Below are 72,089 nucleotides of genomic sequence, written 5' to 3'. Positions count from 1 at the left end.
GCTTGCAATAGAGGTTAATCATAAGTGGGATGCTTGTTCAAGTAAGAACAGCACCCAAGCACCGGTCCACCCACATATCAAATTATCAAAGTATCGAACGCGAATCATATGAACGTGATGAAAACTAGCTTGACGATATTCCCATGTGTCCTCGGGAGCGCTTTTCCTATTATAAGAGTTTGTTTCGGCTTGTCCTTTGCTACAAAAAGGATTGGGCCACCTTGCTGCACCTTATTTACTTTTGTTACTTGTTGCTCGTTACAATTTATCCCGTCACAAAACTATCTGTTACCACTTATTTCAGTACTTGCAGAGAATACCTTGCTGAAAACCGCTTATCATTTCCTTCTGCTCCTCGTTGGGTTCGACACTCTTACTTATCGAAAGGACTACGATAGATCCCCTATACTTGTGGGTCATCAACAGATGACACACCTATCATGTCGCTCTCCCTGCTCCTACTTTCTTTGACTTTCAAGAAAAGGGGAGATATGTTATAACCAGGGAGGAGGCGACCGAGTACGAGAGGAGGGCGGAGACAACTCGCCTCCAAGCTGCAGCTCATCAGGCAATTGCCGCTGCATCTCAGTACGACCCCAGCTACAACTTTGGATATCCACCAGGCCAGCCGTGGCCATAGACCAACTTAGGCCAAAAGCCTAAGCTTGGGGGAGTACGTATCTCTCACCGACGTTACATTCATGTTCACACACTCATGCCAGTTGTCGGTGCTCATACTTTTTCATTGTAATATCCATGCTACTTTACTTCCCTTTTTATGCTTTCTTCTTGTGTTTTTGATAAACCTTAGAAAACCCCCCCAAAAATTAGTTGTAGCTTTTAGCTAGTTTACTTTCCATGCCCGTAGTAGTAGTAACTAAAAGAAAACCCAAAAATATTTCTCGATCTTCTTTTGCTTGTTGGGAGCTTTCCCATGTAAATAGTTTTATTTCTTTTCTTGTTCTTTGGGGGTCGACAGGAGAAGATCATAATGAAAATGTTGAGTGGCTCTTATATGCATTATTGTTGATCTAACAACGAGCCCATATTACCTTGTCTTCTCTCTTGAATTGAATGCTTGCAGATTCCAGCTTAGTCCAATGCACGTGCACTATTATTATTATCCACACTATTCGGTCGTGCAAGTGAAAGGCAATAATGATGATTATACGATGAACTTATTGAGATGAGAAAAGCTGGTATGAACTCGACCTCTCTTATTTTTGTAAATATGATTAGTTCATCATTCCCGATTCAGCCTATTATGAATAAACATGTTTGCAATGACAATTAGATATTGTAGTTGCTTATGCCATGCTTAATTAGCTAGGAGCTTATAATGGTTTACCTTGCGTTCCAACATGCTATTAAAATGGTTGTGATGTGGTATGATAGGGTGGTATACTATTTTGAACGATTCGAGTGGCTTGACTTGGCACATGTTCACGCATGTAGTTGAAACAAAATCAACATAGCCTCTATGATATTTATGTTCATGGTGCATTATATCCTACTCATGCTTGCATTCGGTGTTGATTAATTTTAGTGCATGCTCATGACTGTTGTCGCTCTCTAGCTGGTCGCTTCCCGGTCTTTTTCTAGCCTTCACTTGTACTAAGCGGGAATATTGCTTGTGCATCCAACTCCATAAACCCCAAAGTTGTTCCATATGAGTCCACCATACCTACCCATATACGGTATCTACCTGCCGTTCCAAGTAAATTTGTATGTGCCAAACTCTAAACCTTCAAATAAACATTCTGTTTTGTATGATCGAATAGCTCATGTATCAATTAGGGCTGTCTGTATCTTCCATGCTAGGCCGGTTATTCTCAAGAGGAGTGGACTCCGCTCCTCACTCACGAGAAAAGGGCTGGTCACCGGGATGCCCAGTCCCATGCTTTATGCAAATCAAATCAAAATAACTGCAAACAAAACTCCCCCGGGACTCTTGTTAGTTGGAGGCACTCGTTGTTTCGAGCAAGCCATGGATTGATGCTTGTTGGTGGATGGGGAGTATAAACTTTACCATTCTGTTTGGGAACCACCTATAATGTGTGTAGCATGGAAGATATCGAGATCTCTCGGTTGTTATGTTGACAATGAAAGTATACCGCTCAAAATATTATTCATATCTATTTCAAAACCGAGCTCTGGCACCTCTACAAATCCCTGCTTCCCTCTGCGAAGGGCCTATCCATTTACTTTTGTGTTGAGTCATTGTCCTCTTATTAAAAAGCACCAGTTGAAGAGCACCGCTATCATTTGCATCCATTACCGTTGAAAGGATCGATATAGTTGACTAGAGGGGGGGTGAATAGGCAACTAACAATTTTTTGCTTTTCTTTAACAATTTAAACTTTGCATCAAAATTAGGTTGTCTAGATGTGCAACTAAGTGAGCAACCTATATGATGCAACAATGATAAGTACACAAGCAAGCAAAAGATATATCACAAATAAGCTTGCACAAGTAAAGGCACGAGATAATCAAGAGTGGAGCCGGTGGAGACGAGGATGTGTTACTGAAGTTCCTTCCCTTTGACGGGAAGTATGTATCCGTTGGAGCGTTGTGGAGGCACAATGCTCCCCAAGAAGCCACTAGGGCCACCGTATTCTCCTCATGCCCTCACACAATGCGAGATGTCGTGATTCCATTATTGGTGCCCTTGGAGGCGGCGACCGAACCTTTACAAACAAGGTTGGGGCAATCTCCACAACTTAATTGGAGGCTCCCAACGACACCATGAAGCTTCACCACAATGGACTATGGCTCCGCAGTGACCTCAACCGTCTAGGGTGCTCAAACACCCAAGAGTAACAAGATTCGCTAGGGATTAGTGGGGGGAATCAAATTTCTCTTGGTGGAAGTGTAGATCGGGGCCTTCTCAACCCCTCCCGAGCAAATCAACAAGTTTGATTGGCTAGGGAGTGAGATCGGGCGAAAATGGAGCTTGGAGCAACAATGGAGCTTAGGGTTGGAAGAGGTAGTCAACTAGAGGAAGAAGCCACCCCTTATATAGATGTGGACAAAATCCAACCATTATCCACCTAACCAGCCCGCGACATGCGGTACTACCGCCCCTAACCAGCGGTACTACCGTAAGGCCATGCGGTACTTCCGCCCCTGACCAGCGGTACTATCGCAAGGCCATGCGGCACTACCGTGAGGGACCGCGGTACGACCGCAGCAGCAGCAGGAGCTAGGGAAGACCTGTAGCACAAGGGCTGAGGGCGGTACTGCCGCAGGCGCGGTACTACCGCTCCCAGTTGCGGTACTACCGCAAGGCAGGAAACTCCTAGCCTGGGAAGAGCGTGGATGAATAAAAATACATCCATGCCTACTTCTGCTGGAAAACAGACGATGCAAAAATCCGACACAGTACTACCGCTGAGGAGCGGTACTACCGCCTGGCAGCTGAGCCAGGCCGCGCGCGGTACTACCGCGCACGGGGTGCGGTACTACCGCAGAGGGGCGGATGTAAAAAATTACATCCGCCCCTACTACCGCGATGAAGCGGCACTTGGCCTGGGGGCCACGGTACTACGGCTTCGGAGGAGCGGTACTACCGTGGGCTCCTGCAGTACTACCGCGCCGAAGTACGGTACTACCGCATGTGCCTGCGGTACTACCGCTCCAGGGAGCAGTACTACCGCAAGCCCATCATCAGCAACCAGGACAAAACAAAGAGGATAAACGAAGGATGTTCCAATGCGAATGGGAAAGGAGGAGACAAGGAAGAAAACGTGTACGTGATGATTCCACCCGAACCTTTCCGACGCGGACCCCCTCTTAATAGTACGACTTTCCTACGACTCAAATCCACCAAAAAGAAACGTAGAAAAACGCCGTCTTCAATAGTCTTCGAGGGGCACCAAACCATCTTGTGCCTAGCGATGAAATGTCTGGGAAACTCAAGGCACACGATTAGTCCGCAAAAGCATTGTCATCAATCACCAAAACACCTTAGGGATAAATATGCCCTTACAATCTCCCCCCTTTTGGTGGATTGATGACAATACGGGATTTGCACAAAGAGAAATAATATTGAGCAAATGCAAACCTCTCCTCTCTAGAATATAGACGGGCTCCCCTAGATGTGTGCAAACTAGATGGGTGCTTTGGACTGCACGACACACATACTAGGATCAAAACTCCCCCTATATTTTAGAGACAAGGCATATCTTGCAATAGTAAGGATAACACTAGACAAGATAGCAAATACGAGCATAACATAAGTAGCACAATCATAAGCTCACTAAGATAGGATAGAGTGCATATGTCTTACACCATATGAAGGATAAGTCTCAAAGGCGCAGACCAAACCAAAGCAAACGAGGTCCAAACGACAAAACAAACACACCAAACACGACACGCGACTCGCAAGCATGCAAATCCCTACACTCTCTCCCCCTTTGGCATCGAGATGCCAAAAAGGCAGAGAGGACACGTACACTCAAGGGGTGGCTCAGGCAGAGAAATCATCCCAAACTCTCCTCGTGCTCCTCGTTAGACTCGGCGGGGACGGTCTCCTTGATGTCCTCCTCGGAATCAGTCCACTTGTAGCGTTGCTTCGCCATCCATGCAGCCTCTGACGCGATGACCTCCTCAGAACCGCCAGAGACGTCCTCTCCAAAGACCCTCATAATCTTCTTGTCGCGGCAGCGACTCTCCTTGGATGCCACGTGAGTCCTGTACTGCCCCTTTGCTTGCATGCAGAAAAGATTCTTCATCTTGTCCTTCAACTTCTTGGCCCACGAGGGCTCCGAGGATGGATGGGAAGACCTAGCAGCACGGTCCTCAGCAACATCCTCTGCTCCAGCCTCCTCATCATCAACAGCCCTCCTAGCAGCAGACGCCTCAGCACGAGTAGTAGTGTTGGCCCAGTTGGGCTTGATACGAAGACTGATGGGCTCATGCCGAATCCAGTTTGGAGCAAGGAACTCATCACTAGGGTACAGCTTCTCCCAAGTCACGGAGATCAATAGAAACATGTATGGTCCATAGATAGGTACCTTGCAGGTGAACACTGCAAACCGAAGCTCACACCACATGACGTGTGAGACATCAAGTGGCTGAGTCTGAGACACACGTGCCTCCTCGCACAGGAGCATAATATCCACCAGATAGGCATGAACCTTGTCCTTGTCGCCAATGTGAGGGAACAGAGAGTTGCGGAAGATGCGATGCATGGTATCCAGAAAGGAGTTCAGCACCCATGTCGACTTGCCACTGGGAAGCACCTTCTCAACATAGAACGGCTGTATCTTGTTCTGGCTAGCAGACTCAGGATTGGCATGGGGGCGAACACCAACAGGTGTGGTGAGCCCGTCATCAGGAACTTGGAGCAGATCCATGAACTCCTTCCAGGTAGCAGTCAACTGACGGCCATTGGTCATCCAGGTCATCCTCCGCTCCTCCCCGGGGTGAAAGTAAACTGAGGCAAAGAACTGACAGATAAGCTCAGGGTCATAGTCAAGGTGGAAAGAGATCACATGTTCAATACCGAACTGCTCCACCAAATCCAGAGCTTCTCCAAAGTACTCACTAAACTTGTCCTTCCTCAAGTGATTCATGTCTATCCACTTGACATCCACGTAGGTATTTTGCTTGTTCTTGATTACATCCAGATAAACGAGAGTCTGCTGCTTGGTCCAAAACAATTCACTGCCTCTGAGGATAGCACGAGCATTCACATAAGGGTTGATCTTTCGGCGTTCGATGTACTCAGCGAGGGGAATCTCATCCATGCCTTTAGCGGGTTCCTTGTTCTTGCTAGCGGTGGTCTTGACATTGCGCTTGGGGGCACTGGAGCCCTCTGGTGCTTCATCTTGATGATTGTGCAGTCGCTTGGAGCCAGTGTCACGACTGGGATTGGAACGACGAGAGCCACCACCTAAGAAACAAGAGAAAGCACACACAAAGAGCGAGAAGAATCAATGCAAAGACCTTAGCAAAACAAGAGAAACAAGTAGAAAGCACATGTGGTAATTACCACGAGAGAGATTGGACACCAACGGTAGTACTGCCAGGTCGTGCGGTACTAAAATTTTAGTACCACTCCTAGTCACGGTAGTACCGTGTGAGGTCATGGTAGTACTGTGGCTTGGAGCGGTAGTAAGAGCTTAGTGCCACATCACGTGCGGTAGTACCGCACCGGACGGGCGATAGTACCGAACTAGCGGTAGTACCGCACAAGAGGCACGGTAGTACCGCACCGCATCAGATCCGAACCACTTTTGAATCTAAGAAGAACCGCGAAACCACGGCGGTACTACGGTTGATCAAATCTACCACGGGACAATATATCAAGTATAATTTCTATGCAACATGACTCTCCTACATCCTACTCTTGCAAAGATTTGGCCTAAAATCTCAAGAACAACATGCATCTCCCCAAAAACCTAGAAGTGAAAGAACAGCCAAGGAAGAGAGGGATTTGGGGAGAAACCTTGTTCCATGGCAAGAGGAAGTGGTGGGGAACGATCCCACCGGTCGGAATCCGAGGAGAGTCGCCGGAGATGGAGATCCGGCGAGGACCTCCGGCGCCGTTCTTGAGAGAGAGAGAGATGGTGGGGAGAGAGACAAGTGAAGGCAGGAAACTCCTAGCCTGGGAAGAGCGCGGATGAATAAAAATACATCCGTGCCTACTTCCGCTGGAAAACAGACGATGCAAAAATCTGACACAGTACTATCGCTGAGGAGCGGTACTACCACCTGACAGCTGAGCCAGGCCACGCGCGGTACTACCATGCACGGGGTGCGGTACTACCGCGGAGGCGCGGATGTAAAAAATTACATCCGCCCCTACTACCGCGATGAAGTGGCACTTGGCCTGGGGGCCACGGTACTACGGCTTCGGAGGAGCGGTACTACCGTGGGCTCCTGCGGTACTACCGCGCCGAAGTACGGTACTACCGCAGGTGCCTGCGGTACTACCGCTCCAGGGAGCAGTACTACCGCAAGCCCATCCTCAGCAACCAAGACAAAGCAAAGAGGATAAACGGAGGATGCTCCAATGCGAATGGGAAAGGAGGAGACAAGGAAGAAAACGTGTACGTGATGATTCCACCCGAACCTTTCCGACACAGACTCCCTCTTAATAGTATGGCTTTCCTACAACTCAAATCCACCAAAAAGAAACGTAGAAAAACGCCGTCTTAAATAGTCTTCGAGGGGCACCAAACCGTCTTGTGCCTAGCGATGAAACGTCTGGGAAACTCAAGGCACACGATTAGTCCGCAAAAGCATTATCATCAATCACCAAAACACCTTAGAGATAAAAATGCCCTTACAACCGTTAGTTTACATTGAGTATGACTTGACTGGATCTCTTTTACCATGAATTACAATGTCTAGTGAGTCCTTGATCTTTAAAGGTGCTCTGCATTTATGTTTTGCGGTCTCAGAAAGGGCTAGCGAGATACCATCTTGTCATCTCATATTATGATTGTTTTGAGAAAGTGTTGTCATCCGAGATTTATTATTATTGCTCGCTAGTTGATTATGTCATTGATATGAGTAAACATGAGACCTAAGTGTTATTGTGAATATGGTTATTTCATAATCTTTGCCGAAAACCTGAATGCTGGCTTTACATATTTACAACAACAACAGCAAACAGAGTTTGTAAAAGTTTTTCTTTATCACTTTCAGTTTATCAACTGAATTGCTTGAGGACAAGCAAAGGTTTAAGCTTGGGGGAGTTGATACGTCTCCATCGTATCTACTTTTCCAAACACTTTTGCCCTTGTTTTGGACTCTAACTTGCATGATTTGAATGGAACTAACCCAGACTGACGCTGTTTTCAGCAGAATTGCCATGGTGTTATTTTTGTGCAGAAATAAAAGTTCTCGGAATGACCTGAAAATCAACGGAGAATAATTTTGTAATATATAAAAATACTAGAAGAAAGATCCACATCAGGGGGCCCACACCCTGTCCACGAGGGTGGGGGGCGCGCCCCTGCCTTGTGGGCCCCCTGACGCTCCACCGACCTCAACCTTGACTCCATATATTCACTTTCAAGGAGAAAAAATCAGAGAGAAGGATTCATCGCGTTTTACGATACGGAGCTGCGCCAAGCCCTAAACTCTCTCGGGAGGGCTGATCCGGAGTCCGTTCGGGGCTTCGAAGAGGGGAATCCGTCACCATCATCATCATCATCATCAACCTTCCTCCATCACCAATTTCATGATGCTCACCGCCGTGCGTGAGTAATTCCATCGTAGGCTTGCTGGACGGTGATGGGTTGGATGAGATTTATCATGTAATCGAGTTAGTTTTGTTAGGGTTTGATCCCTAGTATCCACTATGTTCTGAGATTGATGTTGCTATGACTTTGCTATGCTTAATGCTTGTCACTAGGGCCCGAGTGCCATGATTTCAGATCTGAACCTATTATGTTTTCATGAATATATGTGAGTTCTTCATCCTATCTTGCAAGTCTATAGTCACCTACTATGTGTTATGATCCGGCAACTCCGAAGTGAAAATAATCGGGACCACTCCTGGTGATGACCGTAGTTTGAGGAGTTCATGTATTCACTATGTGTTAATGCTTTGGTCCGGTACTCTATTAAAAGGAGGCCTTAATATCCCTTAGTTTCCAATAGGACCCCGCTGCGACGGGAGGGTAGGACAAAAGATGTCATGCAAGTTCTTTTCCATAGGCACGTATGACTATATTCGGAATACATGCCTACATCACATTGATGAACTGGAGCTAGTTCTGTGTCACCCTAGGTTATGACTGTTACATGATCGATCACATCCGGCATAATTCTCCATCACCGATCCAATGCCTACGAGCTTTTCATATATTATTCTTCGCTTATTTACTTTTTCGCTGCTGTCGTGGTTCTAAGTCTGACAGTAATGTAGGGGGGTAATTATGGAGAGGCGAGGTCTTAGCTATGGAGAGGTTGTAAGGACGCAAGGTTTACGAGTTCAGGCCCTTCTCGGAAGAAGTAAAAGCCCTACATCTCGGAGCCCGGAGGCGGTCGACTGGATTATGTGTGTATGAGTTACAGAAGTGCGAACCCTTGTCTCGGAGGAGGGGGGTGGCTTATATAGAGTGCGCCAGGACCCCGGCCAGCCCACGTTACGAAGGGTTCAATGTACATTAAGGTAGGGCGTTACTGATAACGCTAGCAATAAAGTGCTATGATGACCATAAAAGCTACTTAATGACCGACCGGTAGTGTGCGGAGTGACTTTAGGTCTCTTGGCCGTCGAGTGGTTGGATCTTGGTCGAGTAATTGCTTCTTGGTCGAATGTCTTCGAGTCTATCGAGTGGAACACCTCCAAGTCGATTGAAAGGTGATTTATTCTAGAGGTGTCCTTGGGTAGGGCAGTTAGGACAGGTCCGTGACCCTACCCTAGGTACATAGCTTCATCATTAGCCCCCGAATGGATCGAGGTTTGAGTGGGGAAGGAGTTGAGGACTTCTCCGACTCGTTTTCTATGCCGTGAGCATATCTTGTTTCGGATCAACGGACCTGAGTGATGACAGCAACTCCCTTTTCAGTCGCCTTGATCCATTCTTAATTCTTCGCCGAGTGAGTTTCTTTACTTGTAAGGCTCCGAGTGACGGTGCGGAGGAGATCTTTGGTCTAACAAGTTATTTGCTGCCCGCGGATTTAGTGGGATCCGAATTTTGGGAAGCGCGCGGGGCGGGGGAGGCCGCAGTAATCGAACGAGATAGAGCGAAGCCGCCTCGATCCCCGCGCCACCTTTTTCGCCACGTATCGCTCGTGCGGTCGTTACGGGATTTGACAGAGCCATCTGGGCCTACCTGTCAGCCACTCGGAAGCGGCCTCATATAAGGCGTTGGACCGGAGTCTCTCGAACAGCGCGCCCCATTATCTCTTCTCCTCCTCACGCCTCTCCTCTGCGCTCGCTCTCGCTCCAGCACCACCGTGCCACACGCGTCTCGTCAGCAACAATGGTGAAGGAGAAGACAACGGCTCTAGAGCGGGCAAAGAAGGCGACGGCGAGGTCAAAGGGGAAGGCGACGAGCCGGGGCGGATCTTCCTCGCGGCCTGGCCTGCCGAAGGGTTGGATCCAGGGCGACTGGATCCACTCGAGGATCTCCCAAGAAGACCTCAACGACCTGGCCGAGGGAGGGCTGATCCCCTATGACTCGGCGTGGCTTCCGGGGAAGGAATCCGAGCCGCAACCCCGGGAGGGTGAGCGCATTCTTCTTGACACCCACGTCGACCGTGGGTTTTCCTTTCCCCCTCATCCTTTCTTCCGAGGGTTTCTGAACTTCTTTGGGGCTCAACTCCACCATTTTACCCCCAACTCAATCATTTATCTTGCCGCGTTCATTTCCTTGTGTGAGAACTTCTTGGGTTGTCGACCTCACTGGGGTCTTTTCAAGCATATTTTCACTTGTCGCTCCCAAACAGTGAAAAAGGCTAATCCGAGTGACGAGAGGACCCAAGTGATCCAGATGTGTGGGGGTCTTGGCATCCAGACAAGGGGAAAAAGCTCCTTTCCGGCCATGATTCTTCCCGATTCAATTCGCGGATGGCAGTCGACCTGGTTCTACTGCAAAGACCAGTCGACGCCAGGGAAATCGACTGGCCTCCCTCCCTTTACCATGGACCGAGTGGAAAAACCCTCCCCTTTGAAGGTGCTCCCGGAGGAGAAGGCGCACGTGAAGGTGTTGGTCAACCGAGTGGTCCAGCTCATTCGTGACGGGGTCACTGGTATGGATCTCTTGGGGGCCTTCCTTCAGCGGCGCATCCAGCCTCTCCAAGCCCGAGACCACCCGATGTGGATGTATTCGGGTCTAGAAGACTCCACTCGGATCCACCTAGAGGAGGTCGATGACGACACGCTGGAGAAGTGGCTGTCGAGCATTACCGGGAAAAAGGACAATCCCAGAGGAGCCAGGAGAGTTCCCCCATTTGACCAGTCGCGTGCACCAGAGCAGGTCTGATTCTGAGTTTTTGCTTGTAATCTGAATTCACTCACGCGGCTGTCTGTATTGGGTCGACTGACTTTGTTCTCCCTGCTTTCTTTCAGGCCATTATTGAAATGTATTCGATGCCCAACGGGGAGCAAGAGCAAGCTCTGAAAGGCGAGGCGAGTGGTGGCGAAAGTGGCGAGTGGACTTCCGATGGTGAAGGGGATGGTGGAAGTGACGACTCAAGTGATGGGGAAGAAGTCGAGCCGCCTCCTCGCATAGAGAGACGATCCAAGCTTGACCAAGAACGGCCGAGTGCCCGCGACAAGGCAACTACTCAGGCTGGGCAGTCTTCGAAGCGTGCCCACCTCGGCGGCAACCTCATGCACGCGCTAGATCGGGGTTGCCGAGCATTTGAGGAAATTGGTGTGGAGACCAGAAGCATGGCCGAAAGTTTCTAAGAGCTCACAGATAGTGTGCAACTCGGCTGGATCTGGGTGGTAGAAGATGACCACATCGTCCGCGAAGAGCGAGATGCTAGACGCGGCATGGCGCGTGGCTAGGCGGCGAAGAATCCCAAAGTTGACGGGCACAGTAAGAGTGAGTTATGGGTGTTGATGACAATGGCGACAAAAGGATACATAGTCATAAACTAAAAGACAAAAGCAAACACACACAAAAATTGTTCTAAGGTCAAATGAATTAGGGGCTCGATGTTACCATAAAAAAGAGAAAGTATTCTCAAAAAAAGGAAAGAAAACACAAATTTGTACATATATTATGTAGAAATTGCACTGCTCCATAATACACAAAAACTATATATGTATATGTAAAAATTTGTGTTAGTTAACACATCTGGTCGTGCACTTGGTTACAACTACCGATTGCACAACATGTGTACGATACCCACAATCACTTTTTCTTTCCAATACACATAACCGTTACTAGAAAACAAAAATTACAAATAAAAACAGAAGTTATTCTAAGATAGAACGATTTAGGGGCATTGATGTTACCCTAAAAACAAAGAAAATGTATGGATTAATCTAATTTGGCAAGCATTACTCCAACAATGAAGTTCCACATGCACGCAGAAATAAAGGATCATTCTAGTGGAGAGAGATTGCTTAAGTCTAACTAGTCTATATAGAGGTTTGACATCATGCAAAGTCACACTACCCTACTATGAAAAAATGTCTGGAATGACTCCACCATGATGAGGAAATATCCCGAGTTACACTCATTTGCTTTTGATGATGATATTTCTATTGGAAAAGCCAAGCAAGTTGATAATTGCTATAACTTATTCCAGCTACCACTATGTGTAATTGCTCATCAATAATTCCATCACTTAGCACCACAACTTGGCAACATCAGACACAATCATAATCAGGACACTCGCAACCATATGTGGGGTAACACTAAGTTCAACACCAAGAAGATATATACAATTCTCTGATTGGCTCTACATCTGCACCTCAACCATTGAAATGGATCTGGAAGTCATGTTGTTGGCCTAAGCACAATTTTTTCTGTTGGCTTATGCTTAATGACAGAGTCAACACATGTGAGATGCTCACCAAGAAGAATTTCCAACTTGACAACACCCAATGTGCTCCTATGTCATGACTATAATATGGAAGACTTTATGCATATGTTCTTCAATTGCTCCTTCAGCTAAGGTTTCTGGTGGAGCATTAGTATGGAATGGAACTCTGGTGGAAACATCAATGGAATGCTCATTGATGCTAGGAAAAGATATCAAATGGAATTCTTCATGGAAATACTCATCATTGGATGCTGGAGCATTTGGAACCAAAGAAATGGCATGATATTAGAAAACAAACATTATTCCATTGATGCTTGCAAGCATGATTTCAGAACATCTTCCACCTAACCATGATCAGGGCTAAGCCTAGTATCAAGGAGGGAATGATATCCTGGATTGATAGTGTGTAATAAATTTATATTATAGCCTCCCTCCTGGCCCATGTAACTAATTCGATGATCTTTGTACAACTACCTCACTAATTCTAAATGAAAAGGCTCACAGTAGGGGGGTTTTCCTACTGTTTTTGGTCAACAAATGTAGAAATAAAATAAAATAAAGAGATAAATTTTATAGGCAGACTGTGTAGAAATTGCGCCGTTCTATAATATGCAAGAACTATATGTTAATGCAATTTTTAGACCACAATACGGTTTTCAGACAGGTTACATGAAACTTGCATATATACAACCAATATTATATTTAATGTTTAAAAAATAAAAAAATAAAAATGGGATTAATCATCTCACGACATGCCAAATATGAACTACATCTTTATATCGGCACGACTGTCTCCTCATCGAACTCATACACACATGCATATCTGCATACATCTTATATCGGCGAGACCATGACAAACTTGTCATTGAGGGGACCATCCCTACTCACCCCTGCTAATTATATCTTCAAATGGTCTCTATTCTTTCAGCAATGGCGGCCACTAAGGAAGAGGAAGGACTGCGAAGCGGTGTCAGACATCCTTAACAAGATCAAACTCCTTCATGATGTTCACAGGAACTCTTGAGCTTGTTGTAGTTGTTTCATTGCTATTCCAATGCTCTTTTCGAGCCACTAGTTGTATCCAGTGTTTTTTTGTTCTTACCGAATTATGGGTGCATGCTGTGAAGTGGGCACATGAAATGCTCTAGTTGATGGAAATTCCACGACCATAGCCCATCGACACAGTCGGCCAGCTATGGAGAGACCACTGGCCTGGGATGGGTGAAAATCAACACATTCGTTGCTCTTGACCTTATAACTACAAAGGGAGTAGGGGGGAGAGGAGGCATTGCCAGAGCCCACCTTGCCTTTATTGGTGCTGGGAGCAAGCCCTTCGCTAGAGTAACAGACCCGCTAACAGCTAAACTATGGGATATGCATGAGGATGTAATATTTACACATCTGCGTGGTCTATCACATGTGATCATGAAGGTAGACTGCTTAGAGGTTGTCAACCTCTGGACTTCGTGCCATAATTCTCGTTCAACTGCAGCGCCTATTCTACAATAACTAGGGAATCACACCCTGAGCTTTGCTTCATTCTCAATTCAACATGTTCCCACGTCTTCAAATGTTTCTGCACACCTTTGTGCAAAGCCTGCTTGCAAGCTAGAGGTGACACAAAGCTGGCAGTTTGAGAGCCCAAACTTTCTGGTTCAAAGCTTGTGAGCTGATTGTAAAAGAATTTTCATACATTAATAAAGTCCTAGCTTTGATGCAAAATAATAATAACTAGAAGAGTTAGGCGCTCCTTGTTGTGCCGTTGGTGTTGTTAGGTTTCTTTAAAAAAATCAATTTGTTTCAAAATACAAAGTGTATTACTCCCTCTGTAAAGAAATATAAGAGCATTTGGATCACAAAAGTAGTAATCTAATTGCTATTATATTTCTTTACGGGATCGGTATTTTTAGATTCATCATGAAATGAATTTTCATACTTTTTTGTTTAATATTGTGGATGTCGGTATTTTTGCTCTGAACATGGTCAAAGATAAAAAAATTGACTTTCTAAAAGACTAATACCCCTTATATTTTAGAACTGAAGAAATATTTAGTTTGATGGGTGGGGGAGACGATAGAGTGTGTTTTTTATTTATAATGTGTTGATTCAGTGGGCCTTTCTTGGTGTGATTCTGTGTTATCTGCTAAGCAACTTATATTGATGTGGGGAAATTTATGTGTCAGCACTTGCATATACTATATTTGTACTACAATATTACATGATGGCGCTTCTTTTTTCTAGGTGATGGGAGGGTGCGCGTGATTGATATATTTTTACAACCCGGTTGATGTTGATTGAATTGAAAAACCGTTGGCCCGATCAAAATCGTAAACCAAATCCACAATTGAATATCTCAATTGAAAGAAAGAGCTTCAGAATTAGAGAATATAGTGAATTAAAATAATTGAATGGAAGAGTTTGAGAAATTGTTGACCTGTTCAGAATCGGATGACCCAATTCTGAATACCTCAATTAATTGTGAAGACTTAAAAAATTAGGAAGCATAATATATAGTATAAAAGAATTGAATGAGAGATCTTTAAGACCCAATTCTAATTGGAGACCTTAATTGAATGTGGGCTCTTTAAAACTAGTGAGCTTAATGTTACAGAGGATTAATGCTATGACATGTCATCAATATACCTAGTGGATATTGCATGAGGTTGCATGATACTACCTATGATATCCCTACTATCGAAGATCTTATAGACAACCTTATTAGAGCAAGTAAAATAAGGTGATGTAAACGGGCTATAAGGATATATTATGTTTTGCTGAGGTTTTTTTTTTTGAAATGATGTTTTGCTGAGTTGAAAGAGAGATGAGAGGAAAGAGAAGAGAATTGGACCGTGAATTTACAATCGGCTGTAGCATGAGCTCTATGAAATTTTGAGAGTGGAAGGTGGATCATATGTTAAGTATTTTTCTACTCCCTCCGTTCCTAAATATTTGTCTTTCTAGACATTTCAAATGACTACTACATACGGATGTATGTAGACATATTTTAGAGTGTAGATTCACTCATTTTGCTTCGTATGTAGTCACTTGTTGAAATGACTAGAAAGACAAGTATTTAGGAACGGAGGGAGTAGTAGCTAACTACTACTACTACACATGTTGACTATTACATTAGCTATAGATGACATGATAACATGCTACAGCCAACAACTGGTTATATTATTTAATCATGCTTTTATAGACTGCTCATGAGTTAATAGCTGTACATAACATGATAACCATATACGCCAACAATTGCTCCTAAACAAGCCGTGTTTCCTTGTCCTGATTCTCCTGTACAAATTCATTAATCCAAGCCCTAGGCAGAACAGCATTGGTTGTTATGCAACCCCTCCAACCCCAACGGTTCTTGCATCAGCCCATCCTAACCTTGACCACCTCAAGCAAGCTACCCTTCGCTATATAAACACTTCCCCACAAACTCATCACCTCAAAACACAGAACCCACACACCTCCCCTGTATTTTCTCCCTCTTTAAACCCACAAATCTCTGTCTTTCCTTACACTCAGAGAGACCATCAAAATGGTGAGTGTGCAATACCAACTCAATTGCCCGTCGCTGATTACACATGCATGTAAACTTTCGTGTCTGACACTTTCTTCTTGTGTCATGTTATGCGTACGTGCAGGTTGCGGAGGCGAAGCAGAACGGCGTGGCCACCATGGCGGGCAGCAAGGTGCAGCTGATGTCGGTGAAGCGCGGCGAGCCGACGCTGGTGTCGCCGGCGGAGGCCACGCCGACGGGGGAGCAGTACTACCTGTCCAACCTGGACCAGAACATCGCGGTGATCGTGCAGACCGTGTACTGCTTCAAGTGCCCATCGGGCCGCGGCAACGAAGGTGCCGCGGACGCGCTCCGGGCCGCGCTGGCTCGCGTGCTCGTCCACTACCACCCGCTCGCCGGCCGCCTCGGCATCAGCCCGGAGATGAAGCTCATCGTGGAGTGCACCGGCGAGGGCGTCCCGTTCGTGGAGGCTGAGGCCGCTTGCGACCTCGCCCTCATCGGGGACCTCTCCACCCCGGACCCCGCCGCGCTGGGCCAGCTCGTGTACTCCGTCCCCGGCGCCAAGAACATCCTCGAGATGCCGCCCATGACGGCGCAGGTACACCACGCCACACACGTTGCTCGCGCGCACAGACATGCTTTAACTGCGTATTTCCGTCACCCTCCGTTGCCGAGTCGGGCATTGCCGATGCCGGGGTGCGTTGCCCTGAGCTGCGCTTTTAATGGCGGCGTGGAGCCTTGCGCCCTTTTCTTTTCAAAGGAACAGGAAGCATTCTGGACTTGCCAGCGGCAAGTAACTTGGAAACGGACTGCCTGCAACGCGCGTGACTCCAATAATTGAAATTAGTATTGGTTGGCTAGTACTACTACTCGAGGGTTGAACAAATTTGAGTTCAATAGCTTTTGGGGTTGAAAAGTGAGTTCAGTGGGGCAGCCAGAAATATGTTTTCCTCGTAGAAATACAATGGTTTCTTCAGTTCTACCCGCTTTGCTAAATCCAAATATGTTTTCTTCGGACAAATATTTCTTTACTGATACATTGTATTTTTTATAGGGACTTTGTTCTACATTGTTAGCCCAACCACTTCTACCTATAAATCAACCAAATCATACCATCCGTTTAGTTTTAGTTGTCGAGCTACCTCATGATACATTGACAGGCACATGTCATTCACTAACTAATCCAGTCATGTAGTGCATGCAGCTAGGGTCCAAAACTCACACAAGATTAGTTGCACCAAATTAGTAGTTAACATTGATACGTCGAACACCCAAATTAGTCAAAACACGTCTGCTGCAAATTTAATGAATTTGAACTGTCGATAATGAATTCGAACTGTGTAGTTTCTTTGACAAAGTTCGTAGTATTACTTACTTTGACTTAAAACTTTTTTCGAAAAGAGGATCACCCCGGGAGTCAGTAAAATAATTGAAGTTTTACCATTGGTCAATTTAATTCGCAGGTGACCAGGTTTGAATGTGGCGGCTTCAGCCTCGGGTTGGCCATGAACCACTGCATGTTCGACGGTCTGGGCGCCATGGAGTTCGTCAACTCCTGGGCCGAGATGGCGCGCGGCGCCACGGAGCTCACCGTGCCACCGTTCCTCGACCGCTCCGTGCTCCGCGCGCGCGACCCTCCGGCGATCTCCAACCCGCACCACGAGTTCGAGGAGATCGCTGACGTCTCGGAAATGGCGGCGCTCTACGGCGGCCAGGAGCTGGTGTACCGCTCCTTCTGCTTCGACCCGGACAGGCTTGAGCGCGTCCGCGGCCTCGCCCTCGCCGACGGGGATCTCGAGCGCTGCACCACCTTCGAGGCGCTCTCCGGCCTCGTCTGGCGCGCTCGCACCCGCGCGCTGGGGCTCGCGCCGGAGCAGCAGACGAAGCTGCTGTTCGCCGTGGACGGGCGCCGCCGCTTCGTGCCTCCGCTCCCAAAGGGGTACTTCGGGAACGGCATCGTGCTGACCAACGCCCTAGCGACGGCGGGGGATCTGCTGTCGGCGCCGGTGTCGCGCGCGGCCGGGAAGGTGCAGGAGGCCGTGCGGATGGTGACGGACGAGTATATGCGGTCGGCGGTGGACTATTTTGAGGCGACGCGCGCGCGGCCATCGCTGGCGTCGACGCTGCTCATCACCACGTGGTCGCGGCTCGCGTTCAACGGCGCCGACTTCGGCTGGGGCGAGCCGACCATGTCCGGGCCAGTCACGCTGCCGGAGAAGGAGGTCATACTCTTCCTCGCGCACGGCAAGGAGAGGAAGAGCATCAACGTCCTGCTCGGCCTGCCGGCGTCCGCCATGGACACTTTCCAAGAGCTCATGGACGAGATATGATCGGCCCAGACCGATTGGATACGTCAGCGACTGCGCTCGGTGTTTCTATGCTTGTTTTGCATGTGTTTGTTACTTGTTAGCATGGTTATGTTAATTGTATTATTAAGTGTGAGTCATTTAATTACCAACTAGTCCCTGGTATAAAACTTTGAATTTTTTTACATGAGTATGTTTGTAAAACTATACTTCCTCCAATACAAAAAACATGACATCCTAGACTTTCGATCAAATAAACATTTAAACCAATATTTAGATTCAACGTGAAATAATCATATTTATGTGGTTATCTAAAAAAAGGAATTTTATAATGTTGTATGATTATATTGTAAAAGAAATCAATGATGAATACTAGCTATGTTTTTTAGACCATTTGGCATAGGTACTCGCTTCGGAGAGAGGTGCGCAAAGGGCAGCCCAATCTTCATGTTGTAGGATCAAATATTGAATGAGATGATCAATTGTGGGTAGCCGGGATAAACAAGGCACTATGACAGGAGGAATAGGATGCCAACGGTAGCCCGTGATTCGAGTGGACCGCCACTTCACAATCTGCGCACTAACCCAAATAACGACGCTCAAGTCTCCGGGCACTAATTTGATGCAATCCGCGAGTCGATCATGAAAAAAAAATATACAACCGCACTCAAGTCGTCGAGAATGCATCAGGATGAACTCCACGAGGAATCATAAGAATAAGGTAGAAAGAACTCTCCAATCTCAAGACAAGGCTATGTATTTGTCTATAAAACTAGATGACCCATTGTGCCCAGGACGCATTGGCAAATTGCAACCGAAAATTTAAGCAAGCTACGATGAACATGTTTTATGAATTATGCACATAGCATGATCTTGATTTATGACATTTCACGCCGCGACACCTCGTTGCAGTCATGGTGCAAAATATATATGCATTCGATAAATGAGGCAATTAATTTGTACATGCAAGATGTTTTTACCAAGGGCTTATGTCTTGTTAGTATCGCATATTGTGCTGGGTTTTGACAGCGACGGGACAACCATTCAGGCAGACTCCTCCCCCCTATTTGTATCTTTAGATCTCTGAAGGCGCATGAATTGCAAAGTATCATAGATAGTTCATTCATACCCAGTTCATTCATTGACAAATAGGGTGTTTGGTCCCTTGCATGACTATGATCAAGCACAGATACAACTACATTAACAATCATATGCATAACCACATTATCAAACATACTCATAAGCACATTAACATGCACGTGCAGTCATAACAGTGGCACACAGACATGCGCATAAGCATACATTTATACACACAATATTTTCGGACGGGCACACTAACAAACATGGATTACTACTCTTGGATCATGGCAGGTGCTTGTTTGTGCTGGCCGTGTTGGGAACGTAGCAATAATTCAAAAAAAATTCCTACGTGTCACCAAGATCAATCTAGGAGATACTAGCAATGAGAGAGAGGGAGTGCATCTTCATACCCTTGAAGATCGCTAAGTGGAAGCGTTACAAGAACACGGTTGGTGGAGTTGTACACGCAGCGATTCAGATCGTAGTCGATTTTGATCTAAGCGCCGAACAACGGCGCCTCCGCGTTCAACACACATACAACCAGGGGACGTCTCCTCCTTCTTGATCCAGCAAGGGGAGAGGAGAAGTTGAGGGAGAACTCCGACATCACGACTGCGTGGTGGTGATGGAGCTCGTGGTTCTCCGGCAGGACTTCGCCAAGCGCTATGGAGGAGGAGGTGTAGGAGAGGGGAGGGGCTGCGCCAGGGGAAGTGTGCGGCTGCCCTATCTCTCCCTCACTGTATATAGGGGAAGGAGGAGGAGGAGGCGCCCTAGGGTTCCCTAGGGGAGGGGCGGCGGCCACAGGGGAAACCCTAGATGGGTTTGGGCGCCCCCACCCCTAGGAAACTTGCCCCCCAAGCCGGGAGGGGTGGCTGCCCTAGGGAGGCGCCCCCACCTCTCCAGCTTACGTGAGATGGGGTGGGAGGGGCGCTCAGCCCCTTAGTTGGCTGATGTCCCCCTCCCCTTGGCCCATAAGGCCCCCCAACGCTTCCCGGGGCCTCCGAAACCCCTTTCGGACACGCTGGTAGTCACCCGGTACCCCCGGAACAATTCCGGACTCCAATACCCTTCGTCCAATATATCGATCTTCACCTCCGGACCATTCCAGAACTCCTCGTCACATGCAGGACTCCGAACAACCTTTGGTAACCACATACTATTTCCCATAACAACTCTAGCGTCACCGAACCTTAAGTGTGTAGACCCTACGGGTTCGGGAACCATGCAGACATGACCGAGACATCTCTCCGGCCAATAACCAATAGCGGGATCTGGATACCCATATTGGCTCCCACATGTTCCACGATGATCTCATCGGATGAACCACGATGTCGGGGATTCAATCAATCCCGTATACAATTTCCTTTGTCTATCGATATGTTACTTGCCCGAGATTCGATCGTCGGTATCCCAATACCTCGTTCAATCTCGTTACTGGCAAGTCTCTTTACTCATTCCGTAACGCATGATCCCGTGACCAACTCCTTAGTCACATTGAGCTCATTATGATGATGCATTACCGAGTGGGCCCATAGATACCTCTTCGTCATAGAGAGTGACAAATCCCAGTCTCTATTCGTGCCAACCCAATAGACACTTTCGGAGATACCTGTTGTGCACCTTTATAGCCACCCAGTTACGTTGTGACGTTTGGTACACCCAAAGCATTCCTACGGTATCCGGGAGTTGCACAATCTCATGGTCTAAGGAAATGATACTTGACATTAGAAAAGCTTTAGCAAACGAACTACACGATCTTGTGCTACGCTTAAGATTGGATCTTGTCCATCACATCATTCTCCTAATGATGTGATCCCGTTATCAATGACATCCAATGTCCATGGTCAGGAAACCATGACCATCTATTGATCAATGAGCTAGTCAACTAGAGGCTTACTAGGGACATATTATGATATGTGTTCACACATGTATTACGGTTTCCGGTTAATACAATTATAGCATGAACAATAGACAACTATCATGAACAAGGAAATATAATAATAACCATTTTATTATTGCCTCTAGGGCATATTTCCAACAGTCTCCCACTTGCACTAGAGTCAATAATCTAGTTCACATCATTATGTGATTAACACTCATAGTTCACATCGCCATGTGACTAACACCCGAAGAGTTTACTAGAGTCAATAATCTAGTTCACATCGCCATGTGATTAACACCCAAGAGTTTACTAGAGTCATTAATCTAGTTCACATCACCATGTGATTAACACTCAATGAGTTCTAGGGTTTGATCATGTTATGCTTACGAGAGAAGTGTCAGTCAACGGGTCTGCAACATTCAGATCCGTGTGTTCTTCGCAAATCTCGATTTCGTATTGTAGATGTTGCTACTATGCTCCACTTGGAGCTATTCCAAATGGTTGCTCCACTATACATATCCGTTGCTACTCAGAGTCATCCGGATAGGTGTTAAAGCTTGCATCGACGTAACCCTTTACGCCGAACTCTTTATCACCTCCATAAACGAGAAACATTTCCTTATTCCTAAGGACAATTTTGACCGCTGTCCAATGATCCACTCCTGGATCACTCCTGTACCCCCTTGCCAGACACGTGGCAAGGCACATCACGGTACACAGCATGGCATATCGTATAGAGCCTATGGCTAAGGCATAGGGGACGACTTTCGTCCTTTCTCTTTCTTATGCCGTGGTCGACCTTCAAGTCTTAACTTTACACCTAACAACTCAGGCAAGAACTCCTTCTTTGACTGATCCATCTTGAACTCCTTCAAGATCATGTCAAGGTATGTGCTATGTGAAAGTCTTATCAGGCGTCTTGATCTATCTCTATAGATCTTGATACCCAACATGTAAGCAGTTTTACACATGTCTTCCTTTGAAAAACTCCATTCAAACAACCCTTGATGCTTTCTAGAAATTCTACATCATTTCCGATCAACAACATGTCATCCATATATACCTATCAGAAATGTTGTAGTGCTCTCACTCACTTTCTTGCAAATACAAGTTTCTTGCAAACTTTGTATATACCCAAATGCTTTGATCGCCTCATCAAAGCATATGTTCCAACTCTGAGATGCTTGCTCCAGTCCATAGAAGGATCGCTGGAGTTTGCATACCTTTTAGCATCCTTAGGATTGACAAAAAACTTTTTGGTTGTATCACATACAACCTTTCCTCACAGAAACCGTCAAGGAAACTTTGTTTTGACATCCATCTGCCTGATTTCATAAATGAAAATGCAGCAACTGCTAACATAGTTCTAACAGACTTTAGCATCGCTATGATTGAGAGAGTCTCATCATAGTCAACTCCTTGAACTTGTCGGAAACTTCTTTGAGACAAGTCGAGCTTCACAAATGGTGACATTAATTACCATCAGCGTCTGTCTTCTTCTTAAAGATCCATTTATTCTCAATGGCTTGCCGTTCATCGGGCAAGTCCACCAAAGTCCATACTTTGTTCTCATACATGGATCCTATCTCGGATTTCATGGCTTCTAGCCATTTTTTGGAATCCGGGCCCACCATCGCTTCTTCATAGCTCATAGGTTCATCATTGTCCAACAACATGACCTTTAAGACAGGTTTACCACCGAGAAGTTGTACACACCCTTGTCGACCTACGAGGTTCGATAGTAATTTAATCTGAAGCTTCATGATCATCATCATTAGCTTTCTCTTCAACTGACGTAGTTTCCACATAAACATCTTTCTGTGATGCGCTACTCTCTGGTTGAAGTGAAGGTTCAACAATCTCATCAAGTTCTATCTTCCTCCCACTCAATTCTTTCGAGAGAAACTCTTTCTCGAGAAAGGACCTGTTCTTAGCGACAAACACTTTGCCCTCAGATCTGAGATAGAAGGTATACCCAATCGTCTTGTTTGGGTATTCTATGAAGATACAATTTTACTCTTTGGGTTCGAGCTTTTCCGACCGAAGCCTATCGACATAAGCATCATAGCCCCAAACCTTAAGAAACAACAACTTTGGTTTCTTGCCAAACCATAGTTCATACGGTGTCGTCTCCACAGACTTAGATGGTTCCCTATTTAAAGTGAATGTAATTGTCTTTAATGCATAACCCCCAAAAATAGTGGTAGATTGGTAAGAGACATCATACACCATATCCAATAAGGTTCGATTACGACGTTCGGACACACCATCATGCTATGGTGTTCCAGGCGGCGTCAACTGTGAAACGATTCCACCTTGTCTTTAGTGATTGCCAAACTCATAACTCAGATACTTTCCCTTTGATCAGATCGAAGGAACTTGATCTTCTTGTTACGATGATTCTCAACTTCACTCTGAAATTGCTTGAACTTTTCAAACATTTCAGACTTATGCTTCATTAAGTAAATATACCCATATCTATTCAATTCACCAGTGAAGGTGAGAAAATAACGATATCCACCATGCGCGTCAACACTCATCGGACCGCGCACATCAGCATGTATGATTTCCAACAAGCCATTTGCCCGTTCCATTGTTCCAAAGAACGGGGTTTTAGTCATCTTGCCAAAGAGGCATGGTTCACATGTGTCAAGTGATTCAAAATCAAGTGACTTCAAAAGTCCATTAGCATGGAGGTTCTTTCATGCGCTTTACACCAATATGACCTAAGAGGCAGTGCCACATGAAAGTGGTACTATCATTATTAACTCTACATCTTTTGGCATCAATGTTATGAACATGTGTATAACTACGACCGGGATTCAATAAACCATTCACATTGGGTGCATGACCTTAGAAGGTATTATTCATGTAAACAGAATAACCATTATTCTCTGACTTAAATGAATACCTATTGCAATAAACATGATCTAATCATGTTCATGCTCAACGCAGACACCAATGCAAACAACATTTATCTAGGTTCAACACTAATCCCGAAGGTAGAGGGAGCGTGCGATGGTGATCACATCAACCTTGGAAACACTTCCAACACACATCGTCACCTCGCCCTTAGCTAGTCTCCGTTAATTCCGTAGCTTTTGTTTCGAGTTACCAATATTAGCAACTGAACCGGTATCTAATACCCAGGTGCTACTAGGAGTACTAGTAAGGTACACATCAATAACACACATATATCAAATATACTTTTGTTGAAGTTGATAGCCTTCTTATGTACCAAGTATTTGAGGCAGTTCCGCTACCAGTGACCGTTCCCCTAATTGAAGCACTTTGTCTCGGGTTTGGGTTCTTGGGTTTCTTCACTGGAGCGGCAACTGGCTTGCCATTCAAGAAGTTTCCCTTCTTGCCCTTGCCCTTCTTTGAAACCAGTGCTCTTGTTAACCATCAACACTTGATGCTCCTTCTTGATTTCTACCTTTACGGCCTTAAGCACGACGAACAGCTCCGGGATTATCTTCCCTTGCATGTTATAGTTCATCAGAAACTCTAGTAGCTTGGTGATAGCGACTGGAAAACTTTTGTCAATCACTCTCTTATCCGGAAGATTAACTCCCACTTGATTCAAGTGATTGAAGTACCCAGACATTCTGAGCACATGCTCATTGGCTGAGCTATTCTCCTCCATCTTGTAGGCAAAGGTCTTGTCAGAGGTCTCAGCCTCTCAACACGGGCATGAGCCTGAAATACCAATTTCAGCTCTTTGAACATCTCATATGTTCTATGGCGTTCAAATCGCTTTTGGAGCCCCGACTCTAAGCCATAAAGCATGGCGCACTAAACTATTAGGTAGTCTTCAGAACGTGTCTACAGATGTTCACAACATCCACAGACGACGCCAGAGGGGTTGGCACACCGAGCGGTGCATCAAGGACAGAAGCCTTCTGTGTATCAGTGAGGACAATCCTCATACTACGGCCCTAGTCCGCACACTTGCTTACAATATCTTTCAACTTAGTCTTTCTCTAGGAACGTATTAAAACAAAGAGCTAAAGCGCGAGCTATTAATCCACAACATAATTTGCAAAGACAATTTAGACTATGTTCATGATAATTAAGTTCATCTAATCAAATTATTCAATGAACTCCCACTCAGATAGACATCCCTCTAGTCATCTAAGTGATACATGATCCGGATCGACTAGGCTGTGTCCGATCATCACGTGAGACGGACTAGTCATCAACGGTGAACATCTCCATGTTGATCGTATCTACTATACGACTCATGTTCGACCTTTCGGTCTCTCGTGTTCCGAGGTCATGTCTGTACATGCTAGGCTTGTCAAGTCAACCTAAGTGTTTTGCATGTGTAAATCTGGCTTACACCTGTTGTATTCGAACGTTAGAATTTATCACACCCGATCATCACGTGGTGCTTCAAAACAACGAGCCTTCGCAACGGTGCACAGTTAGGGGAACACTTTCTTGAAATTTTAGTGAGGGATCATCTTATTTATGCTACCGTCGTTCTAAGCAAATAAGATGTAAACATGACAAACATCACATGCAAATCATAAAGTGACATGATATGGCCAATATCATCTTGCGCCTTTGATCTCCATCTTCGAGGCGCGGCATGAACACCATCGTCACCGGCATGACACCATGTCTCCATCATCGTGTCTTCATGAAGTTGCCCCGCTAACTATTACTTCTACTACTATGGCTAATGGTTAGCAATAAAGTAAAGTAATTACATGGCGTTTTCATTGACACGCATGTCATAAATAAATTAAGACAACTCCTATGGCTCCTACCGGTTGTCATACTCATCGACATGCAAGTCGTGATTCCTATTACAAGAACATGATCAATCTCATACATCACATATATCATTCATCACATCCTTTTGGCCATATCACATCACATAGCATACCCTGCAAAAACAAGTTAGACGACCTCTAATTGTTGTTGCATGTTTTACGTGGCTGCTATGGGTTTCTAGCAAGAACGTTTCTTACCTACGAAAAACCACAAGGTGATATGCCAATTGCTATTTACCCTTCATAAGGACCCTTTTCATTGAATCCGATCCGACTAAAGTGGGAGAGACAGACACCTGCCAGCCACCTTATGCATCAAGTGCATGTCAGTCGGTGGAACCAGTCTCACGTAAGCGTACGTGTAAGGTCGGTCTGGGCCGCTTCATCCCACAATGCCGCCGGATCAAGATAAGACTAGTAACGGTAAGCAAATTGAACAAATCATCGCCCACAACTGCTTTGTGTTCTACTGATGAATAGAATCTACGCATAGACCTAGCTCATGATGCCACTATTGGGGAACATAGCAATAATTCAAAAAAAATTCCTATGTGTCACCAAGATCAATCTAGGAGATACTAGAAACGAGAGAGAGGGAGTGCATCTTCATACCCGTGAAGATCACTAAGTGGAAGTGTTACAAAAACACGGTTGGTGGAGTCGTACACGCAGCGATTCAGATCGCGGTCGATTCCAATCTAAGCGCCGAACAACGGTGCCTCCGCGTTCAAAACGCTGATGTCTACTACACAACCTTCTTCTTGTAGACGTTGTTGGGCCTCCAAGTGCAGAGGTTTGTAGGACAGTAGCAAATTTCCCTCAAGTGGATGACCTAAGGTTTATCAATCCGTAGGAGGCGTAGGATGAAGATGGTCTCTCTCAAGCAACCCTGCAACCAAATAACAAAGAGTCTCTTGTGTCCCCAACACACCCAATACAATGGTAAATTGTATAGGTGCACTAGTTCGGCGAAGAGATGGTGAAACAAGTGGTATATGGATAGTAGATAATGGTATTTGTAATCTGAAATAATAAAAACAGCAAGATAACAAATGATAAAAGTGAGCGTAAACGGTATTGCAATGCTAGGAAACAAGGCCTAGGGTTCATACTTTCACTAGTGTAAGTCCCCTCGACAATACTAACATAATTGGATCACATAACTATCCCTCAACATGCAACAAAGAGTCACTCCAAAGTCACTAATAGCGGAGAACGAACGAAGAGATTATGGTAGGGTACGAAACCACCTCAAAGTTATTATTTCCAATCAATCCGTTGGGCTATTCCTAAAAGTGTCACAAACAGCCCTAGAGTTCGTACTAGAATAACACCTTAAGACACAAATCAACCAAAACCCTAATGTCACCTAGATACTCCAATGTCACCTCAAGTATCCGTGGGTATGATTATACGATATGCGTCACACAATCTCAGAATCATCTATTCAACCAACACAAAGGACCTCAAAGAGTGCCCCAAAGTTCTATCGGAGAATCATGACGAAAACGTGTGCCAACCCCTATGCATAGGTTCCTGGGAGGAACCCGCAAGTTGATCACCAAAACATACATCAAGTGAATCACGTGATATCCCATTGTCACCACAGATATCCACGGCAAGACATACATCAAGTGTTCTCAAATCTTTAAAGACTCAATCCGATAAGATTACTTCAAAGGGGAAACTCGATTCATTACAAGAGAGAAGAGGGGGAGGAGAAACATAAGATCCAACTATGATAGCGAAGCTCGCGATACATCAAGATCGTATCACCTCAAGAGCACGAGAGAGAGAGAGAGATCAAACACATAGCTACTGGTACATACCCTCAGCCCCGAGGGAGAATTACTCCCTCCTCGTCATGGAGAGCACCGGGATGATGAAGATGTCCACCGGATAAGGATTTCCCCCTCTGGCAGGGTGCCGGAACGGGTCTAGATTGGTTTTTGGTGGCTACGGAGGCTTCTGGCAGCGGAACTCCCGATCTATGTTGCGTTCTGGAAGTTTTAGGGTATATGGAGTTATATAGGCAGAAGAAGCATGTCAGGGGAGCCACAGGGACCCCACGAGGCAGGGGGCGCGCCCTGGGGGGGCGCCCCCACCCTCATGGGAAACTCCCGTATCTTCTGACATGGGTTCCAGGTCCATCAGGTGTGTTTCCTTCCAAAAATAACTTCTCCAATTGATTTTGTTCCGTTTCAACTCCGTCTGATATTCCTTTTCTTCTGAACACTGAAACAGGCATAAAACAGCAAATCAGGGCTGGGCCTCCGGTTAATAGGTTAGTCCCAAAAGTAATATAAAAGTGAAAAATAAAGCCCAATATTGCCCAAAACAGTAGATAATATAGCATGGAGCAATCAAAAATTGTAGATACGTTGGAGACGTATCAAGCATCCCCAAGCTTAATTCATGCTCGTCCTCGAGTAGGTAAATGATAAAAAAGATAATTTTTGATGTGGAATGCTAGTTGGCATAATTTCAATGTAATTCTTCTTACTTGTGATACGAATATTCATATCCGAAAGATTCAAGACAAAAGTTCATATTGACATAAAAATAATAATACTTGAAGCATACTAACTAAGCAATTATGTCTCTTCAAAATAACATGGCCAAAGAAAGTTATCCCTACAAAATCATATAGTCTGGCTATGCTCCATATTCACCACACAACATATTTAAATCATGCATAACCCCGATGACAAGTCAAGCAATTGTTTCATACTTTTAATGTTCTCAAACTTTTTCAATCTTCACGCAATACATGAGCGTGAGCCATGGATATAGCACTATAGGTGGAATAGAATGGTGGTTGTGGAGAAGACAAAAAGGGAGAAGATAGTCTCACATCAACTAGGCGTATCAACGGGCTATGGAGATGCCCATCGATTGATGTTAATGCAAGGAGTAGGGATTGCCATGCAACGGATGCACTAGAGCTATAAATGTATGAAAGCTCAACAAAAGAAACTAGTGGGTGTGCATCCAACTTGCTTGCTCACGAAGACCTAGGGCACTTGAGGAGGCCCATTGTTGGAATATACAAGCCAAGTTCTATAATGAAAATTCCCACTAGTATATGAAAGTGATAACTCAAGAGACTCTCTATATGAAGAACATGGTGCTACTTTGAAGCACAAGTGTGGAAAAAGGATAGTAGCATTGTCACTTTTATTTTTTTATTTGGCCTTTCTTTTTTTATTTGGCCTTTCTTTTTTTATTTGGCCTTTCCTTTTTTATGGCCTTTCCCTTTTTTTGGGACAATGCTCTATTGAATGATGATCATCACACTTCAATTTATTTACAACTCAATGATTACAACTCGATACTAGAACAAAGTATGGCTCTATATGGATGCCTCCGGTGGTGTACCGGGATATGCAATGAACCAAGAGTGACATGTATGACAGAATTATGAACGGTGGCTTTGCCACAAATACAATGTCAACTAAATGATCATGCTAAGCAATATGACAATGATGAATGTGTCATGATGAACGGAATGATGGAAAGTTGCATGGAAATATATCTCGGAATGGCTATGGAAATGCCATAATAGGTAGGTATGGTGGCTGTTTTGAGGAAGATATAAGGAGGTTTATGTGTGACAGAGCGTATCATATCATGGGGTTTGGATGCACCGGCGAAGTTTGCGCCAACTCTCAATGTGAGAAAGGGCAATGCATGGTACCGAAGAGGCTAGCAAGGATGGAAGGGTGAGAGTGCGTATAATCCATGGACTCAACATTAGTCATAAAGAACTCATATACTTATTGCAAAAATCTACAAGTCATCAAAAACCTCGGTACTACGCGCATGCTCCTAGGGGGATAGATTGGTAGGAAAAGACCATCGCTCGTCCCCGACCGCCACTCATAAGGAGGACAATCAAATAACACCTCATGTTTCAAATTTGTTACATAACGTTTACCATACGTGCATGCTACAGGACTTGCAAACTTCAACACAAGCATTTCTCAATTTCACAACTACTCAACTAGCACGACTTTGATATTATTACCTCCATATCTCAAAACAATCATCAAGCATCAAACTTTTTCTTAGTATTCAACACACTCATAAGAATTCTTACAAATCTTTTATGCTTAGCATATTAAGATTAAGCACATTACCATGGTATTTAAGACTCTCAAAATAATATAAGTGAAGTATGAGAGTTCATCTATTTCTTCAAAATAAAACTACCACCATGCTCTAAAAGATATAAGTGAAGCACTAGAGCAAACAACAAACTACTCCGAAAGATATAAGTGAAGATCAATGAGTAGTCGAATAATTATGCAACTATGTGAAGACTCTCTAACATTTAATAATTTCAGATCTTGGTATTCTATTCAAACATCAAGCAAAGCAAAATAAAATGACATTCTAAAAATAGCAAACATCATGTGAAGAAGCAAAAACTTAGGATCAACCGAAACTAACCGATAGTTGTTGAAGAAGAAAGGTGGGATGCCAACCGGGGCATCCGCAAGCTTAGACGCTTGAGACTTCTTGAAATATTATCTTGGGGTGCCTTGGGCATCCCCAAGCTTGAGCTTTTGTGTCTCCTTAATTCCTCTCATATCACGGTCTCCCTAAATCTCAAAAGCTTCATCCACACAAAACTCAACAAGGACTCGTGAGATAAGTTAGTATAAACCATTGCAAAAACCTTATCATACTCTACTGTAGAAAATCACTAAAATTATTATTCAACATTGCATACTAAATGCCTCTGCATATTTAATAGTCCTATCCTCAAATAGAATCATTAAAGAAGCAAACATATGCAAACAATGCAAACATAACAGCAATCTGCCTAAACAGGATAGTCTGTAAAGAATGCTGCAACATCCATACTTCCCTAGCTCCAAAAATTATGAAATAAAATTCCCACTGTAGTAAATTTATCAGAGCTTAATATGAAAAATGTTTCAACATTTTATCACATTCTGAATTTTCTAGGGAATTATTGCAACAGCGGTAAACTTTCTGTTTTCAAACAGCAACATGTATACTTGTAACATAGGCATAGTAAAGGCTATCAATGCCACTTTTATTGAAATAAAAGATGCAAAACATTATTCTAAACAACATAAAGCAAATCCTAACAAAATAAATTGACGCTCCAAGCAAAACACATCTCATGTGGCGAATAAAAATATAGCTCCAAGTAAAGTTACCGATGAACGAAGACGAAAGAGGGGATGCCTTCCGGGGCATCCCCAAGCTTAGGCACTTGGTTGTCCTTGAATATTACCTTGGGGTGCCATGGGCATCCCCAAGCTTAGGTTCTTGCCACTCCTTGTTCCATAGTCCATCGAATCCTTACCCAAAACTTGAAAACTTCACAACACAAAACTCAACAGAAAACTCGTAAGCTCCGTTAGTATAAGAAAATAAATCACCACTTCAAGGTACTGTAATGAAATCATTATTTATTTATATTGGTGTTAAACCTAATGTATTCCAACTTCTCTATGGTTTATAAACTATTTTACTAGCCATAGATTCATCAAAATAAGTAAACAACACATGAAAAACAGAATCTGTCAAAAACAGAACAGTCTGTAGTAATCTGGGTCAAACGTATACTTATGGAACTCATAAAATTCTCAAATAAATTTCTGGACCTGAGGAATTTATCTATTAATCATCTACAAAAAGAATTAACTAAATATCACTTTCCAAATAAAAATGGCAGCAATTCTCGTGAGCGCTAAAGTTTCTGTTTTTTACAGCATGATCAACAAGACTTTCCCCAAGTCTTCCCAAAGGTTCTACTTGGCACAAACACTAATTAAAAACATAAAACCACATCTAAAAAAAGTCTAGATGAATTATTTATTACTAAACATGAACAAAAATCAAGGAACTAAAATAAAATTGGGTTGCCTCCCAACAAGCGCTATTGTTTAATGCCCCTAGGTAGGCATGATGATTTCAATGATGCTCACATAAAGGATAAGAATTGTAACATAAAAATAGCATCGTGAAGAATATGACTAGCACATTTAAGTCTAACATACTTCCTATGCATAGGGATTTTGTGAGAAAACAACTTGTGGGAACAATAATCAACTTGCATAGGAAGGTAAAACAAGCATAACTTCAAAATTTTAAGCACATAGAGAGGAAACTTGATATTATTGCAATTCCTACAAGCATATGTTCCTCCCTCATAATAATTTTCAATAGAATCATGAATGAATTCAACGATATAACCAGCACCTAAAGCATTCTTTTCATGATCTACAAGCACATAAATTTTATTACTCTCCACATAAGCAAAATTCTTCTCATGAATAATAGTGGGAGCAAACTCAACAAAATAATTATCATGTGAGGCATAATCCAATTGAAAACTAAAATCATGATGACAATTTTCATGGTTATCATTATTCTTTATAGCATACAAGTCATCACAATAATCATCATAGATAGCAACTTTATTCTCATAATCAATTGGAACCTCTTCCGGAATAGTGGATTCATCACAAATTAAAGTCATGACCTCTCCAAATCCACTTTCATCAATATAATCATCATAAATAGGAGGCATGCTTTCATCATAATAAATTTGCTCATCAAAACTTGGGGGACAAAAAATATCATCTTCATCAAACATAGCTTCCCCAAGCTTGTGGCTTTGCATATCATTAGCATCATGGATATTCAAGGAATTCATACTAACAACATTGCAATCATGCTCATCATTCAAATATTTAGTGCCAAACATTTTATAGATTTCTTCTTCTAGCACTTGAGCACAATTATCCTTTCCATCATACTCACGAAAGATATTAAAAGGATGAAGCATATGAGACAAACTCAATTCCATTTTTTATAGTTTTCTTTTATAAACTAAACTAGTGATAAAACAAGAAACTAAAAGACTCGATTGCAAGATCTAAAGATATACCTTCAAGCGCTAACCTCCCCGGCAACGGCGCCAGAAAAGAGCTTGATGTCTACTACACAACCTTCTTCTTGTAGACGTTGTTGGGCCTCCAAGTGCAGAGGTTTGTAGGACAGTAGCAAATTTCCCTCAAGTGGATAACCTAAGGTTTATCAATCCGTAGGAGGCATAGGATGAAGATGGTCTCTCTCAAGCAACCCTGCAACCAAATAACAAAGAGTCTCTTGTGTCCCCAACACACCCAATACAATGGTAAATTGTATAGGTGCACTAGTTCGGCGAAGAGATGGTGAAACAAGTGGTATATGGATAGTAGATAATGGTATTTGTAATCTGAAATAATAAAAATAGCAAGGTAACAAATGATAAAAGTGAGCGTAAACGGTATTGCAATGCTAGGAAATAAGGCCTAGGGTTCATACTTTCACTAGTGTAAGTCCCCTCGACAATACTAACATAATTGGATCACATAACTATCCCTCAACATGCAACAAAGAGTCACTCCAAAGTCACTAATAGCGGAGAACGAATGAAGAGATTATGGTAGGGTACGAAACCACCTCAAAGTTATTATTTCCAATCAATCCGTTGGGCTATTCCTAAAAGTGTCACAAACAGCCCTAGAGTTCGTACTAGAATAACACCTTAAGACACAAATCAACCAAAACCCTAATGTCACCTAGATACTCCAATGTCACCTCAAGTATCCGTGGGTATGATTATACGATATGCGTCACACAATCTCAGATTCATCTATTCAACCAACACAAAGGACCTCAAAGAGTGCCCCAAAGTTCTACCGGAGAATCACGACGAAAATGTGTGCCAACCCCTATGCATAGGTTCATGGGCGGAACCCGCAAGTTGATCACCAAAACATACATCAAGTGAATCACGTGATATCCCATTGTCACCACAGATATCCACGGCAAGACATACATCAAGTGTTCTTAAATCTTTAAAGACTCAATCCGATAAGATTACTTCAAAGGGGAAACTCGATTCATTACAAGAGAGAAGAGGGCGAGGAGAAACATAAGATCCAACTATGATAGCAAAGCTCGCGATACATCAAGATCGTATCACCTCAAGAACACGAGAGAGAGAGAGAGATCAAACACATAGCTACTGGTACATACCCTCAGCCCCGAGGGAGAACTACTCCCTCCTCGTCATGGAGAGCACCGGGATGATGAAGATGGCCACCGGAGAAGGATTGCCCCTCCGGCAGGGTGCCGGAACGGGTCTAGATTGGTTTTTGGTGGCTACGGAGGCTTCTGGTGGCGGAACTCCCGATCTATGTTGCGTTCTGGAAGTTTTAGGGTATATGGAGTTACATAGGCAGAAGAAGCACGTCAGGGGATCCACGGGGGCCCCACGAGGCAGCGGGGCGCGCCCTAGGGGGGCGCCCCCCACCCTCGTGGGCAGCTCCCGTATCTTCTGACGTGGGGTCCAAGTCCATCAGGTGTGTTTCCTTCCAAAAATAACTTCTCCAGTTGATTTTGTTCCGTTTCGACTCCGTCTAATATTCCTTTTCTTCTAAACACTGGAACAGGCATAAAACAACAAATTTGGGCTGGGCCTCCGGTTAATAGGTTAGTCCCAAAAGTAATATAAAAGTGAAAAATAAAGCCCAATATTGCCCAAAACAGTAGATAATATAGCATGGAGCAATCAAAAATTATAGATACGTTGGAGACGTATCAAACGCGTACAGCCCAGGGACGTCTCCTCCTTCTTGATCCAGCAAGGGGAGAGGAGAAGTTGAGGGAGAACTCCGACAGCACGACGGCGTGGTGGTGATGGAGCTCGTGGTTCTCCGGCAGGGCTTCACCAATCGCTACGTAGGAGGAGGAGGTGTAGGAGAGGGGAGGGGCTGCGCCAGGGGAAGGGTGCGGCTGCCCTCTCTCTCCCTCACTATATATAGGGGGAAGGGGGAGGATGAGGCACCCTAGGGTTCCCTAGGGGAGGGGCGGCGGCCACAGGGGAAACCCTAGATGGGTTTGGGCGCCCCCACCCCTAGGAAACTTGCCCCCCAAGCCGGGAGGGGTGGCTGCCCTAGGGGAGGCGCCCCCTCCTCTCCAAGTTATGTGAGATGGGGTGGGAGGGGCGCTCAGCCCCTTAGTGGGCTAATGTGCCCCCTCCCCTTGGCCCATAAGCCCCCCCCCCCCAACGCTTGCCGGGGCCTCCTAAACCCCTTTCGGACACGCTGGTCGTCACCCGGTACCCTCGGAACAATTCCGGACTCCAATACCCTTCGTCCAATATATCGATCTTCACCTCCGGACCATTCTAGAACTCCTCGTCACATCCGGGATCTCATCCGGGACTCCGAACAACCTTCGTTAACCACATACTATTTCCCATAACAACTCTAGCGTCACCGAACCTTAAGTGTGTAGACCCTACGGGTTCGGGAACCATGCCGACATGATCGAGACATCTCTCCGGCCAATAACCAATAGAGGGATCTGGATACCCATATTGGCTCCCACATGTTCCACGATGATCTCATCGGATGAACCACGATGTCGAGGATTCAATCAATCCCGTATACAATTCCCTTTGTCTATCGGTATGTTACTTTCCCGAGATTCAATCGTGGTATCCCAATACCTCGTTCAATCTCGTTACTGGCAAGTCTCTTTACTCATTCCGTAACGCATGATCCCGTGACCAACTCCTTAGTCACATTGAGCTCATTATGATGATGCATTACCGAGTGGGCCCAGAGATACCTCTTCGTCATAGAGAGTGACAAATCCCAGTCTCTATTCGTGCCAACCCAATAGACACTTTCGGAGATACCTGTAGTGCACCTTTATAGCCACCCAGTTACGTTGTGACGTTTGGTACACCCAAAGCATTCCTACGGTATCTGGGAGTTGCACAATCGCATGGTCTAAGGAAATGATACTTGACATTAGAAAAGCTTTAGAAAACGAACTACACGATCTTGTGCTACGCTTAAGATTGGGTCTTGTCCATCACATCATTATCCTAATGATGTGATCCCGTTATCAATGACATCCAATGTCCATGGTCTGGAAACCATGACCATCTATTGATCAACGAGCTAGTCAACTAGAGGCTTACTAGGGACATATTATGATCTATGTGTTCACACATGTATTACGGTTTCCGGTTAATACAATTATAGCATGAACAATAGACAATTATCATGTACAAGGAAATATAATAATAACCATTTTATTATTGCCTCTAGGTCATATTTCTAACAGGCCGCACTTGACCACGATCTCTGCGCTAGAATGGTCCAACACAATGATCGTGAAACTTTCCTTGGTCAGCACCTTGAAGGTGAGGAAGTACCTGGTATTCAGTTGGCAAGCTATTTCGAAGCCGACCCACACTTGGTCAATAGCAAGCCTCCCGTTGACTACTCGGACCTTGACTTTCGAGCTATAGCTGGTGGTCGTCCTCATAACGATTTTCGGTAGGATGGCACCCATGTACTCATGGAAGGCTTGGGGGATCATAAGCAACTCCAACATTCTCATGAAAGTGCCCAATGTTCATCGGCCTTCCCTGATGCTTCTTCGAGGTGTCGACTTATACTACAACCTTGCCATTGGAGAAGCTACCCGGAGTATCATTGCTTTTGCTTACGGACCACTTTAATGTACAAGATTAGCCTCAACGCAACATTGAACTAGAATGTAAGTCAAACTTCAATGCACATGTCGAAGACTTGCAGAACCCATCATCATACCAACGATCACCCCAACACATGCACTTCACCTTAGCGAAGATCAGTGCTCAACACATTTTTAATCAAACTGTTCTTATCCCAAATCAAACTTAGCCTCTCCCCAACCCAACCCTAAATTGATGACCCTACACTGCCCTGGTCAGTGCGTAATTGATGCTAAAATCTAATGAAACTAATCTTGCGCTTATCACTAACAACTGCCTGAATGCAAATTCATAGCATAACACGCGGGGTTTTATTGCCGAAATGCTTGAAGTTGCAACCTTCATGGAAAAAGCTAACCGCTAAATCAAAATTGCACAACTGCCACGCCAATTCAGCTAATGTCCTGCAAGTGCACATGGTTTAGTTGTAGCTTTTTTGAATTAAGAGTATCAATCCCACAAGGAGCACATGAATCAATCTTTGTCTCTCGAAAGTTTTAAATAGCAATGCCTGCAAGTTAGATGTAGTCCAAAGCAAAGTGGGACGGAATAAAAATATTGGGTGATTGTGGTGAACAGGGAAACAAATTTGCAAAAGTAAAATAAAGTAACACAAGACGTACGTGAAGGTTGCTAAAATCGATAGGACTAAAGTGTTCCCAGGGAGTTCGGATTCCCCACTAGTATGTGTCTACACGACCTATGCCTAAGCATAATGCTACGTCGGACTCCTAAGCCACTTTATATGTTTTTTATTTGTGGACGGATCCAAGTACAGATAGGTGCATACAGGCGACAACCCCCTATCACATATGTCACTACCATTCATCCCCACTCCGGTTACTGAATGATAATTAAGGGGTCTTCCCCCATCCATATAGCTTAAAAGAGGTCTCCGCATACTCCCTACTGCAATGATCAGGGACGGAGGGAGATAGTCCATGTCACTAACCTACCTTCGCAACTAGCTGTCACGCCAGCAGTCATAACCTTTCGTCCAAAATTGGCATATGTTGGATGGTCGACTTCACCCAATATGAAGAATACTATTAACATAAACATATAAAGAGGATATCAAATCATAATATCAAATGATCTATTATATACTAGGGTTCCTCCATATCCTCGAGAACTAGAGAAACTACTCACACATCAATGGCATGAATAATATAAAAGAGGGATTATGATGATCATGATTTGTTCACAAAAGTAACACACAATTGAATCCACTCACTGTATTACAAATGGACAGGGACGGGATGGTGATGGTGATGATGACAGTGGTGAAGCCCTCTTAATGGAGCATTGCGATAGTGAAGTCCTTGGATCGATTCCCCCTTCATATGCCTTATGGAGGCTAGGGTTGTATGTTCTGAATGCATTTGTAGAGGTTATAAGCGTATGATTCTCGATCCAACTCTAGGAGGGTGAAGTAGTTGACCAGGGGGCGGCGCTAGTAGGTCACACAACCCCCCCCATACGAGTGTGTGCTCTTGTATGGATGGTCATCTTGCACTTTGGACGCACCGTGCAAGCTCCCGATGCCCCAATCTCTTTATTATTTTTATGCAGGTGATGATAACATTGATTGGTGATGGTGCGAAATACTGTCAGATCCCTCGGTAGGGGTCCAAGCACGGCTTGAAGTCTAGGATCAGAGGTCACACAAGGTTTTTACCCAGGTTCGGGCCTCTGTACAGTAATACCCTACATCCTACTTTTTTGCTTATTCATGGTGGAGGGATACCTTGTGTGAGGGGATACGATGGTGTATGATATTGCCACCGAGAGTTTTCTATCTGATATTAGATGGTCATGAAGGTTCCCTAGCCTCCCTTTATTTAGATGGTGAAGTCCTAGGGTTTTTAGGGGTGTAGATGTGATCTTCTCCGTCGTCGCCCTTGCCTTGATAAACAAGTAAGGCTTCAGTGTCCTCCTTAGGGTTTGACCCTCGTCTTGGGCCTCGTGGGCCTCCAGGGGAATCTGGAAGCCGGGCTCCCATGGGTGAGCCACCCCTGGTGTAGGGCACCATCAATTGGCGTGATTCCACCATAATTTCCTGGGATTTCTCCCATAATACTTTATTTGCTCCAAAAGATGTATCCTGGGGAAAACCGACAAAAGGAAGTGCACAAACATGGTAAAATTACACAAAGCCTATTGTTTAGGCACAAAATAAAAGGTAAAAATCCAGATAATTTGGACTCATCAACTCCCCCAAGCTTAGAGGTTTGCTCATTCCCGAGCAAGTACCGCAGCTTGTAAAAAAGAAGCCCTCTTGATTATGAGCTGCAGATAACGAAAGATGAATGAGTCCATCAAAGGATTCAAAAAATCATGCTAGATAAATAATCATATTGGCCACTATTACATCTCCACTTTAATCAGATGATCATGAATGCTTCCACACCTTACTATTTATTGGTTAGTAGACGTGTCCCAACTTTATGCGGTAATTCACCCATCTTTCAGACAAGCAAGTTGCGTTGGTCTCTCAGTTTCCCCGTCTTTTTAAAGGGCCAATTCCATGCTCATGTCACATTGAATTTTGTTTTAAGCATGAAATGAAAATATAGCCATAATTACTGGGTTTTTATGGATACTTATTTTATTGAGGAGAGTTTTTACCGAAGAAGCAACTTGCTCTTCATCATTTTATTTGGTTCATGAGACAACTGTCTTCAGCAAGTTTTTTTTGTTTAGCTAGAAAAACATTAAACTGAAATATAAGTGATTTATCTCATCTACTTGTCAACTTCTCCTGTCCGATTGATACTAAAGATGTGGAAGACTTATACTCATCATCTTCATGTGGAATAGATTAGCACACAATTTAATTTGATATCTAGTATAATTTCAAGAATGTAATAATAGAACATTCATCAAACCATGCATGACTCATCGGATATAAGAATCTTTCTTCAATAAGAAATAAGCATGATCGTCCACTTTTACTCAAAAGAACTAAAGACTTTTCACTGAACATTAACTAGAGGAAAACTATAAGGAATAGAAAGGGCTTCAATTTCCCTCCAAGCTTAGCATGCTAAGATAGTTGGATTCATTTAGTCTCCTCTTCATTTACCAGTGTTCTTCACAGATGCCAGCAAGTTGATGTTGGTGAGTGTGTCGAGGAGGAGCTTGTTGGTCACCTCCAAGTCCACGATGCGAAGCTTGTACATGCGTAGGGACTCGTCTTGGTTTGTTATGATCCTCAGGCCTGTGGTCAGCGCAACCCGGATCTTCACATGGAGTGTCGTCTCCATCTCCTTGATTTGTTCACGCAAAACATTATTTATAGCTTTGGAACTACTAGCATGTACCTCGGCGTCAGCAGATGGTTTAGGATCCAAGAGGAGTTTCTTCCTCGGGGTCCTGTGGTGATGTGTGCGTTGATGGTTTGCTCCCTGTGTTCCCTTGGGTCGATCTTCTGAGACTCTCCAATTGGTTCATGGATGGTGCAGCCGTTGAAGCCACACTTACCATGATGATTGGAGTATAGTTGACGAACTGGAGATGATCATCGACGGTGATGACCTTGATTGAATCAATGGGGATCATTTTTGGCTTGTTTTTGCCTCCTCCTCTTCTTCGTGGTCCTCGAAGGGCTCCTCTTGTGGTTCCTCCTCTGAGGAAGTCCAATCGCGAGCTCAACGTGTTCTCTCCCTCTTGCTCCTGGGTGAGTCATGGCCTTCAATTTCTATATCCTCCTCCTCTTGGGAAGAGGTCTGCCTCTCGTCCCATGAATGCGGCATTGCTTCCTGTACTCGAAAACTCAAGAAAACTTGTGCTAGATTGATTTCGTTAGCTTTGAAGAGAGAGGAGGCATGCTCATAATAATTAAAGCAGACAACATACACCATTCTGAGATTCCGTCGATAGCATCCTGGCACCTAAATCTTCTAAAACCCCATTCTCTTCCCGGCGCTGACCCCACCACTAATAAGAAAACTCCTCGGCCAGGAAAAGGGGCCCAACCAGGCAGCATTCGAGTACAACGCCTCGATGGAAGTAAAAGAAAATAAACAGTTGTGTCGGGCACCCAACGCGGTTCCAACCCCTTTCTTCTCTCCATCACTGGCCCTACCGCTTACAAGAAAACATATCGGATAGATAAATAGGCAGTAGCCGAGCACACGGAAGTAGGCCCAATTAGGAAACAGACGAGTACATCGAAAGAGGGCCAATAAGGTGACGTTGCATGGTCGTTCATATGCAACACCAGCGTTGATGATTCTTCCACCAAACCCAACAAGGTGCATTTGGTCCAACAGGAGCATGTAACACTACGAGTCCAGATAGGCTACATCCAATCAACTAGCACATTAAACCTGAGTAGATAGCATAATAGGGAGAACTGGGACACCATCATTATATCTTGCTTCTCGAGCCGTACACGTGCAACGGTAGCCGAGTACACGAAAGGGCAGCAGAACAAATGGTTAAACGACCGACCATGCGGTGTTGCATAGCCAGCTGTACAACAAAGATGGCCCAAGGAAAGAGATAGAGAGTGGGATGATAGTAAATGGATAAGGCTTAGATGGGCAAACGTCCGACCTCTCTTACACCTTCGTCACATAGGCCCACGAGAGACCACATGAGAGGCACCGTAAATGACGGACACATTCCTGTTGTGTTTCGAATAAACACAATTTGTGTTCCCTTTTTGGCATCGATGCGCACAAAAAAATTAACACGTGATATAGAATGTGTTCCTACAAAAATTTGGATTTGGTCAAATGGAGCATACAGTGTTGCGGATCTCAGATAGGTAATGTCACGTCGCTTGCCGCACTTAACGTGAGAAGATGGCACATCAGCGGCCCTAGGAATCGAACACCATCATTCATTCAACTTGGTTGACCAAAAGTTGTCCCTTGGCATTCATTCAAGTTGTCACACAAATTAACATCACAGAACATCCCATATTCTCTTTCTTGAATTTCTCCTCTTGATGGTTATTCTCATACTTGTGGTTCTTTTTTGCATGAATCTTGAGAATCTTTGCAAACTCACGAGTGTGTGACTTGTACATCTTTATATTTAACATCCAATGGAAAGATTTTAATGAAGCACATGAAAACCTGATTGTGGCATAGAGTTGAAGAATCAATTCTAGCTTAAAATCTTGCCTGAAGCTCTTGATGGTTATTCTCATACTTGTGGTTCTTATTTGCATGAATCTTGAGAATATTTGCAAACTCATAAACATGTGACTTGTATAGCTTTATATTTAACATCCAATGGAAAGATTTTTAATGAAGCATATGAAAACCTGAGTGTGGCATAGAGTTGAAGAATCAGTTCTAGATTAAAATCTTACTTGAAGGTCTTCTGTCGCTTGTGCGGACCTAGCAATCCAGGCAAGCGACATTCCTCCCTGGACATGTTAATACCTTGGTGGCATTGCACCTATGATGCTTGGACGAATGAATCATTTGAGGTATCCAACTTTATTTCCGCTATCATGACTATGCGCCTAGTAGTAAACCCGAACCTGTGATCTCTAACTACACTCATGTTCCTGGGCGTATGCACTAGATTTTTTCGTCGGTAGTGTAGCATACCATTTTTCTACTTGATCGCCTTTCGCGTACTTCCCCTGTTTCAGAATATAAGGTGCATTGATTTCCATGCAACTCAATCATTTCAATGTTTGACCAAGATTATAGAATAAAATAATAATATCTGCAACCTAATAATAGATAAAATATAAAACTACTTTTCATGATGGATCGAAGGATATAAATTTTGTATTCTGGATATTGATATATTTTTTCTAAAATCTGGGTCAAACATGCACTCGTTTGACTTTTGAAAAAAATACACCTTATATAAAGAAACAGGGGGAGTACATGCTAACTCCGATTTCCTTATTACTAAAGGATATAAAATATGATCGTGAATCACTAAGAGTTATAAAATGTGTCCTTGGCATTGCCAACACTTGTCATTGAAGAACTAGGGGTCACTAACCATCTTCCTATTTACATCCTTTTGGGTGGGCTATAATTGTAATGTACTTGAACAAATATTAGTTATTTAATCAAGTTGTCATTCATCATCTAGATGCACTTTAACAATTTTACATTTGTTTTCGTTCCAGCTTACAAATGTGGAAAACATTTGTCACAACGCTAAGTTCCATCTGTTTTCACTCCATTTTCGTTCCTAATTGTACACGTGTGTACTCACTTATGGTACTCCCTCCGTTCACTTTTGTAAGTCATTTCAGACAACTCAAAATGGGATGTTTTGTACATTGTCTGAAATGTCTTCAAGGTTTTATAAAAGTGAACAGAGGGAGTAGTATTTTTTTTCAAAGTCTATGAAATCCTCTATTACTATATAGTTGTAATCCAATATCTATATTTTATATCCATGTAATCATGCAAAGTCAGCAAGTCATACATGGCTCTCATAAGGTCTTTTCTCATTAGTGCAAGCCACAAACTATTTTGCATATCCATGTCATCCTGCCACATCAGTAAGTCATACATGTCTGTCATAAGTTACTCTTTTTTTTTTTACATTTTTTGCGTTGTCGTCGTCGGGTTCATGTGTTATTTGCTTGTAGCACACTATGTAGTTTGCACTTCATATTTTCGTTACAAGATGACATTAAATTAACTGTGATTTGAAAGTTTTTCTTTTTTATACATCATTTTGTTCTGTTAAAAAACTGAGGATACTCCTACATATGCTTTGCATTAGGTTTAGTTGTTTTTGCAACTGCATTTTTTTAATCAAATTCCCCGCAACGACAAGATGGGGGCTATCATCTATAGTTTTCAATAAAGTTACCAATGACAAACAAACCTAAAGTCTCCATGAGTAGGGCTGCTGCATGAGGCTGGTTATAGTGGGGAGTAACTTAGACTAGTGTCATATGCATGACACTAGTCTAAGTTACTACCCCCATAGTGCAAAGTATCTTAGTAGTAGTGTCATAGTTTGTTTCATTTATTGCCTTATAGACTCATTTTACCTCGGGAAGCGTTATGTTACAGTAACATATTATGTTACTCCAAGCATCTCTCTCTTCATTAAATAGTTGGCACATAAGCAAAATTGTCTTGAGATGTGTTAAGTTACTACCTAAGTTATCCCCACTATGGCTAGCCTCAAAAGTCTTCACACGCAGGGAGAGCAATTAATCTCATCATTAAACAAATGGTGTTTCCCTGTCCAGATTCTCCGGTACAAGTTCATTAATTGAAGCCCCAAGCGAACAACATCGGTTGTTCTGCAACCCCTCCAACCCCAACGGTTCTTGCATCAACCCCTCCTAACCTTGACCACCTCAAGCAAGCTACCCTCTGCTATATAAACACTTCCCCACAAACCCATCTCCTCAGAACACAGAAACCCCACTTCCTCTGTACTCTTTCTCCCTTTAAACCCACAAATCTCTCTCTGTCTGTGATCCATACACTCAAAGAGACCATCAAAATGGTGAGCGCGCAGTACCAACTCAATTTCTCTTTGCTGATTACATTGTGTATGTTGCATTTTCTTGTTGTTCATATTACTCGTACGTGCAGGTTGCGGAGGCGAAGCAGAACGGCGTGGCCATCATGGCGGGCAGCAAGGCGCAGCTGATGTCGGTGAAGCGCAGGGAGCCGACCTTGGTGTCGCCGGCGGAGGCGACACCAACGGGGGAGCAGTACTACCTGTCCAACCTGGACCAGAACATCGCGGTGATCGTGCAGACCGTGTACTGCTTCAAGTGCCTGTCGGGCCGCGGCAACGAAGGCGCCGCGGACGCGCTCCGGGCCGCGCTGGCCCGCGTGCTCGTCCACTACCACCCGCTCGCCGGCCGCCTCGGGATCAGCCCGGAGATGAAGCTCACCGTGGAGTGCACCGGCGAGGGCGTCCCGTTCGTGGAGGCCGAGGCCGCCTGCGACCTGGCCCTCATCGGCGACCTCTCCACCCCGGACCCCGCCGCGCTGGGCCAGCTCGTGTACTCCGTCCCCGGCGCCAGGAGCATCCTCGAGATGCCGCCCATGACGGCGCAGGTACGCCACGCCACTCGCACGCGCTCGAGCACAGAGGCATGCATTAACTACGTATGCGCGTCGCCCTCCATTTCCACGGGGGCGGCTTCGTTGCGTCCACGGGGACCCTCGATCGCCTCTTTCATTTTCGTGAAAAGGAGAAGATAAAAGCTTTGTGGATGCACGTATTCCCGGTGTTACTGCGCTTCCCTTGCGTGACCCGAATAATTGAAGTTAGTATTGGTTGGCTAGCAGTGGGGGGGTCGACTCCACAGGGTTTGAACGAAAGTGAATTCAATGCGGAACCAGAAAACATGTACTGCTTCCGGCCGGGTACTTCTTTGATAACACATGAACCAGGACGGAGGTAGTAGTCGTTAACTATCGTGTACTCCCTCCGTTCCTAAATACTTGTCTTTCTAGGCATTTCAATAAGTGACTAGATACGAAGCAAAATGAGTGAATCTACACTCTAAAATATGTCTACATACATCCGTATGTAATAGTCATTTGAAATGTCTACAAAGACAAATATTTAGGAACGGAGGGAATACAGTACTACAAGGTCCGCCACAGCAACCTTGTAGCCAGGAGTAGTTAAGAGTTGAGGACTGGGTAGTACTCGCCGAGTGGCAAGGTTTTTGTGGAATCGGATCCTCTAACATTGAGAAGGAAAGTTAGATAAGCTACAATACTCTAACTTTCCTTCTTTCTATCTATATGATTATCGCTAAAATGATTTAAATTAATTTACAGATTGATGATCTACTGTGTATATTTATAGTAATTACGTACAAACAAATTGATGGTGAAATAAAATTAATTTTAAATTATTTATATTTACAGTAAATACCAACAGTAAACAACCTACTAATTATCTACTAACAGTCCTTAACTTTCCTTCTTTATTTTACACTAGGCACACACTATAGCACCGTGACTTTCCTTCACAACGTTAGAGGATCCGGTTTCCGGTTTTTGTGGTAGTCGGAGTCGAATTTCTGGGTGATAGTGCGCTCATGGATTTTAAGGGTTTGATAAAATCTAAATATGTTTTCCTGGTACAGAGGTTTCTTTCCTACTAGTACCTACTAGCACCACTTTGATAAAGTCTAAATATGTTTTGTTTGGTCAAAGATTTCTTTAGTACTCCATTGTTAGCTTAACCACTTCTACCTATAAATCAACCAAACCATGCTGTCCGTTTTGTTTTAGTTGTCGAGCTACCTCATGACATATTGACAGACACATGTCTTTTTTTTTGAGGATATTGACAGATACATGTCATTCGCTGATAACTAATCCACTCATCCAACATGTGGTACCAGTAGCTAGGGTCCAACACTCACACAAGATTAATCGTGCACCAAATTACAGTAGTTAACCTTGATACATCCAACACTAAAATTAGTCAAAACGCTGCTGCTGGAAATTTAATGAATTTGAACTGTGTCGTTTGTACTTTGAGTTGTAGAAATTTATTTACCATTGGTCAACTTAATTCGCAGGTGACCAGGTTCAAGTGTGGCGGCTTCAGCCTCGGGTTGGCCATGAACCACTGCATGTTCGACGGTCTGGGCGCCATGGAGTTCGTCAACTCCTGGGCCGAGATGGCGCGCGGCGCCACAGAGCTCACAGTGCCGCCGTTCCTCGACCGCTCCGTTCTCCGCCCGCGCGATCCTCCTGTGATCTCCAACCCGCACAACGAGTTCGAGGAGATCGCTGACGTCTCGGAAATGGCGGCGCTCTACGGCCGCGAGGAGCTGATGTACCGCTCCTTCTGCTTCGATCCGGACAGGCTTGAGCGCGTCCGCGGTCTCGCCCTCGCCGACGGGGATCTCGAGAAATGCACCACCTTCGAGGCGCTCTCCGGCCTCGTCTGGCGCGCTCGCACCCGCGCGCTAGGGCTCGCGCCGGAGCAGCAAACGAAGCTGCTGTTCGCCGTGGACGGACGGCGCCGTTTCGTCCCTCCGCTCCCAAAGGGGTACTTCGGGAACGGCATCGTGCTGACCAACGCGATTGCCACGGCAGAGGATCTGCTGTCGGCGCCGGTGTCGCGCGCGGCCGGGAAGGTGCAGGAGGCCGTGCGGATGGTGACGGACGAGTATATGCGGTCGGCGGTGGACTATTTTGAGGCGACGCGCGCACGGCCATCGCTGGCGTCGACGCTGCTCATCACCACGTGGTCGCGGCTCGCGTTCAACGGCGCCGACTTCGGCTGGGGCGAGCCGACCATGTCCGGGCCAGTCACGCTGCCGGAGAAGGAGGTCATACTCTTCCTCGCGCACGGCAAGGAGAGGAAGAGCATCAACGTGCTGCTCGGCCTGCCGGCGTCTGCCATGGACGCTTTCCAAGCGCTCATGGACGAGATATGAGCGGCCCAGATTGATTGGATACGTCAGCGAGAGCGCTTATACACTGTTATTATGCGTATTTTGCATGGGTTTGTTAGTATGGTTATGTAATTCTTGTGAGTGTGCGTCATTTATTTATCAACCAGCATGGTCTGTATAAAACTTCGAAAATATAGTTTTCTTATATATGAGTATGCTATTAGTAAAATCTATATGTTATATTATTGAAATGATAGAAAATAAATGGTCGAGATTCATCACCCTAAGGTTATCAACGGCTGAGATTCGTCAACACCTACATATCAGTTATTGAGCGTCCTTCAAAGAATTATGGAGACTCAAGAGCTACTCAACAAAGTCAAAAGCATCAATAACAATCTTATTATCTATTACATATGTCTTACAGAAGTCATTATATATATATTACAGAAGTCAAACAAGCTATCACGTTCATTCACATAGGTTAAATTATCTCGGCCGTAAATTACAGCTATTAACGGCTAAGATTTAAAAGATGTAGCGTTACAAGGATTATTACCATATTGATACAGTCTGACACGTCACGCTGCCGTGATGCGTATATTATATGTCTTTGGTTCAACTCATATAATACCTTACGTTGGTCCTAAACAATTTACTGCAAGCAAAAAAATAATCAAGTCGCCAGCCAACCAAGGAAGGTCTAATTAGGAAAATTAAAACAGTCCGGCTAGAAAAAAGGTGAGTCCCACCAAATTGATCAATCCGGACTCTTAGCGGGCAAGGAGATATAGTGGGCCAAGAACGAGTCAAACTTGGACGCATAGAAAATTGGATGACATATCTTTAAAAAAAATTGGATGACAAACATATTAGGAAAAGGACTCATACGGGGAGGATTTTCGGATAAGTAAAAAACATACGCATGTAAATCTGGAAAGACCCAAAGGTTACGTAGTCTGACATGTGTACGTGCAAAACCAGCTAAACTACTAATTAGAAAAGGAAACTTACGGGAAGGTGTGAAGGTCTATTCGGAGGGACAAAAAAGAAGCGCACGTAATAGGCCGAGTCCAACATCCACACATACAAAATTGGTTCATGTATATTAGGAAAAAGAGTTATATGCGAAGATTTTTTTGACAAATAAAAAAAATGCACATGTAAATCTGCAACATGCCTAGCCTCCTAGCAGGTATACATACACGATCATATTTTTTAAAATATGCAGAATCAGCATTGCATGACCACCCACATATACATTGCATCAAAGGGATAGAAACCAATAATCAATTAATAGTGGAATGTCGAACATATAATATGTCGACGGTTCTCCAACCTGTATAAACAGAGATGCTACAATATTAGTCATATTAAGCTAAAACAAGGTATGTGTTTATATACATAAAGAATATAACTTGATTTATATGGGAATTTCAAAAATAATACTCCCTCCGTCCCAAAATTCTTGTCTTACATTTGTCTAGATACGGATGTATCTAACACTAAAATGTAACTAGATACATCCGTATTTAGACAAATCTAAGACAAGAATTTTGGGACGGATGGAGTAGTAAGCAATTTATTAAACCAATTTTCATCGTATAAAATTTAAATATGGCTTAAATATGAAATTTAACCAATACAGTGGAACATGTAATTTAAATTCAAATAAATTATTATCGGAGTCCAGTCTGATTAGAATATAACTTGATGCAGAACAACACAGACGAAAAAACAGAATCTATTATAAAATTCAGCCAGATAAAAAAAAACACATTTTCTGTGATATATTCAAATAGTTATTTAGCCTTAGATGGCCGGTTTACATAAATAGTTTGAGTAAGAGGATATTGTCACAAGAATTTAGAAGATGTGTGAAAGACTGTTTGTGCGTCATAGTGTGCTATTTGGAGGTGCAACTGCAAGACGTACAATGGTGATGCAAGTTTAGGCCTATAATAGTTGTTGAAATGATTAGCTATGGTAGGTCACTAATCTCTGTGATACTGACACCATTTTTCACATACCGTTGAATTTAGCAACAATAATACATTAAAAAAACATCTTAGCCTGTGTTTGATCATGTTTTCTCAAGATGCACGTTTGAATATTTTCATACATGGTAACATGGTAGCTCGGTTAATGTTTTGCTGCAGGGGAAAATAGTGACCGAGGTAGAGCAGTAGAAGAGAGAAATATTAAAATTAGTACGGAATTATAAGACTGATGTGTTTAATTTTTTCAATACAATTAATCGCATAATCTCCATTTTTTATGTTTTTTCCAATAGATCCACGCTTTGGCTATCATCTTTTAATATAATTTTGATATTGCTCTAGAAACATTGGTGGGGGAAAACAACAGCAAATATAAAAACTAGAGGTTGTGAATGATAGAGAATGTTTTAGGGAAAAAGGAAGCACTATTTGATGTCTAATATGTATTTAATCATTCTATTTTTCTTAAAATATGTAATTACATGCAAAATAAGTGAGCAAACTAACAAGCTTCGGCGGTTGCGAGTGGGAGAATAATTCAATAGTTTACCAACTACTCATGGATTAAGATCATCTAGACTCAGAATCAGTTTATAGCTAATTAAATTACAATTAGAACATGGTAAAGCATATATATGAACATGTGGATATATGTCACCGTATTAACAAATTACACACGTGCAATAGGATCGGTGATGAGGCCAATGAAAAAGAGATAACAAAGCATGACTACAAGTCAATGTTTATATTTTCTCAAGGAAAATTCCTAAAAGTGTAAAAATAAATGAAAATGAATGAGAAAAAAGTTGGAATAGTTAAAGCTAGAGATTAGTAAGAAAGCTTATGGTTTGGCATATCGGGACACATTTCGTGGTTCTTTTTCTCTTTCGATGCCAGATAACCAAATATTTACCAACACATTTTGTACAAATTTGGTATATGTAGTTAATTTTAATAATATGTTCTCAAAATAGGAAAATTGTCGATAACATTTTCTATGACTAATATAACGATGGATCAAATGAAAAAACAGGTCGAGAAAAACAACAAATATTTAAAAAATTACAGAAAACTAGCCGCGCAAATGCGCGGGTCACCCCACTAGTTTTTCTCATGTAGGACCTGCTTGCCATTGGCTGACAGTTTCTTCCCCAAATCCCAATCCATCCATTATACACACAAGCGATGCCATGGCAGAAGAGGGGTTGGGTGTCAGCACCAGCTTGCGAGGAAGGAGGCATCGCCCGTCCTCCACGGCGACAACGAGTGCCATTAGACTACTCTGGCCGATGCAAGACCATCACATTGGCACACAACGAGTACATGCACGGCCAGACGTTGAAGCACGCACACCGCACGCTCACCCCAGGCGCTAGAGCGCACACAAGAGAGATGGGAGACAGAGCACACACACAACACTCACGCATCACACAAAAGCACACACACAACGCTCATGCGCCACACAACATTCCCGATGGTCGCGATTTGATTTTTTTGGTGACCATATTCAATTCCGCTTGAGGTGGTTGCGGGAATTTCTCTTCCGCTATTGGAAATATGCCCTAGAGGCGATAATAAAATAGTTATTATCATATTTTCCGTTCATCATAAATGTTTATTGTTCATGCTAGAATTGTATTGATTGGAAACTTAAATACATGTGTGAATAATAAACCACACTGTGTCCCTAGTGAGCCTCTACTAGACTAGCTCGTTGATCAAAGATGGTTATGGTTTCGTAACCATAGACATGAGTAGTCATTTGCTAACGGGATCACATCATTAGAAGAATGATGTGATGGCAGACCCAATTGTAAGCTTAGCATAAGATCGTTTAAGTTATTTGCTATAGCTTTTTTCATATCAAGTATCAGTTTCTTAGACCATGAGATCATGCCACTCGCGGATATCGGAGGAATACTCTGTGTGCTATCAAACGTCATTTCATAACTGGATGATCATAAAGGTGCTCTACAGGTATTTTTGAAGGTGTTTCTTGGGTTGCATGGATCGAGACTGAGATTTGTCACTCTGTGTGATGGAGAGATATCTCTGGGCCCTTTCGATAATACAACATCACAAGAAGCTTGCAAGCAAATGACTAATGAGTTTAGTTCATGGGATCTTGTATTACAGAACAAGTAAAGAGACTTGCCCGTAACGAGATTAAACTAGGTATGGAGATACCAACGATCGAGTCTGGGGCAAGTAACATATCTCCGAACAAAGGGAATTGCATACGGGATTAACTGAATCCTTGACATCCTGGTTCAACCGATAAAGATCTTCGTGGAATATGTGGGAACCAATATGGGCATCCAGGTCCCGCTATTGGTTATTGACTGGAGAGGAGTCTCGGTCATGTCTACATGATTCCTGAACCTGTAGGGTCGCACGCTTAACGTTTGATAGCGCTAGGGTAGTATTGAGATATTAATAGAAGAAAGTCTGAACATTTTTGGAGCCTGCTACCTCTTGAGCACTGCGTTGGTTTTCCTCGAACAGGAAGGGATGATGCAGCAAAGTAGCGTAAGTATTTCCCTCAGTTTTTGAGAACCAAGGTATCAATCCAGTAGGAGGCTACGCGCGAGTCCCTCGTACCTGCACAAAACAAATAAATCCTCGCAACCAACGCGATAAGGGGTTGTCAATCCCTACACGGCCACTTACGAGAGTGAGATCTGATATATATGATAAGATAATATTTTTGGTATTTTTATGATAAAGATGCAAAGTAAAGTAAAAGCAAAGTAAAAAAGCAAAGGAAATTACTAAGTATTGGAAGATTAATATGATGAAGACAGACCCGGGGGCCATAGGTTTCACTAGTGGCTTCTCTCAAGAGCATAAGTATTCTACGGTGGGTGAACGAATTACTGTTGAGCAATTGACAGAATTGAGCATAGTTATGAGAATATCTAGGTATGATCATGTATATAGGCATCACGTCCGAGACAAGTAGACCGACTCCTGCCTGCATCTACTACTATTACTCCACTCATCGACCGCTATCCAGCATGCATCTAGAGTATTAAGTTAATGAAAACAGAGTAACGCCTTAAGCAAGATGACATGATGTAGAGGGATAAACTCATGCAATATGATGAAAACCCCATCTTGTTATCCTCGATGGCAACAATACAATACATGCCTTGCTGCCCCTACTGTCACTGGGAAAGGACACCGCAAGATTGAACCCAAAGCTAAGCACTTCTCCCATTGCAAGAAAGATCAATCTAGTAGGCCAAACCAAACTGATAATTCAAAGAGACTTGCAAAGATAACCAATCATACATAAAAGAATTCAGAGAAGATTCAAATATTATTCATAGATAGACTTGATCATAAACCCACAATTCATCGGTCTCAACAAACACACCACAAAAAAAGATTACATCGAATAGATCTCCACAAGAGAGGGGGGGAACATTGTATTGAGATCCAAAAAGAGAGAAGAAGCCATCTAGCTAATAACTATGGACCCGTAGGTCTGAGGTGAACTACTCATACTTCATCGGAGGGGCTATGGTGATGATGTAGAAGCCCTCCGTGATCGATGCCCCCTCCGGCGGAGCTCTGGAATAGGCCCCAAGATGGGATCTCGTGGATACAGAAAGTTGCGGCGGTGCAATTAGGGTTTTGGCTCCGTATCTGATCGTTTGGGGGTACGTAGGTATATACAGGAGGAAGGAGTACGTCGGTGGAGCAACAGGGGGCCCACGAGGGTGGAGGGCGCGCCCCCTACCTCGTGGCCTCCTTTGTTGTTTCTTGACGTAGGGTCCAAGTCTCATGGGTCTTGTTCGTTGAGAAAATCACGCTCCCGAAGGTTTCATTCCGTTTGGACTCCGTTTGATATTCTTTTCTTCGAAACCCTAAAATAGGCAAAAAAAACAACAATTTTGGGCTGGGCCTCCGGTTAGTAGGTTAGTCCCAAAAATAATATAAAAGTGGATAATAAAGCCCAATAATGTCCAAAATAGTAGATAATATAGCATGGAGCAATCAAAAATTATAGATACGTTGGAGACGTATCAAGCATCCCCAAGCTTAATTCCTGCTCGTCCTGGAGTAGGTAAATGATAAAAACAGAATTTTTGATGCGGAGTGTTACTTGGCATAATTTTAATGTAATTCTTCTGAATTGTGGTATGAATATTCAGATCCAAAAGATTCAAGATAAAAGTTTAATATTGACATAAAAATAATAATACTTCGAGCATACTAACAAAGCAATCATGTCTTCTCAAAATAACATGGCCAAAGAAAGTTATCCCTACAAAATCATATAGTCTGGCTATGCTCCATCTTCACCACACAAAATATTTAAATCATGCACAACCCCGATGACAAGCCAAGCAATTGTTTCATACTTTTGGTGTTCTCAAACTTTTTCAATTTTCACGCAATACATGAGCGTGAGCCATGGATATAGCACTATAAGTGGAATAGAATGGTGGTTGTGGAGAAGACAAAAAGGGAGAAGATAGTCTCACATCAACTAGGCGTATCAACGGGCTATGGAGATGCCCATCAATAGATATCAATGTGAGTGAGTAGGGATTGCCATGCAACGGATGCACTAGAGCTATAAGTATATGAAAGCTCAACAAAAGAAACTAAGTGGGTGTGCATCCAACTTGCTTGCTCATGAAGACCTAGGGCATTTTGAGGAAGCCCATCATTGGAATATACAAGCCAAGTTCTATAATGAAAAATTCCCACTAGTATTTGAAAGTGATAACATAGGAGACTCTCTATCATGAATATCATGGTGCTACTTTGAAGCACAAGTGTGATAAAAGGATAGTAACATTGTCCCTTCTCTCTTTTTCTCTCATTTTTTTATTTGGGCATTTTCTCTTTTTTATGGCCTCTTTTCTCTCTCTTTTCGTCCGGAGTCTCATCCCGACTTGTGGGGGAATCATAGTCTCCATCATCCTTTCCTCACTGGGACAATGCTCTAATAATGATGATCATCACACTTTTATTTTTCTTACAACTAAACAATTACAACTCGATACTTAGAACAAAATATGACTCTATATGAATGCCTCCGGCGGTGTGCCGGGATATGCAATGAATCAAGAGTGACACGTATGAAAGAATTATGAATGGTGGCTTTGCCACAAATACGATGTCAACTACATGATCATGCTAAGAAATATGACAATGATGGAGTGTGTCATAATAAATGGAACGGTGGAAAATTGCATGACAATATATCTCAGAATGGCTATGGAAATGCCATAATAGGTAGGTATGGTGGCTGTTTTGAGGAAGGTATATGGTGGGTGTATGATACCGGCGAAAGGTGCGCGGTATTAGAGAGGTTTGCAAAGGTGGAAGGGTGAGAAAAGTGCGTATAATCCATGAACTCAACATTAGTCATAAAGAACTCATATACTTATTGCAAAAATCTACAAGTTATCAAAGCAAAGTATTACGCGCATGCTCCTAGGGGGATAGATTGGTAGGAAAAGACCATCGCTCGTCCCCGATCGCCACTCATAAGGAAGACAATCAAAAAATAAATCATGCTCTGACTTCATCACATAACGGTTCACCATACGTGCATGCTACGGAATCACAAACTTTAACACAAGTATTTCTCAAATCACAACTACTCAACTAGCATAACTCTAATATCACCATCTTCATATCTCAAAACAATTATCAAGCATCAAACTTCTCATACCGTTCAACACACTCATAAGGAAGTTCTTTTACTATTCTTGAATTCCAAGCATATTAGGATTATTTAAGAAAATTACCATGCTATTTAAGACTCTCAAAATAATCTAAGTGAAGCATGAGAGACCAATAGTTTCTATAAAACAAATCCACCACCGTGCTCTAAAAGCTATAAGTGAAGTACTAGAGCAAAACTACATAACTCAAATGATATAAGTGAAGCACATAGAGTATTCTAACAAATTCCAAATCATGCATGGCTCTCTCAAAAGGTGTGTACAGCAAGGATGATTGTGGTAAACTAAAAAAGTAAAGACTCAAATCATACAATACGCTCCAAGCAAAACACATATCATGTGGCGAATAAAAATATAGCTCCAAGTAAAGTAACCGATAGAAGTAGACGAAAGAGGGGATGCCTTCCGGGGCATCCCCAAGCTTTGGCTTTTAGGTGTCCTTAGATTATATTGGGGGTGCCATGGGCATCCCCAAGCTTAGGCTCTTTCCACTCCTTGTTCCATAATCCATCAAATCTTTACCCAAAACTTGAAAACTTCACAACACAAAACTCAAAGTAGAAAATCTCGTGAGCTCCGTTAGCGAAAGAAAACAAAAGACCACTTCAAGGTACTGTAATGAACTCATTCTTTATTTATATTGGTGTTAAACCTACTTTATTCCAACTTCTCTATGGTTTATAAACTATTTTACTAGCCATAGATTCATCAAAATAAGCAAACAACACACGAGAAACACAATCTGTCAAAAACAGAACAGTCTGTAGTAATCTGCAGCTAGCGCAAGATATGGAACCCCAAAAATTCTAAAATAAATTTATCTATTAATCATCTTCAAAAATAATTAACTATATATCACTTTCCAAATAAAAATGGCAGCAGTTCTCGTGAGTGCTAAAGTTTCTGTTTTTTACAGCAAGATTAACAAGACTTTCCCCAAGTCTTCCCAACGGTTCTACTTGGCACAAACACTAATTAAACACAAAAAACATAACCTAAAAAGAGGCTAGATAAATTATTTATTACTAAACAGGAGCAAAATGCAAGGAATAAAAATAAAATTGGGTTGCCTCCCAACAAGCGCTATCGTTTAACGCCCCTAACTAGGCATAAAAAGCAAGGATAGATCTAGGTATTGCCATATTTTGTAGGTAATTCTTCAATGAGGCATCTACCATCCTTAGGAATTTATTTCTTTTTATTGATTATCAAACTTTTAGGCACAAGATCGAAAAATTCATTTGTAACAAATGGTTCCTTAATGATAGCAAAAAGTTGCGATGAATACTTATAAATTTGAGATCCGCAGTTTCCTTACTAGAGGATTCACCCTTATTTTTAGGAACATACATAAGCTTGGAAATTTTAGTGGGAGGACTTGGAGTATTCTTTACGGAAGAAAAAGCGATTCCCAAGTTGGTAATAATATCCTCAAGTTTATCGATCCTAGAGGAATCGTGATTTAATTTCTCATTAACTATGGGTTCCTTCTCTTTAATATTTTTCAAAGTTACTCCTACTTTAGATCCATATTGAGAGATTCAGTTGTGGATCTTTTTATCCAAATTTTCAATTAACTCTACAGTAGCAACCTTATTTTCAATAATTTCGAGCCTTTTGCCTTACATGCTCCAAAGTTAATACAGTTCCGTTAACCAAAAGAGGGGGTGAGCCAAACAAATCTATCATAGCATTATAAGAATCAAAAGTATGGCTACCCAAGAAGTTCCCTCCGGTAATAGTATCAAGGATATATCTGTGCCAGGGAGTTATGCCTACATAAAAATTTCGAAGAAGAACGGAAGCAGATTGTTTCCTGGTAGATCTATTTTGAGCATTGCAAATTCTATACCAAGCATCTTTTAGATTTTCTCCCTCCCTTTGCTTAAAATTTAGAATTTCATTCTCGGGAGACAATGGAGAAGATAAGGGACTAGCCATAATGACAAGCAAGCAAACTAAAACACAAGCAAACAAAAAGCAAGCGGGCAAAAAGAGGCAAATAGAGAAAGAGAGGGAGGATAGAGAGAGAGAGGGCAAATAAAACGACAAGGGTGAAGTGGGGGGGGAGAGGAAAACGAGAGGCAAATGGCAACTAATGTAATGCGGGAGATAGGGATTGTGATGGGTACTTGGTATATTGACTTTTGCGTAGACTCCGCGGCAACAGCGCCAGAAATCCTTCTTGCTACCTCTTGAGCACTGCGTTGGTTTTCCCCGAAGAGGATGGGATGATGCTACAAAGTAGCATAAGTATTTCCCCCAGTTTTTGAGAACCAAGGTATCAATCCAGTAGGAGGCTACGCGCGAGTCCCTCGTACCTGCACAAAACAAATAAATCCTCGCAACAAATGCGATAAGGGGTTGTCAATCCCTACACGGCCACTTACGAGAGTGAGATCTGATAGATATGATAAGATAATATTTTTGGTATTTTTATGATAAAGATGCAAAGTAAAATAAAAGAAAAGTAAAAAGCAAAGGAAATTACTAAGTATTGGAAGATTAATATGATGAAGATAGACCCGGGGCCATATGTTTCACTAGTGGCTTCTCTCAAGAGCATAAGTATTCTACGGTGGGTGAACGAATTACTGTTGAGCAATTGACAGAATTGAGCATAGTTATGAGAATATCTAGGTATGATCATGTATATAGGCATCACGTCCGAGACAAGTAGACCGACTCCTGCCTGCATCTACTACTATTACTCCACTCATCGACCGCTATCCAGCATGCATCTAGAGTATTAAGTTAATGAAAACAGAGTAACGCCTTAAGCAAGATGACATGATGTAGAGGGATAAACTCATGCAATATGATGAAAACCCCATCTTGTTATCCTCGATGGCAACAATACAATACATGCCTTGCTGCCCCTACTGTCACTGGGAAAGGACACCGCAAGATTGAACCCAAAGCTAAGCACTTCTCCCATTACAAGAAAGATCAATCTAGCAGGCCAAACCAAACTGATAATTCGAAGAGACTTGCAAAGATAACCAATCATACATAAAAGAATTCAGAGAAGATTCAAATATTATTCATAGATAGACTTGATCATAAACCCACAATTCATCGGTCTCAACAAACACACCGCAAAAAGAAGATTACATCGAATAGATCTCCACAAGAGAGGGGGAGAACATTGTATTGAGATCCAAAAAGAGAGAAGAAGCCATCTAGCTAACAACTATGGACCCGTAGGTCTGAGGTGAACTACTCACACTTCATCTGAGGGGCTATGGTGATGATGTAGAAGCCCTCCGTGATCGATGCCCCCTCCGATGGAGCTCCGAAACAGGCCCCAAGATGGGATCTCGTGGATACAAAAAGTTGCGGCGGTGGAATTAGGGTTTTCGCTCCGTATCTGATCGTTTGGGGGTACGTAGGTATATATAGGAGGAAGGAGTACGTCGGTGGAGCAACAGGGGGCCCACGAGGGTGGAGGGCGCGCCTGGGGGGGGGGGGGGTAGGCGCGCCCCCTACCTCGTGGCCTCCTCTGTTGTTTCTTGACGTAGGGTCCAAGTCTCCTGGGTCTTGTTCGTTGAGAAAATCACGTTCCCGAAGGTTTCATTCCGTTTGGACTCCGTTTGATATTCCTTTTCTTCGAAACCCTAAAATAGGCAAAAAAAACAACAATTCTGGGCTGGGCCTCTGGTTAGTAGGTTAGTCCTAAAAATAATATAAAAGTGGATAATAAAGCCCAATAATGTCCAAAACAGTAGATAATATAGCACAGAGCTATCAAAAATTATAGATACATTGGAGACGTATCAGAGCCCCAGATGAGATCCCAGACGTCACGAGGAGCTCCGGAATGGTCCGGCGGTAAAGATTTATATATGGGAAGTCATATTTTGGGTTTCAGAAAAAGCTTGGGTTTTCGGTATTGTACCGGGAAGCTTCCAAAAGGTTTCAGAGGATTCCGAAGGGGTCCGGAAGTCCATGGATGGTTACACCACGTCCCAAGGGCCGACTTGGGATGTAGGGGGGTGTTCTAGCTATGGTAGGCAAGGTGCACCAGCCCCTTGGGCCCATATGGGAAGAGTCCCAAGTGGGGAGTGAAGAAGGCACCTCCCCCTTGCCTTGTGGGGGGAGGGATTCCTTCCTTGGCTGGCCAGCCCCTCCTTGGAGGAGGGGCCAAGGGGCTGTGGGCCCCCTCCCTAACCCCTTTACATTGTGGGGAGGCACGGGGGAAACCACCCCTTCCGGACTTGCCCATTACCTCTCCCGACTCCTCCCATATTCCTCCAATACACGTTTGGCAAAGCCCTGCCGGAATTTCGCTGCTACCACCACCGCCATACCACTGTGCTAGTTCAGATCTCATCTACCTCCTCTCCCTCGCTTGCTGGATCAATAAGGAGAGGACACCATCGAGCTAAACATGTGCTAATCTCAGAGGTGTCGTCCGTTCGGCACTAGATCAGATTGAATAGCGATTGGATCGTGAAGACTATGACTAAATCAACCACGTTACGATGCTAACACTTTCAGTCTACAAGGGTATGTGAACAACTCACCCGTAGGTCCTGTCGGGAACAATTCACACATCATCATGGAGGCAGCAAGCTTGACGAAGAAGGCTTTCATGATCGATTCATCCTCCGACAGAGTACCGGAAAAGACCTCAGATGGGATGGCGGAACAACAGTGGCTTGCGGTGGTGAAAGAATTTTTTCGGGTCTCCCTCTGGTGGTTTCTGGGTTTTAGGGAATTTATAGGCTTGGGATTAGGTTAAACGGAGTTGCAAGGGACCCATAAGCCTGGGTGGCTCCCCCGTGGGGGCATGCCACCTGAGCTTGTGGCTCTCACGTGTATCGTCTGGTCTCCCCCCTCGAAGCTTCTAGGGCCCCTTCTGGTCCACAAAAAATCGCCATAAATTTTCATGGCATTTGGACTTCTCTTGGTATGGTTTTTCTGTGAAACAATAAAATAGGTAAAAACAAAAGCCGTCACTTGGCAGTAGGTTAATAGGTTAGTTCCCAAAAATGATATAAAATTGCATATAAAACATACAAGATTGATAATTGATACGTCTCCGCTGTATCTATTTTATTATTACTAGCAAAAGAGCCTGTGCGTTGCAACGGGAGAGAAAACATAACATACGGTCTTAACTCAACAACCATCACTCAAGACCACAATAGGTCCATCTCCTTTATTTTTGTGAGGCATCATATTTGTGTTGCCTCTTATCCTCCTTCTCACCCTCGCCGGCGATGGCCTCGGTGTTCACACAAAACAACAAAAAACGTGTGTTGAATATGGTTAATCCTAAGGTGTCTCTCTCTCCCTCTCTCCTCCCTCTCTCTCTCGCTCTCTTTCTCTCACTCCCGCGATGAGAAATCTGTTGTTTTCAGCTGCGACATTTTTCAGAGGTATGCATGTGTAGTTATCGATGTTTTCTTTTCCGTATACCGTTATAGTGGGGTGTTTATTTGCAATCCGGATCGCCGCCGGTATGAAAAAAAGAATCTTGCACTATAAATTATAAGTTTGCTTCCGCAACAATATTTTAAAATATTTAACAGGTAAAATTAACATCATATTTAGATTCCACACATTTTTCTAATAAAATTTCATATATAATATGTTAAAATCGAAGTTACGGTTTAAAAGATACAGATAATTTAGAAAATCATTTGGTTTGACTCAAATATATTCTAAAATAATATTTAAAAATACTTAATAGGTAAAAATAATCTCATATTCATATTCTACATATTTTTGTAATCAAATTCCATATATAACATGTTCAAATCGGAGTTACGGTTTAAAAGATATGGATGTTTTTAAAAAGCATTTGTTTGACTTAAATATGATCCGCGGATGAATTATCTAAAACATCAGGGGGGGTTCAAAAAATGTAAAATAACGGTTCGGGTGTGACTTAAATCCGGACGACGGGTTGATTTCAAGAAAAGACAGGGACTTTTGTGTAAAATACAAAAATAACGATTCATTTTAACTTAAAATAGGACTGCGGGTTGAATAGAGGGACTTTTCTGAAAAATGCCATGATGGACGAAAGAAACCCAATTTGCTTTATTATTAGGTAAAGATTTCATGCAATTATATTATCAATCTTAGATACTTTATATGCAATTTTATACCATTTTTGGGAACACACCATTAACTCCGTGTCTAGTGCGAGTTGTTGTTTTCTGCTTGTTTTTTGTTTTACAGAAAATCTATACCAAACCGAGTCCAAACACGACGAAACTTTTTGAAGATATTTTTATGGACATAAGAGACCCTAGAAGCTTCGAGGGAGGACCAGAAGACCTACGAGGAGACGGCATGGCAACAGGGCGCGTCCTGGTGGGTAGGCGTGCCCTGATACCTTGTGGGCCCCTCGTGGCTCCGTATGACCTAATTCTAGCGCTATAAATTCTCAAATATTCCAAAAAAACCCAGAGAGCCACCCGAAACAATTTTTCCGCCACCGCAAGTCTCTGTTCTTCCGTGATCCCATCTAGAGGCCTTTTCCGGTACTTTGCCGAAGGGGGATCTATCACGGAGGGCTTCTACATCAACCTTGTTGCACCTCCGATGATGTGTGAGTAGTTTACCACAGACCTATAGGTCCATAGTGATTAGCTAGATGGCTTCTTCTCTCTCTCTTTCATTATGATCTTAAATACAATGATCTCTTCGGATATCAAACCAATGTAATCTTCTCTTTACAGAGTGTTTGTTGGGACCCGATGAATTGTGGGTTTATGATCAAATTATTCATTAAAATTAACTGATTCTTTTCTAAACTTTATTATGTATTATTGTTATAACTATGTAATACTTTTGATCTATGGATTTTCTTTGGCCAAGTTGATTCATTGATCTTCAGTGGAAGTGGGGCATAGTAGTAGGTTCAATCTAGCGGTGTCCTCACTGATACGTCTCCAATGTATCTATAATTTATGAAGTATTCATGCCATGTTTACAAAATTTATATATGGTTTTGGTATGATTTGATTAGAACTAACCCGGACTGGCGTTGTTTTCAGCAGAACTACCATGGTGTCATTTTTTGTGTTGAAATAAAAGTTCTCGGAATGGGCTGAAAATTTACGGTGATTTTTTATGGACCAAAAGAGACCCCCAAAGCACTAGAGCTAGGCCAGCAAGTGGACGAGGGAGCCGCAAGCATGGGGGTGCGCTCCCCGAGCTTGTGGGCCCCTCGGGCACCCCCTTGACATGAGACCGACGGCAAAAATTCCTATAAATACCAAAAAACCCAGAAAAACCCCTAGATTAGAAGTCCCGCCGCCGCAAGCCTCTGTAGCCATGAAAAAACAATCGGGGCCCTGTTCTGGCACCCTAACGGATGGGAAATCATCATCGGAGGCCATGTTCATCATCCCGGCGGCCACCATGATGAGGAGGGAGTAGTTCACCCTCAGGGATGAGGGTATGTACTAGTAGCCATGTGTTTGATCTCTCTCTCTCTATTGTGTTCTTGATTTGGCACAATCTTGATGTACTGCGAGCTTTGTTTATATATTTGGATCTTATGGTGTTCTTCCCTCTCTACCTTCTTGTGATGAATTGAGTCTTGCTCTTTGAGGTTTCGTTATGTTGGATTGAATATTGGATTTGATAACACTTGATGTATGTCTTGCATATGGATATCCGTGGTGACTGATACATCTCCAACGTATCTATAATGTTTGATTATTCGATGTTGTTTTATTATCATTCTTGGATGTTTTACATTCATTTTATAGCAACATTATGTCATTTTTTGGGACTAACCTATTGACATAGTGCCTAGTGCCAGTTGTTGTTTTCGCTTGGTTTTTACTTCGCAGAATATCAATACCAAACGAAGTCCAAATGCCACGAAACTTTTTGGAGATTTTTTTGGACCAGAAGACAACTTGGGAGCCAAGTAAGTGCCAGAGGGGAGGACCGTGGGGTCCACAACCCACCAGGGCGCGCCAAGTAAGTGCCAGAGGGGAGGACCGTGGGGCCCACAACCTACTAGGGTGCGCTAGAGGCCCCTAGCGCACCCAGGTGGGTGGTGGGGGCCACGGGAGTCCTTTCCATCGCCTCTCAGCTCTATAAATTCCCAAATATTCTAGAAATAGGGAGTCTACGAAACACAATTCCAGCCGCCGCAAGTTCTAGAACCACGAGATCTAATCTAGAGCCCTTTTCCGGCACCTTCCCGGAGGGGAACACGATCATAGAGGGGTTCATCATCCTCATTGGTGCTCCTCCGATGATGCGTGAGTAGTTTACCATAGACCTATGGGTCCGTAGGCAGTAGCTAGATGGCTTCTTATCTCTTTTTGATTCTCAATACAATGTTCTCCTCGATGTTCTTGGAGATCTATTTGATATAGTGACTTTTTGCGGTGTGTTTGTTGCACTACTAGGAAAAGGCCTACTAATGGCGCACCAGTTTTGCGTACTAATGGCGCACTATTGGTGCGCCATTAGTATCACGCCACTAGTATTTTTTACTAATGGCGCACCACTGGTGCACCATTAGTATACCAGATACTAATGGCGCACCAGCAGTGCGCCATTAGTATGCCTAGAGGTGCGCCATTACTATCTGACTTAGTAATGGCGCACCACATAGAAGTGCGCCATTAGTAATAATTTTTTTTTCAAATTTTTTCTTAATCTCGGGTGACTATGGCTTAATCTCGAGTCAATATGCTTAATCTTATGTCAAATCGCACTCTGTAGTCAAACTTCCCGAAAGGTCACCCATCCTCACACTACTCCAGCCCAAGCACGCTTAACTTCATAGTTCTATCCAACCCCAGCACCACCTCACTTCACAGGCACTTGTTGATATATCTATCATATCAATCCTATTAAACCTTGCTGATGTCTAGGACTTTGTTCATGTTCATGAGTATGATGAAATTTTGAAAAAATATTTCAAACTTCCCGGTCATATTACGTATCAAATTTTGGAAAATAATTCAATTTTTTTTCGAAACCAATTTTTTTTCTGTTACTAGTGGCGCACCTAGCATACGGTGCGCCACTAGTAAGTTTGAAATTTTTTGAATTTTTTTCCCTCCGGATCTTAAAAGCCCCGTAACTTTTTCCTGTTAGGTTTTTGGGGATTTTGAAAATGTTTAACGGGGTTCCCCCGATTAAATTTGGATGTAACTTTCCGAGTAGATGATTTTTCATATAAAAAACTTTTTAATCCGAGTTCGTATGCAAAAGTTATGCCCATTTTACAAATTTCAGAGAGATTTTGCAAATAAAGTTGAAATTCATATTTGTGAATTTTCCCAACAACTAGACCACATATCACATAGGAAACTTATTTTCTTTTATTTTTTTGACATTTCCATCATTTTCTTTTATTTTTTTTAAAACTAAAAAGGCGGTCCAAGGGGGGGGGGCAAGTTAGTAATGGTGCACCACACCCACGGTGCGCCATTACTAGTTTTGAAAAAACAATAAAACAAATTTTGATTTTTTTTAAAAAAACTTAGTAATGGCGCACCAGTTGACAGTGCGCCATTACTAGTTTTAACTAGTAATGGCGCACTGTCCACTGGTGCGCCATTACTAGTTTTGAAAAAATAAATAAAAAATTTTGGAAAAAAAATTTGAAAATAATTTACTAGTGGCGCACCGCGGATGTGGTGCGCCATTACTAGTTTAACTAGTAATGGCGCACCACTCCCACGATGCGCCATTACTAGTTTTGAAAAAAATGAAAAAAAAAATTTGTTACTAATGGCGCACCGTGTATGTGGTGCGCCATTAGTATTTGGACACTAATGGCGCACCAACACATGGTGCGCCATTAGTATATACTAATGGCGCACCACATGTCTGGTGCGCCATTAGTGTCATTTCCATCTATAGCCCTTTTCCTAGTAGTGTTGGGATCCAATTGATTGCGAGTTTATGATGAGATCTATCTATGAATGTTATTATCTGAGTCTTCTTTGATTTGTTATATGCATGATTATTATATCCTCGTATTTCTTCTCTGAAACTTTGGTTTAGTTAGGCCCTTTGTGATGGGTTCGATCTTGCGGTGCTCAATCTCAGTGATAGAAGGAGACATGACACGCATGTACCATTGCTATTAAAGATAAAAAGATGGGGTCAAACTCCTACATGAATAGATCTTGTCTACATCATGTCATCAGTCTTATTGCATTACTCCATTTCTCCATGAACTTAATACACTAGATGCATGCTGGATAGCGGTCGATGTGTGGAGTAATAGTAGTAGATGCAGAATCGTTTTGGTCTACTAATCTCGGACATGATGCATATATAAATGATCATTGCCTTGTATATCGTCATTATTTTCTCTTCTATGAATTGTCCAATAGTAATATGTTTACCCACTATATGCTATTTTCTCGAGAGAAGCCACTAGCGAGATCTACGGCCCCCAGGTCTATTTTCTATCATATTGTTTTTAGATCTATTATTCCAAAAACCCAAAAATACCTTGCTGCACTTTTTCTTTATTATTTTTTATGTTTTGTGAGATCTATTTATCCAATCTCATACAATAATCTATCTTAATACCGAGGAGGGATTGACAACCCCTCTTACGCGTTGGGTTGGAAGTATTTGTTCTTTGTGTGCAGGTACCATTTACATAGTGTTGCTTGGTTCTCCTAATGGATTGATAACCTTGGCTTCATAACTGAGGGAAATACTTACCATTGTTGTGTTGCATCATCCTCTCCTCTTTGGGGAAATACCAACGCAGATACAAGCAATCAGTGACAATGGGGTATCATATTGATTCACTTGATGTATGTTTTGGCACTCAACTCGTGAATTCCCGAGGTGATATTGGGGTAATCTATGCATAGGGGTTGATGCACGTTTTCGTCCCACGTTATCCGATAGGAACTTTGGAGTGATTCTTTGTTGCATGTTGAGGGATTGTTATATGATCCCATTATATTTTCATTGTTGAGAGATTTTGCACTAATGAAAGTATGGACCCTAGGTCTTGTTTTCAAGCATTCCAATACCGTTTTTGCTCACTTTTGTTACTAGTTACCATGCTGTTTTGATATTTCCAGATTATAAAAACCTATATCTACTATCCATATTACACTTGTATCACCATCTCTTCGCCAAACTGATAACCCACAAGTATAGGGGATCGCAACAGTTTTTGAGGATAGAGTATTCAACCCAAATTTATTGATTCGACACAAGGGGAGCCAAAGAATATTCTCAAGTATTAGCAGCTGAGTTGTCAATTCAACCACACCTGGAAACTTAGTATCTGCAGCAAAGTGTTTAGTAGCAAAGTAATATGATAGTAGTGGTAACGGTAGCAAAAGGTAACAGTAGCAAAAGTAGTTTTTGGTATTTTGTAGTGATGATAGCAATAGCAACGGGAAACTAAATAAGCGGAGAACAATATATGGAAAGCTCGTAGGCAATGGATCGGTGATGGAGAATTATGCCGGATGCAGTTCATCATGTAACAGTCATAACCTAGGGTGACACAGAACTAGCTCCAGTTCATTGATATAACGTAGGCATGTATTCCGAATATAGTCATACGTGCTTATGGAAAAGAACTTGCATGAAATCTTTTGTTCTACCCTCCCGTGGTAGCGGGGTCCTTATGGAAACAAGGGATATTAAGGCCTCCTTTTAATAGAGAACCGGAACAAAGCATTAACATATAGTGAATACATGAACTCCTCAAACTACGGTCATCACCGGTAAGTATCCCGATTATTGTCACTTCGGGGTTAACGGATCATAACACATAATAGGTGACTATAGACTTGCAAGATAGGATCAAGAACACTCATATATTGATGAAAACATAATAGGTTCAGATCTGAAATCATGGCACTCGGGCCCTAGTGACAAGCATTAAGCATAGCAAAGTCATAGCAACATCAATCTCAGAACATAGTGGACACTAGGGATCAAACCCTAACAAAACTAACTCGATTACATGATAGATCCCATCCAACCCATCACCGTCCAGCAAGCCTATGATGGAATTACTCACGCACGGCGGTGAGCATCATGAAATTGGTGATGGAGGATGGTTGATGATGACGATGGCGACGGATTCCCCTCTCTGGAGCCCCGAACGGACTCCAGATCAGCCCTCCCGAGAGGTTTTAAGGCTTGGCGGCGGCTCCGTATCGTAAAACGCGATGATTTCTCCTCTCTGATTTTTTTCTCCCGGAAACTCAATATATGGTGGTGGAGTTGGAGTTGGAGAGGCAACAGGGGGCCCACGAGGTAGGGGGCTCGCCCTAGGGGGGCAGGCGCGCCCCCCACCCTCGTGGGGAGACGGTGGGTCCCTAGCCTTCATCTTTGGTAGGTCTTTTCTTATTTTTTGAAAAGTGGCTCCGTGAAGTTTCAGGTCATTCTGAGAACGTTTGTTTCTGCACTATTACCAATAAACCCCTGGCCTTCATATGGTAATTCTGCTGAAAACAGCGTCAGTCCGGGTTAGTTTCATTCAAATCATGCTAGTTAGAGTCCAAAACAAGGGAAAAAGTGTTTGGAAAAGTAGATACGTTGGAGACGTATCAACTCCCCCAAGCTTAAACCTTTGCTTGTCCTCAAGCAATTCAGTTGATAAACTGAAAGTGATAAAGAAAAACTTTTACAAACTCTGTTTGCTCTTGTTGTTGCAAATATGTAAAGCCAGCATTCAAGTTTTCAGCAAAGATTATAACTAACCACATTTGCAATAACGCATAGGTCTCAAGTTTACTCATATCAATAGCATAATCAACTAGCGAGCCATAATAATAAATCTCAGATGACAACACTTCCTCAAAACAATCATAATATTATATAACAAGATGGTATCTCACTAGCCCTTTCTGAGACCGCAAAACATAAATGCAGAGCACCTTTAAAGACCAAGGACTGACTAGACATTGTAATTCATGGTAAAAGAGATCCAGTCAAGTCATACTCAATGTAAACTAACAGTAATGAATGCAAATAACAACGGTGCTCTCCAACTGGTGCTTTTTAATAAGAGGATGATGACTCAGCATAAAAGTAAATAGATGGGCCCTTCGCAGAGGGAAGCAGGGATTTGTAGAGGTGCCGGAGCTCAGTTTTGAAACAGAGGTGAATAATATTTTGAGCGGTATACTTTCATTGTCAACATAACAACCAAGAGATGGCGATATCTTCCATGCTACACACATTATAGGAGGTTCCCAAACAGAATGGTAAAGTTTATACTCCCCCTTCCACCAACAAGCATCAATCCATGGCTTGCTCGAAACAACGAGTGCCTCCAACTAACAAGAGTCCCACGGGGAGTTTTGTTTGCAATTATTTTGATTTAGTTTGCATAAAGCATGTGACTGGGCATCCCGGTGACCAGCCATTTCTCTCGTGAGTGAGGAGCAGAGTCCACTCCTCTTGAGAATAACCCGCCTAACATGGAAGATACGGACAGCCCTAGTTGATACATGAGCTATTCGAGCATACAAAACATGATATATATTTGAAGGTTTAGAGTTTGGCACATACAAATTTACTTGGAACGGCAGGTAGATACCGTATATAGGTAGGTATAGTGGACTCATGTGGAATAACTTTGGGTTTAAGGGATTTGGATGCACAAGCAGTATTCCCGCTTAGTACAGGTGAAGTCTAGCAAAAGACTGGGAAGCGACCAGCTAGAGAGCGACAACAGTCATGAACATGCATTAAAATTAATCAACACCGAATGCAAGCATGAGTAGGATATAATCCACCATGAACATAAATATCGTGAAGGCTATGTTGATTTTGTTTCAACTACATGCGTGAACATGTGCCAAGTGAAGTCACTTAAATCATTCAGAGGAGGATACCACCCTATCATACCACATCATAACCATTTTAATAGCATGTTGGTATGCATGGTAAACCATTATAACTCATAGCTAATCAAGCATGGCACAAGAAACTATGATCTCTAGTTGTCATTGCAAACATGTTTATTCATAATAGGCTGAATCGGGAACGATGAACTAATCATATTTACAAAAACAAAAGAGGTCAAGTTCATACCAGCTTTTCTCATCTCAGCCAATCCATCATATAACATTATAATTGCCTTTCACTTGCACGACCGAACGATGTGAATAATAATAATAGTGCACGTGCATTGGACTAAGCTGGAATCTGCAGGCATTCAATAAACAGGAGAAGACAAGGCAATACAGGCTCTTTTGTCAGATCAACAATAATGCATAAGAGCCACTTCAACAATTTAATTATGGTCTTCTCCTATCGACCCCCAAAGAAAAGAAAAGAAATAAAACTATTTACACGGGAGAGCTCCCAACAAGTAAAAGAAGAACAGGAAATCTTTTTGGGTTTTCTTTTTGATTACTACTACGAGCATGGAAAGTAAATTAATTAAAAGCTACAAGTATTTTTTGGTTTTTCTTAAGGTTTATTAAACACACAAGAAGAAAGCATAAAAAGGAAAATAAACTAGCATGGATGATACAATGAAAAAGTATGAGCACTGACATCTAGCAATGAGTGTGTGAACATAAATGTAATGTCGGTGGGAAATACGTACTCCCCCAAGCTTAGGCTTTTGGCCTAAGTTGGTCTATGGCCATGGCTGGCCTGGCAGATATCCATAATAGTAGTTGGGGTCGTACTGCGAGGAAGAAGAGGAAGACTCAGCTTGCCACTGGCTGACAATCATCTCCGGATCCCACTGGTAATTAGACTGTCATGAAGGATCAATTTGTGGTTCCGGCTCTGGCTCCTCAGCTGGTGCAGGGTTCCGGTAGGCGTGAATAGCCTTCAACGGAACAAGGTACGTGCCTACAGACAAATCAAACAAAGAAGGAGCAGGCATGGTAATAGTTTCAGGATGATGTTTGTTAAAGAACAATTGATATTTAAGTTCTCCTTCTCTATTCTTAACAATAAAATCATGTGCCACCATACTTTTATAATCTAAATAAACACGAGGCAACACTTTTTCTTCCTTCTCAGAATGCCTAATAGGTATGTTAAAATGTGCAGCTAGGCGTGAGGCATAGATGCCTCCAAAGATGGGGCCCTTGGTACGGTTCAGACTTAACCATTTAGCAATAATGCCGCCCATACTAAAAGTGTTATCATCGTATAAACCTTGGAGCAAAATAATAATATCAGGGATACTAAGGTTTCCACAGTTTCCACGACCAATTAAGCAACAACTAGCAAATGATGCAAAGTAACATAAAACAGGAAAAATGTATGCTAGTGATTCGTGCATCGGAAACCTTCCTTGTTTCCCCTACAGTGATAGTATCAATAAACCCCTCCACATCATCACGATGTGGTTCTTCTGGCTTGCCCTCAAAAGGGACTAGACAAATCCGACAAAAAATCATAAAGTGACATCTCCTTATGCTCATCATATAAATAAAACTCCACCGTAGGTGGTGAGTTCCTAGAATGAAAATGAAAGTTTTGCACAAAGGTATTTGTGAGTAAGAGATACTGATCGCATTGGTCGTGGAGGAAAGCGGTGAGGCCTACATTATGAGCCAATTCATGAAAATTTTCATAAATCCTAGCTGCTCTCAAGAAATCCTCGGAAGGCCATTCACACGCCCAAACCTCCGCGGTGCGAGGCAGATTATCCTTAGGCTTTGGTGCCTTTTCCTTCGAGCTTTGGCTCGATGAGCCCCTCAAAAGTCTCCTCATCATTTTCTGAAAAATTCTGAAATTTTTAGTAACTTCAAAATAAAAGTAATCCAAACTCAATAATATTGATAGCAACTACTCCTACAAGTGCCTAGGGCCTATATCATGCATCAAAACTACTTTTGACCATATAAATTTGACATGCAAGCTCAAGAACAGGGTCACCTAAGCAACACAAATTTGCAATGAATAAAGCACTAGAACAAAAACTAATTGGACCAATGGAGGAGTCACATAGCAAGGAACAATCTCCCCAAGCAGTTTTGTGAGAGGTGCTTTGAGCAAGGAGATCAAAAATGGCAGCAAGATGAGCTAGAACTCGTGGTTGAGCTGGATATTCGTGTTTGTGGGAGGAAGGTGAAGTGTGTGGGTGCAGGAATAAGTGGAGGAGGGCCATCGTGGGCCCACGAGGCAGGGGACGCGCCCTAGAGGGGTGGGCGCGCCCTCCACCCTGGTGGGCAGGTGGTTGACCCCCTGGTGTGTTCTCAGTTCCATAAATCCTCAAATATTCTAGAAAAAATCATATTTAAATTTCAGGGCGTTTAGAGAACTTTTATTTTCGAGGTATTTTTATATTGCACGGATAATCAGATAACAGACAGAAACATATTTATCTTTATTTTATTTAATATAAATAACAGAAAGTAAAAGGAGGGTACAGAAGGTTGTGCCTTCTAGTTTCATCCATCTCATGATCATCAAAAGTAATCCACTAACAAGGTTGATCAAGTCTTGTTAACGAACTCATTTCGAATAACATGGAACCGGAGAAATTTCGAATAACACTATGTTAACTCAATGGGGATATGCACATCCCCAATAATAAGAATATCATATTTCTTCTTGACAGTAGGAAGATGAAATTCAAGACCTCCAAATATAATCAATGGAATTTTTCCAATAGAGTTGATACTATGAACTTGAGGTTGTTTCCTCGGAAAGTGTACCATATGCTCATTACCATTAACATGAAAAGTGACATTACCTTTAGTGCAATCAATAACAGCCCCTGCAGTATTCAAAAAGGGTCTTCCAAGAATAATAGACATACTATCGTCCTCGGGAATATCAAGAATAACAAAGTCCGTTAGAATAGTAACGTTTGCAACTACAACAGGCACATCCTCGCAAATACCGACAGGTATAGCAGTTGATTTATCAGCCATTTGCAAAGATATTTCAGTAGGTGTCAACTTATTCAAATCAAGTCTATGATATAAAGAGAGAGGCATAACACTAACACCGGCTCCAAGATCACATAAAGCAGTTTTAATATAGTTTCTTTTAATATAGCATGGTATAGTGGGTACACCGGGATCTCCAAGTTTCTTTGGTATTCCACCCTTAAAAGTATAATTAGCAAGCATGGTGGAAATTTTAGCTTCCGGTATCTTTCTTTTATTTGTAATTATATCTTTCATGTACTTAGCATAAGGATTGGTTTTGAGCATATCAGTTAATCGCATACGCAAAAAGATAGGTCTAATCATTTCAGCAAAGCGCTCAAAATCCTCATCATCCTTTTTCTTGGATGGTTTGGGAGGAAAAGGCATGGGTTTCCGAACCCATGGTTCTCTTTCTTTACCATGTTTCCTAGCAACAAAGTCTTTCTTATCATAACGTTGATTCTTTGATTGTGGGTTATCAAGATCAACAGCAGGTTCAATTTCTACATCATTATCATTACTAGGTTGAGCATCATCATGAACATTATTATTAACATTATCATTAGTTTCAGGTTCATTACCAGATTG

General features: G+C 42.9%; 2 protein-coding genes across 2 annotated transcripts; both read left to right on the top strand.

Annotated features, from left to right (window-relative positions):
* The first annotated feature begins 15,873 nt into the window (after nt 1-15,873).
* Nucleotides 15,874-18,479, top strand: LOC125536488 (omega-hydroxypalmitate O-feruloyl transferase). The gene is made up of 3 exons (XM_048699716.2): nt 15,874-16,009; nt 16,113-16,586; nt 17,452-18,479. Exons 1-3 carry the CDS (start codon nt 16,007-16,009, stop codon nt 18,316-18,318), a joined length of 1,344 nt encoding a protein of 447 aa, XP_048555673.1. The 5' UTR covers nt 15,874-16,006; the 3' UTR covers nt 18,319-18,479.
* Nucleotides 18,480-43,897: 25,418 nt separating this feature from the next.
* LOC125536490 (omega-hydroxypalmitate O-feruloyl transferase) lies at nt 43,898-47,160 on the top strand. Its single transcript, XM_048699717.2, has 3 exons — nt 43,898-44,080; nt 44,170-44,643; nt 46,131-47,160. The coding sequence occupies exons 1-3, from the start codon at nt 44,078-44,080 to the stop codon at nt 46,995-46,997; spliced, it is 1,344 nt and encodes a 447-aa protein (XP_048555674.2). The 5' UTR covers nt 43,898-44,077; the 3' UTR covers nt 46,998-47,160.
* Nucleotides 47,161-72,089: the final 24,929 nt, after the last annotated feature.

This window comes from Triticum urartu, chromosome 2A (assembly GCF_056163025.1).
Source record: "Triticum urartu cultivar PI428250 chromosome 2A, HENAU_Tu73, whole genome shotgun sequence".
In the NCBI taxonomy this organism is placed as follows: Eukaryota; Viridiplantae; Streptophyta; class Magnoliopsida; order Poales; family Poaceae; genus Triticum; species Triticum urartu.
This window is presented reverse-complemented; position numbering and strand designations above follow the sequence as displayed.

Bases quoted from the DNA above. Each gene is read 5' to 3' on its own strand.
- LOC125536488 (XM_048699716.2), top strand. The intron at 16,587-17,451 runs GTACACCACGCC...TTTAATTCGCAG, and splicing joins TGCCGCCCATGACGGCGCAG to GTGACCAGGTTTGAATGTGG.
- LOC125536490 (XM_048699717.2), top strand. The intron at 44,644-46,130 runs GTACGCCACGCC...CTTAATTCGCAG, and splicing joins TGCCGCCCATGACGGCGCAG to GTGACCAGGTTCAAGTGTGG.